Source organism: Momordica charantia (assembly GCF_013281855.1).
Source record: "Momordica charantia cultivar OHB3-1 chromosome 4 unlocalized genomic scaffold, Mcharantia_2.0 BLBB01000004.1, whole genome shotgun sequence".
Taxonomy (NCBI): domain Eukaryota; kingdom Viridiplantae; phylum Streptophyta; class Magnoliopsida; order Cucurbitales; family Cucurbitaceae; genus Momordica; species Momordica charantia.
Genome location: NW_028275162.1, coordinates 6735977 through 6802248, shown reverse-complemented (window position 1 = coordinate 6802248; position 66272 = coordinate 6735977). Strand labels below are relative to the sequence as shown.

Below are 66272 nucleotides of genomic sequence, written 5' to 3'. Positions count from 1 at the left end.
AATTTATGGAATTAATTTAAATTAATTCCTACGTGGCAACAAATTAAAGAAAGACGAAGAGAATTACCTATATTTGAAGTGGAGGTAGATAATTTGATGGACATCATCCTATTATTAACAAGAACGAAAAATATTACATTTTAAAAGTATAAGAAGTCAAATTTAAAAGTAAGCCAAAATAAACATTTTTTAACGAAGCAAATTAATAGTAGGTTTAAATACTAATTGGGTCCTTGTATTTTCAAAACGTTCTCATTTTGATCATTGTATTTTCAAATTTTGTTTATTTTGATATTTGTACTTTCAAAATGTTCGGTTTGGTCTCTATGCTTTTAAAAACAGACCAATTTTGATTCCTATATACAAAAACTTAACACAGATCTTATACACATTGAAAATCCTTTAATACCAATTTATGTATACATTTTGTTCCCTAATTTCAGCCTTGATTAATTTTAGTTCTTGTACTTTGAAAATGTTTATTTTGATCTCTATACTTTTAAATTTTGTTCATTTTAGTCTCTATACTTTGAAAATGTTCATTTTGATCCTTGTATTTTTAAAAAGAGATAATGTCTCTCCTTACAAAATTTTAACACGAATTTTACACATAATGGAAACTTTTTAATATAAAGAAATGTTTACACTATAAGAAATATATTGATTCTAGTGTAGTGTTGAAATTGTGATAGAAAAAATGAGATTAAAAATAAAATTAAGGGACCAGAATTGTTACTTTTTAAAAGTACATGCACTAAAATGAACATTTTCAAAGTATAGGAACTAAAAGGAACCAAAGTTGAAAGCGAATATTTTTAAGTACATGAACCAAAATAAACGAAAGCTGAAAATAGAGAGACTAAACTAATATTTTAACATTTTATTTATGTTTTGAAGAAAATTACGGAACCGTGAACTAGGAACTAGAAACAAGAAACTTGTTTTAATTATTTCTAAAATTTCTATACAATTTTTAGAATGTTTACAAAAAGTGAAAAATAAGAAACATAGTTATTGTCAAAAACTTAAAATTTTTAATAAAATTAGAAACGAGAAATAAAAAATGAAACTTTACCACAAACTACCCCTAAATAACACTTGGAGAGAGATTTCTGCACTCCTGAAAAAAATGCTTAGAATTGAATCATTATGAAGCTAACCTCAACGTGAAAGATAATTATGAGATTTCTCCCTCCAAATTGTGTTCATGCTTCCATTGAATTATGAGGAGGGGTAGGTAATATTTGTCCCTTCTACTCCATTATTCTTCTAAGTCATTATAATAATTAATAGTAAAAGTAGTTGTCACTTTATAGGAAAACAATCTCATCTTGATTGATTGATTTTTTTTTTAATTTTTATGAAACTTTCTTTTTTGACAAAGGTAGTAATTAAGGAAGGCAGGTACATAAGGACGGATCCACGAAAGGACTAGAGGGAGCACGTGCTCCCCTGGATTTTAATTAAATATTATTTAGTGTGTAAGTCAAGTAGTAAACTGGCTTGTGCTTCAATGCCTCACTTTCTATGCCCTCACCCTCATCTTCATTGTTCGATCCTCACATGTCTCATCTTCATTGTGCATTCTCTTTCAGAGACGATTGTGTATTGGATGCATCTCTTCAAGAGACACGATTGTTAATTTGGTCATCTCCATTTACATTTTTGTCCTTATTAAAAGTTTATAATAATCATTTTTATTGAGGTTGCAACGAGAGTTCTATAATAACTAAAAGTGAGGAGGTTCATAGTTCATAAGCAACACATCTATGTAATATGATGTTTTTAGGTAGATAACTTAGAGGCAAAATACGAAAGAGTTTGTTCACCTTGACAACCCTCTCTATGTGATCATACAAACATAGATCCTTTCTGAAATGGCGTATGGATAGTATATCCAGAGTAGTTCTAGATGCAACTTGAGAAACATAGGGAACTTGGAGCTAAAATAGAGTGGAAAAAGGAAAAACCTTTCACGGATGGCTCTGTTGGGATAATAGAACGAAAACAGGAGATTCGTATCCTATGAGAAAATGAATTTTCAACACTATACTACGAATTCCTACAAGGAGTAGGATATTGATTTATTATAAAGATTATGATATTGTTTCCTTATAAGGACAAAGATATCTGGCTTCCTATAAAGTTTTATTTATCATCCGTGTCTTGCGAGGAAAAGGATTTTCAACACTACTGTGAATTTCTAAAAGAAGTAAGATATTGCTTTCTTATAAGGATTATTAAGATATTGGCTTTCTATAAATATAACCATTTTGTTAAAATTTTATTTGTATTAAATCCAAATAAAAGAGACATGAGTCGTTGTTGTAAACAGTGTATGAAAAAGAGTGTCAGATGATCATAGAACATAATCGTGTGCCCCTAAATTTAAGAGATCTTATCGTAATCACACGCGTCCAGCCACCTCAACCTCCAATAATCCAGCACAACAAATATATCAATCCGTCATTTCCGAAATACAAGGACAGTAAAGGAAAAATGTCAACAGCTCTGATACCATAAGTAATGACAAGATGATAGTTTTATTTTCAATAATATGAAACCATAAGTGCAAGCTCATTTATATATATATATCAGCCCTTGCCTAAACATGGTAATACAATCATCCTTTATGAAAAATATACAACACAAATTAGGAAAACAAATTAAGAGTTATTTCATGGTATCAGAGCTTTTCTAGCACAAAGAATCAATCTTCTCTTTTTCATCTTTCGTAAGCAACCATTCCTCATACAAAAATCAATTTCTTCTCTAAGTATTCCTACTAATAGTTATCTTAAGATTACACTATTGAAAATAATCTTACTAAACCCACGGGATACTGATGATATAACAGAATCATGTGCCCCTAAACTTAAGAGATCTTCTTGTAATCACACGATTCTGTTCTATCATCAGTATCCCGTGGGTTTAGTAAGATTATTTTCAATTGTGTAATCTTAAGGTAGCCATTAGTAGTACTTAGAATAGTGTTATCTTGAGTGAGATTCTCAATTGTAATATTCCAACTATAGTAAAATCTACTTTTGTAGAAGACTAAACGTAATTTTCAAGATTGAGACAAACCAGTATAATCCCTGTATGGTGCATGTTAAGGTTTTTTTTTATTCTTATCTCTTATTCCTTATATTATTGTTACTTACTTATCTTCTTTTGACACGTGGAAGAAGAAAATCAAATAGTGTTCATGTTTGAAGAACTTATAGAATGATTGATTGATCTATGTTCTACAAAGATGAGACATTATTCTTATCAAAATATGTGTTATCTACTATTCCTAAACCCATGTATTACCCATTTAATATAGTAAAAACTGTCATGGATTAAGGCATCAAGAAAAATGAGAACGTGACAGTTATTGAAAAACTATCATTAATATAATTACTGTCGCTACGGGTTTGCGACGTAGAGCGGCCAACTTTCTTCCCGAGACGAGAAAAATGGAGTCGTCACCAGTCTTTATTTATAGGGTGTGACTGGCCACCAAAATGCATGGATAAGTTGGTCTGCACCAAAAAGATATGGGTTCGGGGGTCTTTTGTGTATGGGGAAGGTATTAGCACCCCACAGCACTCGTTCAACAAACGATAATTTATTTTTCATATTATTTTCAAGAAAATGGCCTTCAAAGAAAAGAATTTTATTTTTATTTTTAAATGTCTCATGTTTTATTGATCATTATTCACAAGGTAAATAATGAACAATAATTATGAGTGGCCTAAAGTCATTAAGAAAATTTTGTTTATTTGAATTTAATTCGGCCTCCCAAAATAAATTCATCACCTCGAGAGTATTAAAGAATCCACCTTTCGAATTTCTCGTTTCCATCATAGGAATTTTTTAGGAAAAATATTAATGACAAAGATTTGATTTGTTATTTTTTTAAAATATCATAAGTGTTTTTAAAAGTCTTGGGCTTATTAGGAGGAAATGCATTTATAAAAAGATATTTTCTCAGATAAATGTTTTTTTTTAAACCATATTGATTAAAATTACATATTTTTTTTTAGGAAACGTATTAAAAATCAAACCTTGACCTCCCGAGATATTGATCTTTACCATCAAGAATCCAAGAACATCAGCCTCCCGAACATTTCAAGGTTCCATCGTTGGGACTTTTCATTACCAAATTTTTAGTTGAAGATATTTAATAAAATTAAGAAAAATAACATTTATTGTACAATATTATATACATTTTTCAAATATCATACATGTAATCAAAATAAACATGTTAAAAAGATAATCAATAAAATCACATGTTACAAATAGCTCAAGCAACCATGATATGAAATTAGCAATAGAGATAAAATAAGAACAAGGCGAAACAAAATAAAGAAAGAAACATATCCCGAAAATAATGTCGAAAGAATTAAACTTATGTTTGGAACATAGGTAGACAAACAATATATCAGGAAGTATATCAATCTACTTTATTCGATAACAACATGGTCTTACAAAACACCGATTTTTGCATTCTTATTCAAATGTGTCGCAAGTCAAATGATGAAGAAGAAAGTTGTGGTGGAAATAGTTTATAGAGCAAACTTTTTGAGAAAATGAATAAGGAGACAAAAAATGAAGAAAATAAAACAAAAGTAACCAAATGGAATGGAATAAGATAAAAGAAGTTAGGTGAGTATAAGAGAAAAAAGAAAAAAAAGTAGAGAGCGAGTGACATACCGTGTGATAGATTGTGAAGAATGAGTAGGAAGTGGTGAGAGAGAATTTGTGAATAAAGCAAGGAATAAAGAAAAAGAAAAACGAAACGAAGCAAACCTTGAGAGAGTGCAAAAAATGAGAGTAATAGACCTCCCTTTGTAATAATTTCTCCATCCCGCTAAACCTAGCCACTTAGCTCCTATTTATATTGTTTCAAAACTCTAATTTACAAATGGAAAAAATATTTTCATTCATTACACAATCAATCAAATCTTATGATTTTATTACAAATTTTGATTTTTACCCAAATTATGTTAAATCAAATTTAAAACTTTTCCATATGAGTAGGATTTTGTTTTATTTTATTGAAAAGATTTTATTTTGAGAAAAAATGGAAATTCACATTTAATAAAAGAAATATTTATGATTTTGAAATGGAAAATTTAATAAAAGAAATATTTATGATTTTGTTATTTTTTTATTTTATTAAAAATGATTTGATTCTAAAAATAATAAGGAAATCGATATTTAAACCAAATACTTTTTTTTTCTTTTTTTTTATAAAACAAACAAAAAAAAAAGAAAATATTTCCCACAAAATATAAAAAGAAAATTACTATAAATTAAGTAAAAAAGAATGATGAAATGGAATACCGGACAAATTTAGGGGTCCACAATTACAACGATAGTTATAAGTTGCCATGAATGGATAATCCACCACAATTTTAAAATGTCACAAATTACTCATTTGATGATTGTTTATAACTATTACTTAATGAAGCAAAAATTGTGCTCTCCCGTCAACAAAAACTTAATGACGACAGTTTATAATTGTCACAAAATGTTTGTTAATTAACAACATTTTATAATTGTCATGAAATGTTTTTTAGCGACAGTTTATAATCAAAATGAAATATTTTTTATTGATTGTTTATACAAACGTCAAGAAAAAAAAAATAATGACTATATATAATTGTCACGAAAATTTTAATAGTGATAGTTTTAAAGATCAATATTGGCAGTTTTAACTGTCATGAAAATTTTTATATTGATAATTTTTAATTGTCACATGAATACCTTTATATTGACAATTCACTAGTAGAAATTTAGTTTTCATGACGTTTTTTAAACGTCACAAAAACCTTTCGTGACGTTTTTGACACTGTCACCCATCACGAAAGGTATACGTGACGTTTAAAAAACATCACGAAAATTAGCACACGTGACAGTTAAAGACTATCATACAAAATGTAGGCTTCTACGACGTTTTTTAAACGTCATGAAAAATGATTTCGTGACGTTTTAAGACCGTCATGATTAAGACTTTTCGTGACGTTTAAAAAACGTCACTGTAAATGAGTAACCATAACGGCATTTCATTTTGTGACGGTTATACAACATCATGGAAAGACATTAAGTAGCAAGAAAAGGTCACATTACATCCTTTTGTGACGTTTTTTAAACGTCACCAAAAAAAAAAGATTTCATGACGTTTAAAAATCGTCACAAAACACTTTTGTGATGATTTAAAAACGTCACGAATTATTTTATTTTGTGACGATAAAAAAAATCATTGAAAATATATTTGATTTTGCTTGCAGACGTCGCGTAATATTTAAATATCATTTAATTAAATTGTCGATCGAAATCGCAAATACATTAATTTAGATAACAAAGTTGAAATATAGTAGGAACAAAGTATTCTCGGACTTGCTAGTATATTATATTAAACATGTTCAAATTCCTACAAACACAAATTATAGAATTAAACAAGTCTCACACACCAACCTCAACAAGGAAGCTCATCCATCAATTAGTTGCATCCCTAATTGTCGACTTTTTCGGGTTCATGAAAGATCTAATGAAAAAACAATACCCAAGTTAGATAAATGAATAACCAAAGATAGATAAGGGAAGAAAGTCACTTCTAAAAGAACGAGTCTATCTATTAAAAAGTGCAAAAGATCGTGAAGATAATTATATTTTCCACATTGTACAAGAAAAAATTCAATTAACATTCTTAAATTAACGCACTAGAAGCCTATCACAATAGTAATCTTTGCAAATACAGATCCCAACAGAACAAAATTGATTAGACAAAAACCATCCTACGTATACTTCTTCTACATCCTTTAGTAATATATCATAAAATATCAGAATTAAACAAGTATCACAATGATTGAAAACGTACATTAATCTTCTACAACACTACAAATAATCAACGTTCATAGTCTTCCATATCAACTTACTTAATAATTTGATAAAACAACCAACATAACGACCAAACAAAGATCCCAACAAAACAAGCGCGATTAGAGCCTGACAACAAACACAAATGATTCTTTAAGCCAAATTTTTCCATTGTTAGAGCAACTTTGCTTCACGAAACCAAAACATAAATTCACCAAATTGTTCATAATTTGAATGCTTCACAAACTATCTAAGCTTCAAATTTATCCATTATTATATGTAAGCAAAATGTAAAATCAATGCACAATAAGAAAGGAAGAAATGTAGGACTTCTACAAAAAAATGTAACCTTGCAAGTTGCTATTTCTTTATCTTGTTCTCGAAGAAGATTATGCTTTATCTCGTTTATCATTTACATTCAGATTATCTGAAGGAGAAAAAAACTTACGATGGATGTATAGCATCTTCCATCTCCTTGAAGATTCAGCGTATCCAAATCAATGAAACCATCAAATTGAAGTAGAAAAAATTTGGAGACAAGGTATTAGCAAAAACATGTTCATATTGAGCATGATATTTGGGCAATCAGAAGTTATTGTCGACCAAATAGAGATCAATCTCGGTGTATCAATAAATAAATTTGAAAATTCCATTGAAGAAGTGCATGAGATATAAATCAACTTCTCTTGTCAGAATCAAAAAATCAAAACTTGTTATGAAAGAAAGATCACCAATGAATGTTATGTATTAATTTAGCATAAAGATCCAAACTGCAATTAATAATCTTAGGGGAGTATAAGGAGATATGGAGAACAAAGATGTAAGGAAAAATAGCCAATGAGTTATGACTGGACCAAAACCAAAAAGAAAATATCAGTGAAACATATGCAGCAAACATACTCAATTGAAAGTATAGAATACAAATTACAAACTAACTAGAGGTGCCAACTTCCCTATTGTTATAAGGCTTTTTATAACATTTACAATAGTCATTGAATTTAGAATATATAAACCATCATAATTATCAATCTGTAAACCATAATAAAAATCAATTTGTCTTAAAGAGTTTGTCATCAACTAAATGACATTGTAGGACAACCAAATATCTAGGAGCTAGAACTGGTGACTGGACATGCTTTAGACTAATCTCACCAAACAAGACAACTTCTCCAACAAGCACAAGGATATAGTTGTCCCTTCGATTGTCTCACAGGCTTTACGTCGAACACCTTGAGGGCACTTTTTTATTTGATCACCTGTAAATGATTGGATTATGATTTAAAATCCTTGGGGCTCCATCATTCTCATTTAAAATCTAAATCCCCTAAGTTTTCTAATCCGACAAGGCATCCATATCCACAAAAATGTAATTTTGGAATACATCACCGATAATGACCTCACAAAACTCAAAAAAATCCCAAAATTCCGAAAATGGGTTTTGAACAAAAATTGTGAGAAGTTATTTTTTCACCCACTATCCCTATCTTACATCATGTTTGCTAAAGCAAGAACCAGCTTAGAAACTCAGAAAATTGAACAACTAAGCGAGATTCAAAAAATTCCACAAACCCATCAAAGATCTTAGGTCTATCAGAAAGGGAAAACATAAAAATCCCCAAAAATTGCAACTAAAAATAAAAAAGCAACATGATCCATCAAACTGAGAGAAGAATAAGAGAGATCCAACTGAGTGAGTGAGAAGCCGTGCGGCCGCACATCTCACAAGAGTAGGTTGTTGCCATTGTCGATGTGAGGCGCAGGTTGAGTAACGATAGTGAGCGAGATGGTGATGACTAGCGAAAGGGGAGAGAAATGAGGGAGAAGGTAGTCGAATGGGGAGAGAAATCGTGTTGGGATGAAAACACAAGGGAGAAGGAAAGAAAGATAGGGTTTTGATTTCCTATTTCTTTCCTTTTTTTTCTAATTTATAAATTCAAACAAAATTACTAATTTTTTCCCTCAATATTTTCAATTCCTAAGTCTTAATTAAATATTTTTGGATTGAAGGAAAAAAAATTATCAACCATTTTGGTATATCGAAATATATAGATAAAATTAAAGAGTAAAAAATAAAGATTTTCAATTGTCTGTAGTTATTATTCCTATCAAATTTTATTATTTAAATATTTTCTCAAAATCTAGAAATTTAATTTACATAAACGAACAAGAACAAAATTAAAACTAAATAACTCAACTCAATGTATCTTGATAGCTTAACAGTGATGAGTCAACATAATGACTCACACCTAACTCACACATGTAAGTGATGATAGCTTGGATCTTCGTGGAGTTCGAGGTGAACTACTGGAGATGGTCGAGATACATATTGATTTTTTTAAGTTTCATGAAATCTCGAAATTTTATGACCTTCCGTGATGTTAAAAAATCGTCATGAAGTATAAAAAATTTGCATCTATAAATATCTATTTTGGTAATTACTTTTAATTTTTTGTTTTTAAAAAGTTAGAAATTTGAAAATATATATTAGAGGGAGAGAATTCTATATAGAGTATAGATGATAATGGTGTGGGGTGAGAGTAAGGATGTCGTCTCTCATTCATTCGTGGTCGTGAAAACTGTCGAAGGTTCTATCGGAAGCCAACCTATAAATCGAAACCTCCTGCCTCATTTTTAGGTACGTAAAACTATATTCTTCACTTACATTCGTCTCAACTTGTCCATAGAGTCAATTCATGTGACCTTCACAGACTTGGTCAAATTCTTCATGAAACAGTTATTTAACTTGAAAACATATGACAGTACAAGTTGGGTAAATACATGAGACTCATTTGAAGCTAAACAAACTAACAAAAATTCATAATAACCACAAAACATAAAACAATCTCACTTCATCCACAAATATAAAGATCGAAATAGAAAACATACAGTGTAAAACCTTTTGTGATGTTTTTTAAGTTTAATAAAATCTCGAAATTTTATGACCCTTTCGTGACGTTTTTTAAACATCACTAAAAATATAATTTTCCAACTCACGAAAAGCAAAAACATCCAGTTTTCCTGCAAAAAATGAGCCTCACATTTTCAAGATGTTTCTCAAACGTCACAATAAGTTTTATATTTCCAACTTTTTGTGATTTTTTTTCAATGTCACAAAAAAACTAAAACAATATGGTTTTCCTGCAAAAAATGAGCCTCACCTTTTCGTGACGATTCTTAAACATCACGAAAAATAACTTTTCATGACGTTTTTGTTGAACCAAATTTGGGAAGAAAACAGAATCTCAGAAATTTAATACAAATCATATATCAGAGAATTAGAGAAAGAACACACAAATTTTAAGTGGTTCGACCAAGAGAGTTCTACATCCACTGTACAAGATCAGAGAGAGTATTTTATTTTCAAGACCAAAATGAAAAATTACAATCACCAATTCTTTAGAGAGCTTGCTGCTAAAAATAGTAGGTAACTCCCAAAAACCAGTTACAGAACATTTGGAAGGGGTGGTTAATCGGTTAGAACAAAGATTAACCTCCTTTAGTGAGGTAATATGTGAGGCACCATGGTAAAAAATTAACAGTTTTTCAAACATCGTGACGAAGCCAGAAATCTGTAGAACTCCGTCTTTTCCCGCAAAAAAGCACCTCTTCATTTTATGACATTTATAAAACATCACGGAAAAACATGTTTTCTTTCAACTTTTTGTGACGATTAGAAAAAACGTCACAAAAAGTCAAAAATTCGGAACACTCCGTCTTTTCCCGCCAAAAACGCGCCTCACCCTTTTGTGACGTTTTTTAAACGTCACGAAATACGAACTTTTTGCCAAACTTTTCGTGACGATTAAAAAACGTCACGAAAAGCCAAAAACTGAAAATCTCCGTTTTTTTTCCCGCCAAAAACGCGTTTTTTACCTTTCATGACATTTTCTAATAATTTTCAACAGTATTTTATTATTCATAAGCGTCACAAAAACTCAATTTTCTAGTAGTAATTATTTTAACCATCATGAAAATCTTATATATGACAATTGGTTAATTAATGACAATTTTTTGTCACAATTTGTGTTTAATAAAGGTTTGCAACATCAAGAAAAGTTTATATATGACAATTTATGACTGTCGAAAAATAGATTTAATAATATTGTACACATTTCGAAGAAATTATCTATGCATGTATATTCTAAAATGTAATAAAGTTGTATATAATAAGATCAAAGTATTCATATACAAACTAAGTATGATCAAATTTGTAAATTACAAATTTTATACAAATACTACACTATGACTACAATGATAGAATGAATGTTTTACACACTGACCCAACAAGAAGCTCGATAATTAATTAGTTGGAATCAATGGTTCTTGTCATCTTCAAGTTCGTGTAAGACCTAACCGAGAAACCATATCTAGTTAGATAAGTGAAGAAAAATAAATTTACCAAATAAACTACAGTGGGATGAGTAAGACTTTTCCATTTTAAAAACCCTATTTAAATCTCTATTTCTTATCTTTTACTTTCTTTATTTTTGTTTTGTATTTTTTTTTATGACTCGTGTGAGGAAAAAGTTATGACTCTTAAGATCTTTTAAATTTTCACCCACTAATATTAGAGCGAGGCTCAAAATTTCTGCCGAGAGCAATTTTGAGCACCGAATAAGCTATATTGATAAATTTGGTGAGGCATATTTTGTATTTTGTGTAAATTTGATAGAATTATAATATCATAATGATTGAACTAATGCTCATGTTGGCAGGTTTTTGTTAAGTAATGTTTTTCATAACGTATAAAATGCGACAATTATGTTCTCAAGGGATCTTCGGACTTCAAGGAAGATCCTGAGGTCTTGAGTTCAAATCAGAAGAAACGCAACTCCACCAAACAATGACCCCTTGCAGATGTACAGGTATGAGGACAATATGCATATTCCAGTATAAGGGCAAAAAGGTCAAAGGGTCGCCGACTCCTAAGTAATAAAAAAATAAAATAAAATAAAATGAGACAACTATAATAAATCTAATAAATGTTGTGTTCAATACGGCTCAAACACCCTACACTGCCAGCAAAGTGTATCTTCTGCCAACATATGAGCATAGTTCAATCAAATGTTAGATGATGGGTACACTTAAAAGTATTAAATCACATCTATTCCGTCCAAATTTTGGAGGTTCAAATCCCCTAGCTCATATTTGTGGTACCAAAAAAATATATATATATAGTGTACCTAGGAAACTATTTTACATGTACAAAAACTCTTAAATTTAAAAATGGTTGGCACCTACCTGAGTATAGCTCAACAAGTTAATGATATTACAACTTCAACTAAAATGTTAGGAAATTAAAAAAAGAGAGGAAGGAGAGGACATCGAGAACTTTATAGTAGTTCGGCAATGCCTACTCCCACTCTCCGAAGTCTCTTTGTTTATTTCATCGCAATGACAAGCTCCATAGGGGTAGTATTGCTTTTGTCTCTCCCATATGAAAACCATCCACCCAATGCTTCCCCTTTTCAATTTTTTTGACATGGTCGAGGAGTAGAACATCATTTTTTTCCTAAAGCACAAGAGGTTAATTTGACTTGTAATAAGGACCAAACACATCATGTCATAACAAAAAATATTCACCATTTCTGATGATTCTCCAGTAAATAAATACTTCAGTTATATGACCCATTATCTCCCAAAATTGAGCGACATTAGTCATTCTAACACTAACCTGAAGGGGATGTGAATCCCGGAGCGGAAGCAGTAGAACGCGTTCTTGAATTTCTTTTGAAATTTAAAACACAGAAAAATATAAAACATGGACAATGCTGGATTTTACATTTGAAGACTATTCTTCATGTAATCCCAATGAAACAACACCACTTGATCTTCAAGTGTCTTGATCGAAAATTTGGATTGTGGGATCCAATTGTAAGAGATTGAGAGAATAAGAGAGTTGAGAGAATTTTTTTTAGCCTACCCTTAAGATTCAGTATATTTATAGGGACAGAAAATTTTGATATATGATATCTTCTCCTGAATCTAAGTGAAATCCTAAGACCATCAAGATATTTTCTTCTTTTAATTTAATTTATAATAAACAAATTAATTAACAATTAATTAATTTACTTATTAATTATTAATCTAATTAATAAATAATAAATAATAAATAATAAATTTAATTAATAATTAATTAACTTAAATCAAAATATTAATTAAATAAATAAATAAATAACGATTAATTATTTAAATATTACATATTTAATTAAAACTATATATTTGAATCATATTCAAATGCATCTCTGGTATAACCAATAGTTTTAATATGAATCCAATTCATATTAATTATTTGAATCCTATCCAAATATTTCTCTCGTACTTATAATTATTAAATCTTTATTAAAATATAAACTATATATATAATGTATCATAATATACATTATATGCATTCCTTGATATATAATTTGAACATTTCAAATTCTTTCAAAATCTTGATTCTCGTTTTACCCGTTGTGAGCTAACAAGGAGACCTAATAGACCTACAGATCAGAAGCTCCAACAATACGAGGTTAATTGATTAAAGTCATTAACCAAATTAACTAACATTCCTTAACTGCAGATCATTCCACTAAAGATCTGCATCTACACTATTGTCACTACAGAATATTTCGTGTCCACGGAAATTGACCATTGACGGTAGTCGATCCTTCACAAGTGCTCATAACTCTAACTAGGTCAAATTATCGTTTTACCCCTAAGTTACATCTTGCTCCTGAAATACCACTGTTCCTCTAATGAACAACGCGGTCATTGTCCGACCAATAACCGGAAGTCCCTCTTGGGCTAGTGAGAGGGTGGGGCCCCTTGTTCAAATTCCGGAGTCAGCATGTAAGGGAACACTCATCTATTTCCCTGAAGTCGGGAAGGAGTGAATTCCATCTTGCGTAGTTATGTTCTCAGCTTCCCACTCGGTCTCGTCCCAAAATGATAGGATTATTAAGTCGGCAATCTGGATCACTTTCACTCATACAAATCAAAGGACGATCCCTTATAGGTAGGAGTCCATAACTCGTTCAGGATTAAGATCGAGTTACCTGGTCATCTTAGGAGATAACAATCTATTCACTAATGGTGTTAAAGCCAATGATTAATTATTTCGTGGTTTGGTCTTATACAAACCCATTGTATAGGATGCTCCCACTTCGCATGTCTCTACATGAATGACCTGAATAAAGTCGTTTGTAACTATTACAAAGTGAGTCGTATCATAGTGTTACCCGACCTTATCCATGTACTATAGACATTTATGTTATTACTGAAATATTATCCACTTGTATATCGAGTATATATTGTATATATCGAGTATATACTGTATATATACTGTATATAAAAAATATACAATGTATATTAAATATATACTCTTTATCAGATATATAATGTTCTAGTTAATTAAATAACAACTTCACCTGCAACATCTACAAAGACTATGCACGTGTAGCCTTTATAGTTACCTTGCAAAAAAACAATAATCCAACCAAAAGAATAAATGTTAACCCAACATTAAGTCCAGCTATAAGACTAATCTTCTGATTATTTAAATAACTTAAGCTTCTACTATCTTTAGCACAAGAATGAGCATAATATTTGCCACAATTCAACTTGTTTTTAAAAAAAAACTACCAAAACACTCTTCTTCAAATTTGGACCATGACAATCGTCTTTACAAAGAACATCACCCGATTCATGACTATCAACATTGACATGTCCTTCTTCCACATCAGGATGTAAGGAAATTAGAGAGAATGAATTATGGAAATTAGAATAAAGTAGTAAATTTATTTATATTGATATATGTTTGATGGTACGGAATGAGGGGCGTCAACAATGGAGCAACATCGGGGGTGGCCTGAAAATTCTTTCGTCATTGGTAGGTTTCATAATCTTTTTGCAAAGATTGAATAATAAGATAGTTCATTGATAGACATTTTAGATATTATAATTAGGGATTCATTCTACCAAATGTACACTTTTGTTTAGACCCTTTAAGATGAAACCAATCAACAATTTAGAAATATATCATTTCTATATACATTTAAATATTATTAAATTATGCAAATTTAAAATGGTTGATTTGGGAGGTTAAATTTTAAATCTCAACTTTTCACTTTCCTAAAATAAAAAATACCCAAATAACAAAATCTTGTCGTCTTCTTCATCAAAAAACAACTACCCGTCGCCAATTTCTTCATCTTCTTCATAGGAAACACCATTTTTTCTGACAGTCTTCTTCGTTTTCTCCGTTCCCTCGCCAGCAACAGCCCTCTCGCTTTTCACCATTGTTTTCTGCAGGTCGTACCCTTGTCTTCTTCATTTTCTATCGTTTCCGTCTCCAGCAGCACATTTTCAATTCGCTTGTTTTTCACCATTGTTTGATAGCCTGTTTTCTATCGTTTACATTTTATAACTTCTAAGTTTGTTTCTGATTTCTGATTTTAGGTGTTCGATTTTGGGGTATTGTTAAGAACATTTTTTCAATATAGGGGATTATCCTAGTCTATGGATTTTTTTAACATATACTAGTATGTTATTTGATTATGTTGTTTATTTGTTTAGTTTGTTAATTATAGTGAGATATAGCCGTATATACTTTATAGCTCATAATAAGTTTATCTGAACTTCATTTCCTAATATAGTTTATATCTTCATATAAGTTTATGTTATAATGGTAACAGGATATAATTATATCTCCATATAAGTTTATGTTATAATGGTTGCTGTTATAATGAGATTATTTTTATGCTCTTGTACTCATGTTTTGCTGTTAACTTATATGTGTTTTTGGCTTGTCTGTTATATTCATTTGTACGGTTGAAATGAAATGAAAAATATTTTGTAATAAAGTTCATTCTTTAGTTAGAATATATTAAGGAGTAAATTATTGGATTATGTGAATAATTGATTTTGGCCCACACTGATTTATGGTATGTTTGATGACCATTCCGTTTTTTGTTTTTTGGTTTTTAATTTTTTAAAAACTGCATTCGGTAATTCATTCAATTTTCTGTTTTTGGTTTCAAAACCTGATATCTGTTTTTCAAAATCTAATTTTTTTCTTTTAATACTCAACTTTTTTTTTCTTTCTCATATTTATCTTTAACAAAATTTATTCTCACTATAAATTTTTTTCACCTAAATTCCTTTCTACAAAATTTATTTTTCTCTCACTAAAATTTTATATTTTAAATTTTTATTATTATTTTTCTTTCTCCAAAATTTTCATCTTTATGTATCTTTTATTTTTTTTCTAAAGATCACTCTCATTTTTCTCTCTAAAAAGTTAATATTTTCTCGCTCTACAATTTAGTTTTTTAAAACTTTTATTTTTCTTATTTAATCTGTTTTTCCTCTAAAAATTGTATCTCATTCTCTCGTTCAATTATCTTTCACTGTAACTTTTATTTATCTTTTTATTTATTTATTTTCACTAAATAGTATATTTCAAATCTTTTTTTTATCTTTAAATTTTTTCTCACTATAATTTTTCTTTTTCTTTCTAATTTCTAAATTTTTTTTTTCAAAAAATATATGCTATATAGTGTAATTTCTTTAAAAAAATAAAATAAAATAAAGAAAGAAGCCATAGAAGATAATGATCATAGGGAATGCTGTAATATTTCCAGCGAGATGGTTGTTAAAATAGGAACTTGGTTTTCACTTAAGGGTTTTTTCGTCACATTTTTTGCTTAATAAAATGACAACATCAGTTGGCGTCAGAGTAACATCGGCGGCCTGAAAATTCTTTTGTCATATGTATACAATTTTTTAATTCTTTCAAATATAAAATCGAATAAGCATAAAATTTCAGAATTTACAAACTTGATTAAATTTCGTCGCTGAAAGCTTTAAATTTTGTAGTGTCTTCGTTGGACATACTGTATCAACTACGGCTCAACTAAGTTTATATTGACGATAATTATATCTAAAATATGAGTAGTGTCAATTTTGATAGATATTAAAAATATATATATGAATAAAATTATTAAAAGGTTTTTTTGTTTCTTAATTCAAATAATATTAGACACTTATAAAGATATGCAACGATATAAATGAAATTATTGAAAGGCTTCTCTGATTTCAAAATTTTAATATTCACAACAATTTATATCTAAAAGTAAAATAATTTTAGATAAAAGAAAAGAAAAGAAAATATTTATAATTTTAATATTATAATTTTAAAATTAGAAATTTGTTCCAGATATCCTAAAATAAATGCATCACCCAAATTTCTAATCTCCGTTCTTTATTTTTAATTTTTTATTTTAAAACAATAGTGATGGGTTTGAAATTGTAAAGATTTTATTTTTATTCTTTTCAAGTAGTGATGGATTTAATATAACAAACATCTAAAAAGATTTTCGTGCACTTGCTTTGGAGTTAAAACTCCTCGAAAATACATTACTCATTCTTAAAAACATTTCGTTCTGTTTTGAAAATGGATTCATTTGTGTATTATAGGACGAATAAGAAAATCCCACAAAAATATACTCAGGCTCCAAATTTCTTTTGAATTTATTAAAAGAAAACATACATTTTACAAAATAAATTTATATTTTCTTTTTAATAATTTTGTTGAGAAATTGATTGACGTAAATAATTTCTCCTCCCACATAAAATATCCAACACAACAACAAATATGCAAATAGAAAGAAAACAGTAAATAAAAGTTTAGGATTAGATACAATAACATTCCCCAAAATATCTCTAGAGATCTCAACAAAAGTCCCCTAACTTCTTACACAATTAATACTTAGGAACAGAAATGAAAAACTCACAATAATCAAAATCTAATTACTCCGAATGTGTTGATCTTGATGAGCTTTAATGCTTCTGCCTATGTCCGTGCTTCTCCCTTGAAACTGCCACGAAACCCTCTAAAAAACAACTCAAAATCAGCTGGACAATAACCCTTTTTCGGCTGAGAAACCTTAAACCGGAAACTGCATTTATATAGGCATTGAAACAACGCCCATGGCACTATCCCCGGCGCCATGGCGCTACGGTCGGAAAACTACGCCAGTGCACCAACCAGGACAGCACCGAGGCGCTATCTCCTAGTGCCGCGGCACTGTCTTCTCAGCCCAAGTGGACTGCAGCGTCCCACTTCTCCCTTGTTTTCATCCTGCTTCAATTATGACGCGTCCCGACTTGATCCAACGTCGTTTTGACTCCACCAATCCCAACAAATTTTGATGTCTAAAAAAGTATCAGAAATAGATAAATCTAAAATGATGGGTTTTGCTCCCGTGGGTATCCATCTTAGCTTAATCACCCCAAATCAATTTTTTTGATCAATCACACCTTTCCTTTTTTTTTCTGTTCAAAATAGATATCGTGTTACGCTAGTTGATATCCCTATAATTGAGATTCGTTTCCTAGACTAAGCAATATATGTTGGAATTTTTTGAATAAAATTATTTTTGTTAAAATTGAAGAATTACAACTTTTCATGAATTGGTACATCTTTTGTAAAGGTTATGTCATTTTATAAAAAAAAAAACATAACTTTACATGAAAAGATATGACTATTTGAATGGCCACAAGTAGTCTATAAATACGTGGTTCTTCTCAGTTTTGGAAGACAGAAAAATCATCCCTCAAAATTCTCTCCTTTCCTCTATACAAATATTTAGTGGGTTATTCCATATTTTGTGTTGACAATATGTAAATATATATATACTTTGATGGTATTGGTATATATCGCATGGTTCGATATTGGATATATTGTCTACACATCTCGAGTTTATTGATTCATGAGAGTTGTGGTTTCATTCTTGTGAATGAGCGTGGATGTAATTATGTGTTGAGTAATTACTCTATGATAGTTTCATATTTATATGAAATTAAGTTTAGTAGCATGGTTAAATGCTTGAACTGGATATATAGTTAAATATCCAAATTGCTTTTGTAATTAGAACATTCTTGTTATGAATGATGTACTTTAAAGTATGAATATGAAGTTGTGGAAAGGTCTTAATATAAATATTTGAAATTGTATGGATGCCTTACAAAAGCGAAAAATACTCTTAACTAAGTCTAACAGGCTGTCATTGATGTAAACTTCCATTTATCTAAAAGATATTGGATGTAGTATTTCATAATTGAAGTATTGTGTGTAGTTGGCAGTCTAATGAATCTTACAAATTGCTCACGGTCGGACTTAGCATATGCACTGAGTAAATTTAGAAGATTTGCAAATAATCTTGGAAACGATTATTGGGAAGTGACGATATTACGGATATTAAAAGTATTCAAAATAATGGGTTGCAATCATAGTTTGAGGATAAAGTAACGAAAATTGGATTTTTGATACTAATGATGCAAAATCCAAGGGTGGGATTATCATATTCAATGTAATATGAAATCAAGTGCAATTCTTAATGTATAATGGTAAGTCTCGACATATACGTCGACGACATAATACCATAAGACAATTGCTCTCTAATGGAATTAAATCAATTGATTATGTGAAATCAAAGGATAATATTGCGGATCCGCTTATGAAAGCTTTGGCAAGAGAGCAAGTGAAATTGTCTTCAATAGGAATGGGTTTGAAGCCTAAAATATAAGAGTTGACATAATGGTAACCCAACCTAGCTGACTGGAGATCCCAAGATCTAGGTTCAAAAAGGAAAACAAATTTATGTATACAACTCAGAGGAGCACTAGAAAAGGAATTATAAATTCCTAACCGTTCCTATTATAAAAATTAGTGCTAACCTGGAAACGGATGAGGTTAAGATATGCTTTTAATGACTCTTTAGCTCTTTTATAAGAGTGGGGTATTGCTAGGATACTCTTTAAAGAAGTCACCTATGTGGGTGTGAAGGGCCGCTTCTATGAGAATTTTTCAAGGCTGAATTCTCTAAAAACACTCATGAAACCAGGCGGTATTCAAAGCCAAAATGAATACAAACATGAGAACCATTAGTATTTCGAAGAATATCTATGTAACTATTATGGATTTGATTTACTCTTAAAAAGTTGACAATTCAAAGTTCTTTAACTACTGATCGGCTATATAAACTCCATAGTTTTACGAAGGAAAGTTCAAAGTCTTAGACTACTTATCCTGATGTAGTTATTCTTCATAAGTAATCGTACATGTTTTTAAAAATAAAATTTATTCATGTAGGGGATTGTTGGAATTTTTTAAATAAAATTATTTTTGTTAAAATTGAAGAATCACAACTTTTCATGAACTGGTACGTCTTTTGTAAAAGTTATGTCCTTTTATAAAAAAATAATAATAATAACTTTACATGAAAAGAAATGACTAGTTGAATGGCCACAAATAGTCTATAAATATGTGATTCTTCTCAGTTTTGGAAGACAGAAAAATTATCCCTCAAAATTCTCTCGTTTCCTCTGTACGAATACTTAAATACTGTGAGTTCGTTGAGTCCTGTGTGTGAAGTGCTGCATTCATAGATTGGTATATCCGTCCTATCCTGAGAGACAATTGTTCATGAAACCTTGAGCCCCATAAAGGAACAAAATTGTTTTAAGGAAACAACCTACGTTGGGTTCAGATTTTTAATTTTGTGTTTTCTTAAGTTTTCTATACATATTTCTCCAAGAATATAATGACCAGCAAAGGAAAATACTCGAACACAATACGCCGTCCCAAGGGCAATCACACCCCTCCTTTCGTGGCATCTCTCCTCTCATCTCTCCCTATTTTCAAACTTTTTTTTCTTTTTAACAATCATCATCCCTTTCGTTTTTTTTTTTTTGGGGAGAAATCACTCCACTAAATATCTTCAGTTAACAATGAATTTGAAAGATGGTTTAAAAAATTATTAGGTCAAATTATAAAGCTGAGTTTTTTTAGAAGGATAATGTCTTTGAATCAACACGAATTTGAAAAATGGTTCTAGACATGGTTTGGTCAAATTAGAAATCTATGTTTGTGACTTTGATAATATTTGATAATTAAAAAAAAAAAGTAAAAAAGTTAGAAATTTTAATTTTAGGTCTAAATAGAATCAATCAGCATGAATTTTGAACATGATTTTAAAAATGGTTCGGTAATTGTTAGACATCTATATTTCTAACTTTGATAATAAAAAATAACAAAATTAAGAAAATTTAATATTGAGCGAATCAATGAAAATTTAATTCAAACATGGTTTTAAAATGATCTGGTGAAATTAGAAATAAATGTTTTTAACTTTGATAATACAAAATAATAAAACGAATTTATCCCTCCTACAAAATTGTCAAAAAAAATAAATAAATAACTAAATTGTATAAGAGGGTTGAACATTTCAGAGAAAAAAAAAACAACTAAAAACAAAATCAAACTACCCAAATCCAAGTTATTTTATCGTGCACCCCAAATACAGACTACATTAGGCGACACAAAACATACACTTCTCCGATCCATATCTACCTAGACTTAACATTCTCAAGCTTAAGATGTCGAACTTACGTGTCAGATGCCCAAGTATCAAAACCTCGTCTAAATAATCCAAAAAGTAAACTTTGTAAATCCCCATTAAAGTTTAAAGTTTAAGCTGATCATAATACAAAACCCACTCAATTAAACTTAAGGAAAATAAAATTTATTCAATCTCAATATGTTCATAAAACAATAAAAAGAAGAACATATAAACATCCATTCTCCTCTCTCTTTCTTTTTCTTTCTTTTTTTTTATCCTCCACGAGGGCCACATGGGTGTGATTATGATTGGTGCAAAGATTAAAAGAGTGCAACAAAATGTGGTAAATTAATTGCAAATTTGATCATTTTCTTCTCCCTCACAAATCATGCGCAGTCCTTGGGGTATCATTTCTTCTTGCAATGCAAGTTTTTTTTTTTTTTTTCTCACTTTGGTTGTGCTTCTGTTACTCACATCATATCAAGCTATCATTTTTACAAACATTTGGTGGGCTAAGAATGCATAAAAAAGTTCAATGGGAGATGTGAATTTTTTTTCCCTTTTTGATGATATGGTGCAGCTTTTTGGGCCTCTTTGGGGTTGATAATGGAAGGGCATGGAGGGAAAATCTATTTCCTTTTGCAATTATGTCCAATTAGTTTGGTGGGTTGAATTTATTATTTTTTTTTTCCTTTTTTAGTTTCATTGTTCATCTTTTGTGCATGTGATCATTGGGTTGGGGACTTTTCATTTTTTGTTCTTTTGCCAATTTGGTTAAAGCTTGATTCTGATTCTCCAATTTTATGTATATAAAAATATGGAGTCCCATAAAAGAAAACTTAGCTCCTTACCTATGACCTTTTGCAATATTTTTTTGAAAGGTATATAATATATATAATAGGGACGATTGAGAATTTAAAACTTCCCACCTATAAAAAAGGTTAACTAATCGAACTTACAACCTCATAATTGGAGGTATATGTTAATTACTCGTATCTTCACTATTAACTAGTTATGCTGAAGTTGGTGAAAAGTATATATATTATATATTTTTCTAAATAATGATATAAATATATATTGAATGAGATTAAATATAAAATGACTAAATATGTAGTTTAACCTACACTATTTTGTGTTTCTTTTTTCAATTAATCTCTATTATCGTTTAAAAAGTTTCAGTTTATATATATATATATATTTTAGTATGGTTGTTGATGATAAATTTATTTGACATATTACACTTTAAAAAAAAATTAGAAAGAGAAATTTAATAGAGAAAAAAAGTCAATTCCAAAATTTTAAGTTAGGGAAATTATTTCAAATTCCTACTTGTTGGTAACGCAACAAATTTTGATAGATTTTAAATCAATAAAAAATAAATTTTTTTGTTTGAGTGATTGCATGAAATGAAAAGAAAGTATTTATTTTACCATTATATGCGTGTAATTATATATAATTTTTAAAAATAAAATCCTAACAACTGTATTAGAAGAAAATAACTGTACTTTCTTTTTTTACGAACCTCTTTTCACAGGCGTATTAGGTTGCCTTCTATTATTATTTTTTTTTAATCTCCCTCATCTTTCTTTATCTCCCTTTTTTATCTGATCTCCTTCTCCATTTCTCCTTCTTTCTTATTTTTATAGGTCAATCTCTATTTTCTTTATTCTCTTTCTATCTCATCTCCTTCTTCATTTCCTTTTTCATCTCATCCTCTATTTTCTTTCTTTCTTTTTTTTTCTCATCTCATTATTTGATATACACTATTGTAGCACCACCTCCATCTCAAGTTTTTTTTTTTTTTAATTCAATTTGATTTCTTTCATTTATATAAAATTGTAATGTGGTCAACTTTCAATTAAAACCCTACCAAATCAAACTTAGAGGGGATTGGATTCCAAATTCTATTTTTTATTCTATTTTTTTAATTCCAACCAAATAGTGGGAATAATTTAAAAATTATTATGATTTCAAAATCTTCACAAATTCGGGCTTCCAAACAGGGGTTAGAGACCTAGAGGAAGGAACTAGAAATTTCCCTCTGAGGTGTAATTTCTTGTCTCTAATTATTGTAATATGTAAACTTATCGTTAGGCAAAATTATTGAAAAAAAAAATAGTATATTGAAAAATATTATGGGAAGATAGGAGATGAAGTAGGTGAAATTAGGCGAAAGAAGAGAAATTTTATTTTTTATTTTTTAATTATTCTTTTCCACCTGAGGCTAAACAAATATTGCAAAATTAACTATTTATTGACATATTAAAATTATAATGATATAAAATAAAAAAAATAAATATCAGATTATTTTTCTTCTAGGTGGTGTACTATTGCTGTAGTTGTTACCACTATTAGAAGTAAATTAGTATTTTGTAAATTTCGATTATAACTTTGAAAAAACATGATACAATGTTTTTTTGTGATTTAACTATACTAATCAAAGTAGATATATTATTTTGATTATTTTCATTTTAATATTTAATATCTAAAACTGTTATCCGATAATTATTTGAAACTACATATGATTAAAATTACACACTATTATCTCTATTCTAAATTATTTAATGAAAGATTATGATAAAATATTTGTTATTCAATGGATCAAATTTTTGTTCAAATGTAAATACCAAAGAATATAAGAAAGATATAGTAGAGAAATAGTCGTCAAAATAGCGATTTCAAAATAAAATAGTTGGGAAAAAATATGTCACTATATAAACTTTTGAATATGTATAGCCATAGATACATCAACCATTTCAGAAATAAAAAATCAAAACTTTGGGGGAAAGAATACCCTGGACACGTGGAGGACAGCTATTGGTGCCCCAAGGTGACCCATGAGTCATACCCCAGCTCGGACCGCCGAGATCACCGCCACTAGCGTTGACAGATGCTAAGTATGAGGGCCAAGATGAACCTGGCCGAGGTCCGACCTACCGGGAAGCTCGGTGGGGGCCGATGTGAGTTACTGTCAGCAGGCGTGATTATCGGGGGTAACCGTCGATCTCGAGATTACCGGGTGTAACCGTCGGTCCCGAGATTACCAGGTGTAACCGTCGGGAGATTAGCGGGACTACCACCCATAAGTAGAGGACTTCACTCCACGATCAGGTACGATGATTTCTGACCTCGAACTAAACTGGGAATCCGACCTATACTGACTTGATCGTCGGAGTGCTCACCTTTTTGTGCAGGTCCGCCCAAGTATTCAGATCGTCAAAATAGCGATTTCAAAATAAAATAGTTGGGAAAAAATATGTCACTATATAAACTTTTGAATATGTATAGCCATAGATACATCAACCATTTCAGAAATAAAAAATCAAAACTTTGGGGGAAAGAATACCCTGGACACGTGGAGGACAGCTATTGGTGCCCCAAGGTGACCCATGAGTCATACCCCAGCTCGGACCGCCGAGATCACCGCCACTAGCGTTGACAGATGCTAAGTATGAGAGCCAAGATGAACCTGGCCGAGGTCCGACCTACCGGGAAGCTCGGTGGGGGCCGATGTGAGTTACTGTCAGCAGGCGTGATTATCGGGGGTAACCGTCGATCTCGAGATTACCGGGTGTAACCGTCGGTCCCGAGATTACCAGGTGTAACCGTCGGGAGATTAGCGGGACTACCACCCATAAGTAGAGGACTTCACTCCACGATCAGGTACGATGATTTCTGACCTCGAACTAAACTGGGAATCCGACCTATACTGACTTGATCGTCGGAGTGCTCACCTTTTTGTGCAGGTCCGCCCAAGTATTCAGATCGGTCCGGAGGCCGAGTTCGAGCTGCAATCTACCTCCGGACCGATCTGCAATCTGAAATACACTGTTGTGCATATCCTTGCATAAACAACATCTATTATATATAGAATTTAATAAAATTTTTATATATATTTAATTTCTTGATAAATTAATTGTATTTTATGAAATAAAAAACATTGTATTTGACATATAAGCCTTCCACGAGGCTTCCCAAACTGTCGTCAAAAAAATTGTATTTTATGAAATATTTAACATTTAGTTAAAATATATATTACTTTATGTGTGTAAAAAATATATATATAATTTTTATAAACTCTAAGGATTGAGTACAATTAATTTCAAAAGAAAAAAAACTTTAATTTAATTAAGACATGATGTTTGTTGGGAGAGAAAATCACAACATGCCATATGGATCGAAAGTGTAGGTCGGCCACCGAACTCTAGACACAGACCTGTAGATCTCGATCCCTTCAACTTGAAGCCTCAGGTGAAGGAAGGAAACCACTTAGCTCATCGATCGAGCTAAAAGATCAGAGTGTCCCTGTATAGATTTGGGAGCGACTCAAGCAGAATCAATAGTTGTCGAGATTATACCTCTGCAATCCCAATTGTGATTCTTGTAACGGAGTGTTTCACTAACCCCCACTCAACTTTAATAGTTGGCTCGCTCGAATCTTAGTTCGCGAAATTTGGCATAAATAACATTTTTACTCATGATAGTTGTATGTATTCTCGATAGAGTTAGATAATATTTTCTGGTAAAAAAAAAAAAAGTGAGATAATATTTTAATTGGATGGAAGGATTTAATTTTTTTTCTTTTTCTTTTTATATCAAATCCTTATTTTCTCTCCCTCAATGTTCAATCACTGTATTTAGTTACATTTAAATTGAATTTGTATTTTTGTAAATTGGCTAAGTCGTCTCACTTGAGAATTTCGGAGTCGGGCTTCGTCGCCTTTGCACCCGCAACCACTTTGGTAAAGTGACAATTGCCCCATGAAGACTCGCTTTCACTATGGCTCCCGGCGATGATAGGTGGATCTGGTAATTGGTCTGTTCCGATTCTGATAGGTGCACGATGACGATCTATATGGAAGGACAGTTTTGTTGATGCATTCTTGTTGAGAAAGTTTTTTTTAAAATTCTCCAACTCCGGATGAGTTTGAGGCCTGTAATGGGTGCATAACTTAGGTATTCAAAAAGAAACGATTTCTTGCTAGTGATCCGCAATTGATCACGGATAAAGAAAAAGTCTGTTTAAATCGTATGCGCTGCCTATCAAGTAAGTAGTTCATTAAGGCATAACAACAGATATAACTATTTAAAATAGGCAATTTCAAAAATGGCCAAACAACTTTAAGTTTTCATTAATGGTTGAACGTAAAATAAAAAAATCTTTATTAATTTTTTTGTTACAAAATTACCCTTCCTAAAATGATTTTAAAATAAATATATTATTTTCTCTTTTTCATAGGAGAATCCTACCTATATTTTTGTCTACCACTAATTCAAATATTTTTTAAAATCTTTCAAATATTTTTCCAATAAATTTCAGGAGAATTATACTAACAAATCTAAAAAATAGTATATTCATTAAACAATAAAATCATTGAAAATGATACTAAAAATCTTAAAGAATATATAATAAATGTCAATAAACAAAATGAAATTAGAAACACAAATACTACCCAAAACAATAATGTAGTTAGAAACAGAAATACTAACACCCAGGACAAATAGACAAACACAGAACAGAGGAATAAATGGAGAAACAAATATAGTAAAGGGTGAATAAAAATGTGAACAAATAAGGTGAACATATAACGTAAAAAATAAAGTGTATTTTTGTGAACAATTATACAAAAAAATATAAAAGGCACTCTACCTACAATCTATAAAAACTCAACATATAGGCCTCTCTCTTCTCTGCTACCGACCGTCCCACTTGCAACAAGCTCTATCACCTACTGCGTTGCCCCACCTTGTTCCCTCGCCTAACAAGATCTTCTTTCTTCCTTGTTGGATTTCTGTTGTCTCCCTTTCTCCCCTGCTCTGATTGTCTCCCTCCATGATCTTCTGACGTCTACTAGTGAGTTCTGTCTCTAAAAAAAACTAGAATGAAGGAAGGATAGAATCTAAGAAAGATGATAGAAGTTAGGATATTTGATTTTAAAAATAATAATCAAATAAAAAGGGTAGACGTGTCAAAATCAAACCTGCAAAATAGTTAGAAAAATACAAATCGACATTTTTCGTTATCAAATATCATTTAGCCATTTTTCAAAATCAGATGATAAACAGGGACATCTATTGTAAATTTTCTTTCATTAATGGGCCAGCCTAACCTCCAATAACTAGGCCCATAGCTTGACTCATTGGATTGGGCTTGAGCCAGCCTATTAGATGCATTGGGATAATTAAATTTTAATTATCTTTTATAAAAAAAAAATAAAAGATTTTAAAACAAATTTTATTAAAATAGATTAAACTGATGTTTTTTTATTTAATTTCAATTTAAGTTTCTTTTGAAAATTTGTTAACTTTATCTATAAAATTAATAATGTTATATATTTTCTTTTATTTTTCACTTTTATTTAATTTTTATAAATTTTTTAGACACTAATTTTGTTATTAATTATAAAGTATAATGTATAAAGTGTGAAATGTATTTTTTTAATCTTTAAAAAATGTATTTTTTAGAGAGAAATTTTAAAACTTTAACGGTTATATTTATATATATGATTGATCCAATTAATAGTTCGATAACCTACTTCGACTGATCAATCCAAATATGACCCAAACAAGATGTATGATCCAACCTCCAAAATATTGATCCATGTATCCAATGCAATGAGTGTTGGGATAGGTCGAACCGATCAAACATTAACTTTGGGTCGAACTTGAAATCGGGCTTAGACCAAGTTTGATCCAACGTTTGGACCTTGAACTCTTAGATGAGGTTGAAGTAGGAGCCCATCGTACAAGATCCTTGAATGAGAAATTGCAGTAAGTAGCAAAAATCTTTTATGTATTTCATTTTTTTTTATTTTCAAATATAGTACAAATTTTCACTTACATCGGTAGTATATCAGTAGTATATCAGACACTCATATCAGTAATATATCATATTTATATCACATATATATTGTACAGACACTCATATCAATAGTATATCAAATGTCTATCACATACATATATCAGTAGTAAGATATATTACAAATATATTATAGATGTATATCATTTGGGTAACGTTGTCATTTTAAAATTGGACCTCGATTTTTTCTAAAAAAAAAGATGCTATATTTGAAAAAAAATAAAATAAATGTAGTTGCTATTTTGCTAATTCTACTAAATGTTTTTGCCATATTTGCAAGGATCTCAAATGGAATTTATATAACAAGAACCACACCATAATTATATCATATAAACATTATGGGTTCTATCTAAAAGTTAATTCCCAGTGAGAGGAAAAGTCATATATATTATAAACTTTTGTTATATCCCTTATTTTAATATTGAATCTTTAATAGAGATATAATTAGTGAATAAAGATGAGAGTCGGTTGTGGTAGAAATGGGGATGTATTCCCATTAAGGTACAAAATGTCGACGTCGATAGAAATATTGATTTTCCAATTTTATGGACATGTCGATATCGACGGATATTTGGGAAAAAATCACGGAAATTGTAAAAAATAATAAAAATTATTTTAATTAGTAAATAATACTTTAATTGTAGCTTACTACAATTGATCACTTCTAACCATCATATATAAAAATATGAGTAACTTACTTATGAAAATGTCAATGTCGATAGAAATATCGGAATAAGATAATAAAGATTGATGAAAATAATTTAAATGAGTAAATTGAAATTCAATGTTGCTTAATTGTATTTTATTGATAATTAATAATTTATAATCAAATATAATTTTTTATTACGTAACTGAACAAGATATGAAATATTGATATATACACACACGTACACACGTACCTATGATGATTATATTGAATTATTAGAAATTAAATTATGAATTTGAAAATTTTATAATTAAATTTGGAAAGAAAAATTGAAAAAAAAATTCAATTTGAATAAAAATAGATTAATAGTGAAAATTGAAATAAATAAATAAATTTAAGTAATAATAATATTAGAAATAGAAATGGGAAGAGAGAGGAGAGGAGAGGGGAGGGGAGCACCCCTATAAAACCCCTTCCCTTCTTATTCTCGTTCAATCTGGCAGTGTGGGTATCGGACCAATGGGTTGTGTCTTTTTCTACCGATCCGACTTTTAGTTAAATTTTTTTCACGATAATTGTAGATATTGTCGAGATGTCGATTTTTTCACGGCATTTCGACGATATTTTAATATATCGTCAATACATGGAAAAAAATAATTTCTCTCCATATGTCGATGTCGAACCCGTCGACATGCCGATGTGTCCACCGATATTTATAACGTGGATTCCCATCACATTTTCTAAATTTTACATCTAGGCAAACATTTTTCCATTTTTCTTATTTATTTTCACAATTGTTTTTGAAATCATAAACAATTAAACTTTTTTTTAGTTAATTATTTTCTAGTGAGCTGTACCTGACCCTTTCTAATTAATTATTTCTAAAATAAATTTTAAAAACACAAATTTGTAAAACAAGTTTTAAAAATTAATAATACTAAAATATGGAAAATTATCAAACAAATCTAAACAAATAGTGAAAAATATAACAAAAGAAAAATAAGAAAAAAAAGTTGAAAAAATAGGGTTAAATACTATTTTGATCTTATAATTTTAAATATGGTACATTTTAATTCCTGTATTTTTAAAATGTATGTTTTTGTCTTGTAATTTTAAAAACCATTTTAATCCCAATGTACAAAATTTTAACACAAGTTTATACACAATAGAAATCGTCTGATACAAATTTATAGTTATGTTAAGGATCCATGTTTAAAAGATAAATGGAACTAATAAGGGTTTATAATATAAGTGAGCTAGTTCTCTCATTATCAATTGATTCTAAGATAGAACTGCATGAATATTGATATGGTACCAAGTCCAAAAAACTCAAACGGATATCCGATCAAGAAATGGGAACCGACCAAGATCAATTAGTTAAAAGAGCCACGATCTTGAGGATCATGTTAAAAGGATCTTACAAATGCTTATAGTAGACACTTGCTATTATTTTCTTCGCTAATTAGTTTTGAGATGAAATCGATAAGAGATATATGGACAAACATGATCACTCTTAAAAAATATAAAGATACCAACACATTTTGGAAGGTACATTAACTTAAAATTAACAAAAATAAAAATATAGAAGACCAAATCAAGATTTGGAAAATACATAAACCAAATAATATTTAAACCGAGAAAATATACGAAGTATGTAACAACCACTCAAAATGAGAAGAAAGGAAAAAGAAAAACTAAAAGTATGAGAAAATGATAAAAGGAAGGGGCAAAAGAGTAATTTGTGAAGTGTGTATAATGTTGACTTGACATCCTTTATGAGTCTCCCATCTCTGGACAATAAGCGTGCTCTTCGCCTTCCCACTCTCCACTGTTCTTCTACAGTTCCCTCTCCCTCTGCTCTGCTTTCCCTTCCATTTCCTTTGTCTCTCAAAACTTTTCAATCCCTTCTTTCCAATTCTTAGCGCCTGCCCAATTTCTTCGGATTCCGTTCGAATTCCCCTGCGAATTCTGCTTTTGATTCCACAGGTTCAATTGCTTTTGCTCCATAATTTCTTAGATTCTTTTTGTTTTGCTTGTTTGGAAGAATGGGGAGAGCCCTTTTGGAAATGGGTATTGTGCGAATTTGGAAATACCGAGATTGCGATTTTGTATTTTGTTTAATGATTTGATTCTGTATTTTCGGGTGAGGGAACTGTAATTATTTGCGTGAGATGTAGGTCTGTTTTCTCTCGATCGATTTAGGAAAAGATGTGGGATGGTCGTTCTTGATTTCTTTTCTGTTGAATGAATCAGAGATCTGTTACTGTTCCGTTCTGTGAATGTAAACATTTGATTTTATTAGTTTTTATTAATGTTCTGTATATTACTGCTGGATGATGATGGTCACTGTTGGCATTGTAGCAGTTAATTTGTTGCTTGGGAAATGAATGGGCAAAGGGAGTAAATGGTAGACAATTTTATTTTCAATTGTCTCTGTAGAACTGTGAACTTGGTTTATGATGCTTTTCTCAGAGACTGAGACTCACGTTTCATCTTATATGTTTTGTCTAAACAAAATGAGAGAATTGCATTGATGCTCCTTCACATTCAGCTGGATTATAGCTAGCTTCTTATTTCTTCCTTTTTTTTTTGTTTGTCTTAAATTTGTATTTTAACTGGTCACCAATTTTATGGTGGAGGTTTTAACGCTGAGTCCCCGATTGGTATCTTTCTATGTCGCAGGAAAGTTATAGAAGTGACAGGAGGAAGTAGTAGAGGATAAACGGGGAACTACATAGGAGCAAGAATATGCCTTGGTCGAGTTCTACGGTCGATATGTTTCACAAAGTTGTGCGCCTGAAAATATGTTGTTGGTTTATACTATAAATCATTTCTTGTCCCATTGAACCTTTCCTTCTTCAGTTCTTATCTGCTTCATCATATCATCCATGGGATCCAATCACTTTTTTATCATTGCTTCCGATCTATATATCAGCTGAAGCCAGAATACAGTCTGACTTCTAACTCCCTTAGCTTCAGTTCTATATTCCAATTCTAGGAGTTCATAATCTATTTTCCATCTTCGTTTGCTTAACATTTTCTGAATCTCTACGTTTGTTTGCTTCCCCTGTGTTGTATTTTATGGTTAGTCTAGTGTGAAGTTCGGTGATCCTATTTGGACTTGGTCTCATTGTGTTTTCCCTTCTGTCTCACATCATATTCGTTTTTTAGCATAATAAAGGGTCAAAAGTAGTTATGGTGTGCCAAGCAGCGAGCCAAACACGATTTCGGGCTTTGAAACATGAAAATGGGATTGCAGGGAAGCCAACGATTATAGTTAAAGTGATTGCATGTTTTCAACCTCTGCAGAATTGCCAGGTATGTGCGGATTGGTTTTGATCATTTTATGGCTCTACATTTTATATTACATGGTAAATTATTATCGGTTGTAAGTATATGATCTTGCCACTATTCTTCTGCTAATTTATTTCTCAAATGTGCAATTGAAGTTTATTTGATGTCCTGGAACTATATGGTTACTTGTGCTGTGTTTCCTTTTTCAGGCTGAGTACTTCCGCCATTTGCTTAAACCCGTAACGTAGATCAATTTGTAATTCTTCCGATAAACTTAAGCAGGAGTTTTACTTTTGTTCTTTTAGTTGTTTGTTTCTGAAAGAATCAGTAATTGAACGTGGGGAATCAGAGACATATACATCTTGTGGTAGGTTTCACCAGTCTTGCTTATTTACCAAACCTGAAAGTGAAATGGTCGAGGGATTATTTTTGGTTGCTTTCTGAATATTTGATTTTTCCTTTTCATTGTCAACGTTAGGTGATTGTCTGTTGTTGGATGGTTAAGACCGGAGGTTTTTGGCCGCAGTCTGGGCATTCTGCTGGGAACCTGCCCAATTTGAATTGCATGAACGAGCTGATAAATTTCAGGCTGCGATGTCTGAACCCAGACACTTATATCTCTTCTGCACCGACGGAATTTCGGGGATCTTCTATCCCACATGCTCCAGGTTTGAATTCCGAACAGAAGAATGGGTTGCTGTATAACTCCCCATCTTATTTCGGGACCATGCGTCCCGATGCACTTCCATACCTTGTGGAGAAACACCACAATTCTTCTTTAGGACTTGCACGAATGACTTTACCTAGTTCAAATGCCGAGTTGTCAAAGAGGGAATTCATTATCTTTGATCAGTCTGGTAATCAAACAAGCGTAATGTATAGTTCTGGCTGTCCTGACGCTCGGATCCCTATCTCTATTAGTGCAAAAAACTGCAGTCATGGTTTAAATGATGAAGAAGATGAAGATGCCGGGGATATTGATTTAAAGAATTATTTGTTTCACAAAGATCCTTTGACGAATGGAATTGCTGGTGAGGAGAGCGAGATGCATGAAGACACAGAAGAAATAAACGCCTTACTTTATTCAGATGATGACAATCACTATAGCAGTGATGATGAAGTAACTAGCACTGGTCATTCTCCACCGCTGATTAAGGAACTTTATGATAAACAAACTGAGGAAATGAATGAGGAGGTTGCTAGTTGTGATGGCCCCAGAAAAAGGCAGAGATTGCTAGATGGTGGGCGCAAGAAATTGTCAGATGCCCCAGTTTCAGTGAAAGTAGATTATGCAATTCACAACTACGGAGTTGATACGAAATCAAGCTACACTGTTGGCGAAAGCCAAGGACATCAAATGGATTCCGGATTGGGAAAATTTTCGTCGAAAAAGGACAAGATCCGAGAGACTTTGAGGCTTCTTGAAACCATGGTTCCTGGTGCAGAGGGAAAACACCCAATGTTGGTCATTGATGAGGCTATAGACTACTTGAAGTCTCTAAAGTTTAAAGCAAAAGCTATGGGGCTGGCTACCACGCTCCCTCACTGTGATGTCGGTCAAGGATGTCAGGGCGGGAGAAAAAAGTGGTGACCAAAGATTTCTTTGCCAGAATGATTACTGAATTTGAAAAATCAATATGGTAGCGTTTGCTTGCCTTTATGGGACCCCAAGGACACCAAGAGGGATTGTACATAATGGGCTACTAAAGGAATTTAAGTAAATATGCAGATACTGCACTTTGCTTGTTGCCATTGAAGACAAAATGGGTAATGTTGACCAGAAATGATTATCTATTGGCTTTTGGGGCACTAAAGATTAAAGGAATCACTTAGATTTGACTACATAGGAGGTGACAGTGGGAGGTATTTTCTGTATTTTTGAGGGACCCCTCTTTTGCTTGAAATTGTTGAGAAACCCCATGAATTTAGTGCATGCGCATTTGGTTACGCAGGCCCCACCCTCCACTCCCCCCCTTCTCCAATATTGTGCTTCCCATCTCTTTACCTTTTATAGATAGAAAAAGAGAAAAAGGAAGAAAATTTGCAGATAATGCAAGGAATTGTGAGAGTGTAGTGTAGCATTGTGTTTCATGATGGATATGGTGGGAGCTGAGCTGGAGTTGCCCTTTAATCAATGATGTCGTAAAGGTAAGCTTGTTTTTTTCTTGCAAAGTGGGAAGTGATTGCTTTTTTGTACAGAAAGTTGTGAAAGGTGGTGCTGCTGCTCGTGAGGTATTTCACTGAAGTTGGCTTTGGATTTGCTGTTTCTAATGCTCTGTCTGTTCTGTGAGTTTGTCAGTTTGAGTTTGAAGATGATGAATAATTGGTGGATGAATGTGTTTTGTCATTATTGTTTTGTATTCTCCACCATTTTTAGCTGTTCTTTTCTTCCCTTCTGAGTGTTCTTTGCATTTTGTTTAAATCTGTCTGGTTTGCCTGTATCCCCACATCTCTGTAACAATGAAGTTTGAATTCTTATAAATTTTAAGCAGAGTTTCTTGTGGGTTGGATGTGCTGTTGGGTGAAAATTAGCTTGTGATTAATTGTGGATACCGTAGCTGAAAAATTAGGCAGGATTTTTCTGGATTAATTGCGCTCTTCACTTTAACTGATTAAAATATATATCATTGACCAAAAAATTGAAAGTTTGAAACTCATCCCATACATCGTTGAATCAAAAAAGTAAAGAAATGTTTGGATTAAAAGATGAAAAACAAGAAGAAAATATCTAATATTTTCCTCTTTTAACATTGGTTCGTGGGACTAGTCAATGTGCATGTAAGGAGGTTTTTGATATTGATAGTGGTATGGGTGATCTACGGATCATCACTCGGACAAAGTTATATCACTGATGTCTGCAGTGTTCCAAGGCTACATATGATTTAGATGCCATGAAATTCTAATACCTCAACATGAATTGTGTAGATGCTAGGGTCATGTCTTTACTTATGTGCATACAATTAAACTATTTTTCAGTATTATGCAATAGCATGTTTTTGTCTTTATTTCGTCAAATAACGTAGCACAGCATGTTTCAGTCTCTATTTGATACTTGATCGCACCATCCTTGAAATTATGCAACAAATCCTTAAGCATAAAGGACATTGCTATCTGTATTGATAATAGGGACTAGGTACACAGATGAAAAGCTTATTCGAATTGCTTTCTCCTCTCGTGACTATTGTTAGAGTCGCTTTGACAAATGCCACATTGTTGTACTTCAAGCCTCTCCTGTCCCTATTTTTCTCAAACAAATTGTTTTGACACAATAATAGATTTTATCATATACTATAGTTATAAAAAAAAGGAAAATGCAAATGTTTTCCTTATTCTTGTTAAGATGAAGAGTTATTGGTTAATGAATTATTGCTAAAAACGAATTATTTAGACTTAGAAAGGGAAACACAAACGTTTTCCTTGATTTAATGAATTATTGCAAAAAAAAAAAAGAAAGAAAGAAAGAAAGAAAGAAAAAGAATTATAAGGAAAAGATTATTCTCTTTCCGATATGGGGCAATATCTTTACTTTTGAAGTTTTGTGGTTGGAAATGAAAATTACTTTATGAAGAAAAAAGTACAGAAATTGTGAGCAACTTTTGAGATAGGGCCAACAAGCTTGTGATATTCACTTCCATATTCACATTGAAAATATCTTGTTACATTTATTTAATATTCTTGAATTAGGGGTAATTGACAAAAAAATCCTAATTATAAAGGAGTTGTAGACTTTTGACTCGCTCATTGACAAAATAAGAATGTTAGGTTTGTTCTTATATGAATGTATTGTTGAGATAATTGAGTGAAAATAGGAAATCTGTATCCTGAGGAAAATGATTTTCAACACTACTGTAAATTTCTACGAGTAGGATATTGCTTTCTTATAAAGAATAGGATATTGACTTCTTATAAATATAATCCTTTTGTTTTATTTGTACATAATTCAAACAAAAAAGACTTGAGTGGCTATGGGCAATTGTGGGCAGTGTGTGAAAAGGAGTCGGTATGTCGTGGGTTTGGTGAGGATGTTATCAATTGTGTAATCCTAGGTAGCCGTTGTTAGGCTAGAAGAAGATATCATTGTAGTTCATATCTTGAGTGAGATCTTCATTGTAATATTTTCAACTATAGTAGAATCTGCTTTCTCAAAGATGGAAGGTAATCCCTGTAGTGTTAAGCTTTTCTATTCATACTTATTCATTTGTTATTGACGATATGATTTTTAACCTATGGAATGAAAGAATTGAATAGGTCTTTCTCAATTTTGGGAGAAAAATAATTATTTCTCTTATTGAATAATAAAACCCTAAGTCACCAATAAGACCCTAAGTCACCTTAAGTAGAGGTGAGAAACAAATTTAAATAAGGAATGTATCAGAATCATCTACCAATTACAAATAATAAAAGAAAAACAATTAATAAATATTTACAATAATTATTTACTAAAAACACCATAAAACCAATACTTCCCCTCAAACTAGTTTAAAGATATCTTCCATTGCCAGCTTGTCAATCAATTTATCAAATTGCATTTTTGGGAAGTCTTTAGTCAGCACATTAGCAATTTGCTCTATTGTCGGTAGGTAAGAAGTACATATGACCCCTGCGGTGATCTTCTCCTTAATGAAGTGTTTGTCAACCTCAAAACATGTATTGTCCTATCACGTAGGATTGAATAGTGAGCTATAGAAATGACGGTCTTGTTGTCATAATAAACACAAGAATACATGCCTTCTGAGAAACTTCAATTTTTCTAGTAGCCTTTTTAACCATATACCCTCATAGATACCATGAGCTAACGCCCTAAACTCTACTTCAGCCCTACTTCTTGCCACTACATTTTGTTTTTTTCTACGTTAAGTAACTAAGTTACCTCAAACAAAGGAACAGTAACTAGATGTGGATCGTCTGTCAACAATACTACCATCTCAATCGGTATCAGTATAAACTTCGACCTACAAATGGTCATGCTTCCTTTATAGTATACCTTTGCCTAGAGTTCCTTTTAGATATCTTAAAATCCTATAAACAACTTTAAAATGAGCTGTACTAGGAGCATGCATGAATTGCTTACCACACTTACTTCAAAGAAAATATCAAAACAAGTGTGAGACAGATAAATGAGTCTACCATAAGTCTTTGATATTTCTCCTTATCTCTAACTTCTTCATCTTTCGTAGCTTGGAACTTCAAATTCAATTCCACAGGAGTTTCAGTAACTCTACACCCAAGTAAAAATGTCTATTTAAGTAAGTCAATAATGTATTTCCTTTGATTAACAAAGATTGTATTTTTTGATCTAGTAAATTCCATCCTTTGAAATATTTCAAGGTTCCCAAATCTTTAATTTGAAATTCACTAGCAAGTGATCTTTTCTTCAGAAAGGCCAATCCGTCTACATCATTGTCTGTGAGGATAATATCATCAACATATACAATCAAAACAACCATTTTGTCATTTCCACTATGCTTATAAAAAATTGTGTGATCTACTTTGCTTTGGAGGAATTCGTAGCTAGTGACTGCTTTCTCAAAATGTTCAAACCATGCTCTAAGAGACTGTTTTAGACCATAGAGAGATTTCTTTAATTTGCACACACTTTATTATTTTCAATATCCATTTCAAAACCAGGGGTAAATTCATACCTCTTCTTCAAGATCTCTGTTGAGAAAGACATTTTTGACATCCAATTGGTGAAGCGGCTAATCTAAGCTAACAACAATAGATAAAAGAACTCTGATAGAGTTAATCTTTAGCAATGGGGGCAAATATTTCTTGATATTCGATCCCATAAGTTTGAGTAAAGCCTTTATCTACCCACCTTGCTTTGTATCTCTCAATGCTACCACATTGCATTTTATAGTGAAAACCCATTTGCATCTTAAAGTTTTCTTCTCTCTTGGTAAATCTACAATGTCTCATGTGCAATTTTTGTTTTAGAGCATTCATCTTCTCCATAACTGCTAATTTTGTAATTTGAATTATTTATAGCCTCCTTAATATTCATTGGAATAACCATGTTATTAATCCTAGAAGTGAAAGCTTTATGACTATTTGAAAGGTTTTTATATGAAAGGTAATTAGCAATATATAGGATATTTAGTGCACCTATGAATACCTTTCTTAAGAGCTATGAGAACATCAAGATTAGACACATTAGGTAAGATGTTTTGAATGGGAGAAGAAGCAAGAATAGGAGATTCGTTACGAGAACTTTCAGTATCATTCCTCAGAGTATTAGACTAGTTTGGTGACAAGTCAACTCTCTGATCTTCATTCCTTTGATTTGGTCGCCTTTTAGTTTAAACCTAAAGCAAGATTTTGATCACTACAGTCATTTTGTAGTATTCTCCCCCTGAATAAGAATTTTCTACACTTGACATTGAGGAACTAGAAACATCGAGAATAAATGATATTAGGAATAAGGGTAGAGATATCCCAAAAATTACCTTCATAACTGGATTCCTCCCCTAAAGTAAATTTTGGGTAAAAAGGGTTGATTTTTTTACTGAAAGATAAAAGATTACATGCTAGTTTAGGAACATGAGGAACATATTTTAAGGTAATAGCTTCTGTTAATCGAATAGTTTCTTTTTCCTGCAATAGAAGGGAAACTGCCATCTGTTATTCGAATTTTTTTATTACAATAAGTAGGAGAGTAAGATTGAAAGAGTTGAGAGGAACTAGCATATGATCGGAAAGGATCGATAATCGACAAGACATGATAAATCATGAGGATAGTACCTAATTGTGCCAAGGAAACACTAGGATTACCAGATGATGAATTAGTATTTAGCAGCTTGAGGAGTTGATCAACTTACTCTTTATTGAACTGGTAAGAATCAATAGTATTTGCAACTGAAGACAACTAGTTGCCACCACTCCTCTCACTCATTTTATTACTCTTCCAGTTAGCTGGTTTTCTATGAAGCTTCCAACAAGTTTCATAGATTGTCGAGATTTATTACAATAGTCACACGATACGGGAAATTTCTCATTTCCCTTATTTTGATATGATTTGATGCTTTATTCGCAAATACTTTAGTCACCGATGCAGAATCTTCAATAGTGTTGCTTGTACTTTTCTTACCGAGCATAACATTCTGACGACTTTCTTCACGGCGAACTTTAGAAAAGACTTCACTAACGGTACGTTGGAAGTGACTGCTTACCAGTAATATTGCCTTTGACCTCATCAAATTTCACATTCAAGCCAACAAGAAATTTATAAATTCGACATTTTTCTACGATTTTCAAATAAAGTTTAGAGTCATCCGATCATTTCCACTCATGAGTATCAAATGAAACTAAATCTTGCCAAATTCTTTTCTTAAAATTAAAATACTTGGTAACTGTATATGTTCCTGGTCGAATTTCGCTCAACTATAGAGTCAGTTCAAAAACCTGAGACTGATTCCCCAGATCATAATATATCTCTTTCACATTGTCTCATAATTCCTTTGTAGTGGAATAACACATGTAATTGGCACCGATCTCCTCATCCGTGGAATTAACTAATCAAGTCATTACCATGGAATTTTCAATGTCCCACGTAGTAAATAAATATTCTGCAACCGGTGTTTTTTTTAATCTCTAGTAATGTAGCCAATTTTGCCTTGCCCACGAAGATACATCCGAACACTTTGAGTCCAACGAAGAAAATTGTCTCAATTAAGCCAAATGTTAGTTATTTGGACAAGATGACCACTGGGATTGAGCTAGGTTTTAGAAATCTTAGAGTTTGTTTTCTTTGAAGATACATCAACCATAGCTATTGATTATGCAACAAAAAGACCATAATGACAACAAACATGAAGGCGTCGACAAACATGACCGTGATGACCCGCAACCTGACGATAAACATGACTCGCGATTGAGCCTTAACCCACGAAGATGACGACCCGTAAAAACCTTGCAACGCACCAACGGTGATGAACTGATGAAGGCGTCGACGGCAGTGATGTATGCGGCGGTCGGCGATGGTAAAGGTGGGCGGTAGCGATAGGTGGCTAAATTTGGGGTTAGGGTTAGGGTTTCAATCTTTTGATTCTAATACCATCAAAACTATAAATCTTTGATTTTAATGTTGGGCAAAAAAAACATATGGAGGAAACAACGTTGGACAAGGTAAAAAATGTAGAAAAATAATTAAAAAAACATTCAATTTAATCTTTCAATGTTGGGCTAGGCCCGACATTGTAAGCCTACCATTAAACGCCAGCTCCATTGCATGCGACGGGGACGATCCGACGGAGAACTCTGATAGCGACCTCCATCTCTTTGAGCGACGACGCATCGAAGCCCTAGATTTGTCCCCATTTTTCGTTGGTACGTCTCGAATATTTCTCTTTTGTTTTTATCGCTTTTTGCAAATTATTTCCTGGGCTCTTTGGGGCTGTTTTGAATCGATAATTTCAATGGTTTGTCGATCAATTTTGGAAAAATCACAAGCTACATTTAGGAGGGGGAAAATACTAAGCAAAAAGATGGGGTCGGTGACTTACCTGCTAGTTTTCCTTTTTCCCTGGTCTTTTTGGAGATTAACTTCCATTTCTTTGTTGTAATAAAGATCTTTGGGGTTTACTTTCATGATCTCAAGGCACATGCACAAGAACAACTAAATAGGAAATCTTTTATATCTCCATATCTGGATGGGCAAACTATAACTTCTTGCTCAAATGTAGATTATATTTGAACTATCAACGCTTAAACTTGAAAATACTAAGTCATTTTGTGCTATTTATGTAAATTATTATTATTTTTTCTTGATTTAAGGGTTCTTTGTGGAATAATCACAACATGATGCGGTTTAGTCGTCCACTCTGTTATGTATTTTAAAATTTTCAGGATTTGTAGATTGTTAGAAATTTTCAATTATATATATAAGAAAAAAAACTAGACATTATTTTTTCTTCAATTAAGTAATTAATGTAATAGATTTTTTAACTAAAATGGGAGAAGATTATGGCTCAATTACCGAAACATCTAAGTAAAGAATATAAATTTGAAAAAAAAAAATAAAGGTTATTTAAGGAAAGAAAATATAATATAATAGATCACCTATATATTAGAAGATATTTAAAGATATAGTATCATGAACCATTTATCAGGTTCAAAATTTTATAAATAAATAAAAAGTAATGTATTCCGGTCAAAAAAATATTCAAAAACTAAGGGCAAAAGCATTAACCGCGAAACGGGGTTTTTAGAAAAATTGAAGACCTTTTCGAACTTAATTTAGAAAAACGGGTGAGGGTTGAAATATTTCGGTTTTTAGAGTGTTGCGTCTGTTGAAAAGACGCATTTGATTAGTTTTATACGAATGCGTCTCTTAAGAGACGCATTCACTACTCCATCGGACGACATAACGGAACGACGCTTGATGGTATAACGAAACGACGCTTGACGGCATAACGGAACGACGCTTGATGGCGTAATGGGACCACGCTTGACGGCATAACGGAACGACGCTTGACGGCGTAACGAGACCTGACGACCGACTAGATGCGTCTCTTGAAGAGACGCATCCGGTTTTTTTTATTATTATTTTGTTTTTACTTCCCTTCACATCTCATCCTAATTTTTATTAAACACCATAATTACGATATTCGTATTAAACAACTTCACTCGTATCTCATCTTAGAGGGATACATACGTCGTCGGTTTTTGTTGAATGGACATCACTACGTTTTTTTTCTTTTGAATTAATTGTTTTATATATTTATATTATTTTGTGAGTATTTTAGGTTAAGAGTTTATTACTTTATGTTAATAAAAATTTTGATGACTACTTTTTTAAAAAATATTTTATTCTTTTTATTAACTTAATAATTAATAAATTTTTATAATAAAATCAAAACTCAAACTTCATAACTTATCTAAATTTTTTAATTTTCGATTAAATATACTTCATAAATACAAACATCAAAATTCATAAAAAAATACATAGTTAAAATTGAAATTGCATGTCTTGAAATATCATTGATTACAATAAAACAAACCTCAAAATTCTTAGAAAAAAATTAAGACTTAACCTAATTCCTATTCTTGGTCATTTGGATCATCATCAAGGATATTAGTTTCTCTTCGTTGTTGTCTTCTCCTACGATCTGGTAACACTCCTTCAAAATGTATCGATCGATATATTTCGGTAATATTAGATAAATGGATTCTACTGCTATCAGTCATATTGGGCATGACATTCTGGAAAAAAGATGAAAAAAGTTTAATACTGGTAAATAAGGTGGTATAAAAATTTAGTTATGATGTTAATTACCAAATAATTATATGATGCTCCTGCCCTGGTGAGAAATCTCCTACTAATGCGATTGAACCAAGTATTATAATTATGATCAACGTCTGCACCCTCATTTATAGGGAGACCATTCATAGTATTATTTTGGCGGTTTTCCCACTCCTGAATCTGGGGAGCCAAAGTTTGTTCCCAATTTTGTTCATGACGCCCGCGTAGGTCATATGTGTGGAGACGTATATCTGTGTTGCAATGTACAAGAATATATTGTACCCACCCAAATTGACGCATAACACGGTCGGGAAATTGCCACTCTACCGCATAAAAACATATGAGAGGACTCCTAGTCGTCCATATATGCTGACCATGAAGGCAATACTTGGGTAAGCGCCCGAATAAGTGCCTATATGGCTCCCAAATAATCTGCATTAATTTTGTAAGATAAACCCAAAAAATAAATCCAACGTTAATAAACAATCATACATAAATAAAATTAATAATACTTGATCCGGCATGAGTTGATCCAACATGAATCGGTATTGGATAATTATTAAATCTTATTAATCTCTAGCTACAATGCAAGTCTATGGTTTTATTTGAAATAAATACAAAAAATATTTTATTTCTCAATAATAAATGTCTACTCAATTTCATCACATTATGTGTGATTTCAACTTTAATTAAATTTGTTGAATGAAATTAGAACTTGAGTAAAATTTGATTTCGTGGGTTTCAGCTGCTAGCCTATTACAGTATCAAATATAATTGAATTTTAAAAATTGGTCACAAGATATTGTTTTCCAAAATGATATAATGAATAAAAATCCCTTTCTTTAACAATAATTTTATTTTAAGGACTGAGTAGTGCACTTTCGTGTAGTCTCGGCTCCCGTGCAGGTGCAAAAAATCCTTAGTAATGTTCTTTCGTGGAGTTTCGACTCTTGATGCATCGAAACCATCATATTTTTCATAATATTAAATAGATTTTTCTAAAACGATGTCATGTAAATTCCCATGATGGAGTTGAGATTATATAATTTCTCAAATTCTTGAGGTAAAAACTTTCTTTTATTTAAAGGAAAATGTAAACATGATATTAAATTAATGACCCTAACACATTCATTGTATCAAATAATTTTTTCTAAAAATATTTGGATAATTGACTAAATATTGATCATAAGTAAACTCTGTCTAGGTGACTAGGATGATGTATTTGGGAACACCTCAACCTGCGGACCTACCTACGAGTTAATGAATTGTTGTTGAGTTTTTATCCAAATGATTTTTTTTAAAATCAAAATCTATAATTAAATACTTATTTTACAAAATAAAGGACATTTTTTTATAATAAGATACTTGGATAATATAAGATAAAATATGGTAACCGTTTTTAAAACCGGTGTTGTAGGGTGCTAATACCTTCCCTACACACAAACGACTCCCGAACCTAATTAGGTGTCCAATCACATCTTCAATCTGTTTGGTGGCGACTCCAAAATTCTTTATTTAAAGAATATCCTTAACAGAGGACGTCGGCCGCTCCGCGTCGCGATCACGTTGCGACAGCTTGGCGACTCCACTCGGGACATCAGGTAATTATACCTAGAGAGTTAAGCCATTATTTTATCTTATATTATCCTTAAGGGTCATTTGTTTTTTTGGAATGTAGATGTCCGACATCTTCAAATGCCTGGAATCTCATATGTCCGAAATTTTAGATATCCGAAATTTCAAATAAGCAGGTTTGTTTTGTAGGAAAATTTATAAGGATATCTGGGAATATTTTTTATAACCACGTTTGTTTTGCAGATTTATTCATGGAAATATTGTAAATTTATGTAATGTTCCAAAAATGCCCTTAGCCGTGTTAAATTTAATATTATTTGAATTCGTATAAAAATTTTACTTTATATTTTTATGTCAATTTTAGTTTATGTTTGGTGAATATTGGAATAGTAAAATAAACCAACCTTAGATTTGAATCAAAATCAAATTAAGATATTATATCATTGACTAATGTTTATTTTATATCTAAATGTAGCATATAAATAAATTTATATTTAGACATTTATTAATGAATTAGTGCATACATTTATTTTTAAAATAAGATAAAATAAATGAGAAATAAATATTATTGATGAAAAAATATTATAGAACAAAAACGATAAGAGACAAAATTGTCAAAAGAAGATGCCCTCAACACGGAAATCTTAGAAACTCATGTTATAGGAGGACATCTAAAATTGCTCAGATGCCTCCCGTATAGGCATCCTAGGATGTCCGGGCATCTAAGAATGCCCAGGAATCTAACATTCCTATCAAACAAATACGAGCATGTGGATGACCATCCCAGATTTCCATGAAACAAACCGCCCCTTATTGTTTGGTCCATATATCTTTATTGTGTGTGATTTATAATGATATTTTTGTACATAACGTTATACTTTTAATTTATTTTTTCACACACGCGCACAAGCCTCCTACCCGGGCTCACCCTTTAAGTTTAGAACGTGGTGCTCTGGTTCCCATGGAGGAGCATGAAATTCCTCGCTCAAGTAAATTCTTGTTAATATGGTCTCTTGGATTAGCATAAGAGTTTGCTTGGGGCCTTTTGATCATCTAGGAATGTTAGGTCTCCAAATGTACACCGTCACACATATTCTAGAGTCAACCAGTGATTACTTAAAGCTTGAACTTTAAAATATGCCTTCACTACATGATGTGGTTCAAATACCTTGTTTGATCATCGTGTTATTAATATTGATTATTTTATTAATCTTGTATTCTAAGTTCATATATATTAAATTCATCGTTGGAATCATCAATATTGTGCAAATTCTCAAAACTAGATTGTAGTACCAAATATAAGGAGGTGTTTTACTGAGGTAAAATCAAAAGAAATCTCAAACCTATTAAAACCAAGCAAGTCCATTGAAAGAAACTTCTTTTTGAAAAAATGATTTTTTTTTAATTGGGAGTCAAAGATTTACTCTCTTATAATCGGGAGTAGCTGCACCCACCCCAAAACCTAGACTCGAGAGAAGGTTCAAACTTGAGATCTAAAGCTTGTATGACCAAGAGATTCGGAGCTTTGTCGATTTTCGTTGCTGATTTTCAGGATACAAAATCGAATTTTACAGAAGAAAAAGTACAGGGGAAACCAAATACCTTTGAAGAACTTTTCTTCTACGGTTTCCCACGAACACCACCACTACGTCTTCCTCGCTATCCTCTTAGGTCTCGGGATCGTGCTTGTGGTAGCACATTGATCGAAGAGAGGGAGAGATTGAGAGAGTTTTGAGAGAGATTGGATGGGAGTCCTTTTTCTTGTTCTGCGTCTTACTTCTACTTCTGCTTCTCCAACACTTGGAGAGGAAGAAGAAGGGTGACGTGGGGTAACTCCCCACGTCACAACTCCTCCCACTCCCCTGCAGAATTGTAGGGGAGTTAATATTAATAATAATATTAATAATATTATTAATATTAATATTAATATATATATATAATAATTAATATATATATAATTAATTAATCAAATTAATTAATATAATTAATTATTAATTCAATTAATAATAAATATATATATACATAAATAATTAACACTTAATTATTTATTATAAAATTAGAATCATATTCCAAAACATTTCTCTCGTATAACCTATAGTTTTAATGTGCATCTTATGCACATTATTTTTAACCTATAGTTTTAATATGAATCTTATTCATATTAATTTTATTTGAATCTCATTCAAATAATATCTCTCATAATATATAGTTTTAATTTACAATTAACTATATATATTATAATGGATCAATATACATATAATCCCTTAAGTAATTTGAACAATTCAAATTCTTCCAAAAAAATTTGATCCTCGTTTTACCCGTTATGAGCTAGCAAGGTGACCTAATGGACCTACAGATCCGAAGCTCCAACGATGCAAGATTAATCGGTCAAACTCATTGACCGAGTTAATCTAGATTCGTTAACTACGGGTCATTCCACTAAAGACCCGCAGTTGCACTCTTCTCACTACAGAATGTTTTCGTGTCCATGGATATACGACCATTAATGACGAGTCAATCCTTCACGAGTGTTCGTAACTCAAGTTGGGTCAAATTACCGTTTTACCCCTGAGTTACATCTTACTCCTTAAACACCACTGCTCCTCTAATGAACAACCCGGTTATGGTCCAACCAATAATCGGAAGTCCCTCTTGGCCAATGAGAGGGTGGGGCCCCTTGTTCAAGTCCCGGAGTCAGCATTTAAGGGAACACTCATCTACTCCCCTAAAGTCGGGGAGGAGTGAATTCCATCTTGTGAAGTTATGTTCCCAGCTCCCCACTCGGTCTCGTCCTCAAAATGGTAGGAATGTTGAGTCGGCGACTCGGGCCACTCTCACCCATACAGATCAAAGAACGAGCCCTCACGGGCAGGAGTCCATAACTCACTCAGGATTGAGAATGAGTTGTCTGGTCATCCTAAGAAATGACAATCTATTAGTTAACGGTGTTACAACTAAAGATTGCCTATTTCGCGGTCCGGTCTTATACAAACTCATTGTATAGGATACCCCCACTCGCATGTCTCCACACGAACGACCTGGATCGAGTCGTCTGTAACCTTTACAGAGCGGACCGTATCCATAGTGTTGCTAGGATAAGGTACCCAGCCTTATCCATATACTATAGACCCTTTAGGTTATTCACGGGACATTATCCATTCATATATCAGGGGTATATCAAATATATATCCCGTATATCAACTATATACCCAGTATATATACTGTTCCGATTACATCACAAATAACCTTGGATGTTTAGTTTATTGGATTTTGGACAATGCAAAGCTATGATTCAACAACAAATTTTATTGAATAAAACTTTATTAAATAGACATTTGTTTTTACAAAATACAAACTATGAGTTTAGGGCAACACACCCAACACACACATGGTAGACTTTGAGAAGTTTATACTCTGCCCCGAAGCAGCTTCATAAAGGATAAGGATATTTTTTATCCAGGCACATTCATTAGCATTAGCTTTGCAGAAAATCAAACTATCATCAGCAAAAAATAAGTGGGAGAGACTTGGACAATTACTATTAATAGAAACACCTGAAATAAGGTTCTGGTTATGAAAATCGTGAAGGAGAGAAGAAAGACCTTCGGCACAGATAATGAAAAGGTAAGGTGAGAGAGGATCACCCTGGCGGAGCCCCCGGGAAGGGCTAAATCTCCCCTTAGCTTCTCCATTGATGAGAATCGAAAAAGAGACAGTAGAGATACAATCCATTACTATAGCAACCCAGGTCTCATCAAAGCCCATCTTTAGCATCACTTGCTCCAAGAATCTCCATTCAATGCGGTCATAAGCCTTACTCATGTCGAGTTTAAGCGTCATTAGCCCTTTCACCCCTTGTTTCACATTCCTGATATGGTGAAGGCATTCATGAGCCACCATTACATTATCTGTGATTGCCTTTCTTGGAATGAACGTTGATTGGTTCTCCGATATAGTATCCCTCAAAATACTCTTAAGACGATTTGCAAAAACGTTAGTAACTATTTATAGGATACATTACATAGGCTTATTGGCCTGAAGTCTGTGGCCATCTTTGGATTTTGAGTATTTGGGATGAGGGCAATGTTCTTATTATTCCAGGCTCTAGCAGAGCACTTCCGGTTTAAAATATTTAGGCAACTCTCGATAGTTTTATCACCAATAATATCCCAATACCTCTGGTAAAAGAAAGCCGGAAACCCATAAGGACCCGGGGCCTTGGAAGGATGCATCTGCTTAATTGCATTTATTATCTCCAGTCTGCAAAAAGGGGCAGATAAAATGGAATTCATACCTGGGGTGACTCGATGAGAGATGCTCTGGAGAACACGGTCCATATTACCTTCAGAAGGGTGGTTAGAAGTGAAAATCGTCTGAAAATAATCAATGAAAGTGTCCTCAATCCCCTTCAAATTTGTAACCCAGTTCCCTTCTTTATCAGTAATACCCTTAATCTCATTCTTTTTCTTTCTCATTGAAGTCTTCCTATGGAACCATGTCGTATTCCTGTCTCCCCACTTTAACCAGCTTTCCCGGGATCTCTACCACCAGTACAATTCCTCCTCATCAAGGAGGTTGTCAAGATCAGCCTCCATTTGGTGTATTCAATCAAAATTCAGATGTAGTTGTTGATCATACGCCTCTTCAATAGAACTCTGCTTCCTGATTTGGTTTATTAAGTTTCTGTTAATTGATTTCCCCCATTTACTCAGCTTCCTGGAGCATAAGGCCAATCAAGAGTCAAAGGTTATCAATGAATTTCTAGCACCTTCCCAAGAAGCCTTAATAATTTCTTTGCACTTAGGATGCCTCGCCCAATTTTCTTCAAATTTGAACTCATATCTTCTTTTGCCTCGAAAACACATCTGATCATCGGGGAAGAGCTCCAACAAAATGGGTTTATGATCTGATTTTGTCCCAACTCAAGTGAAAAGCCACTGATTTTTTGAACATGTCACTGAAAGCCATATTTCCCACAAAACGGTCAAGACGCTAAAAAATCTTGCCACCAGAGACCCAGTCTCTATACCAAGTAAAAGAACTACCTTGGTATCCCAAATCTATAAGGTTACAATCCTCTAAAGCATTTATGAAATCTCCATAAGACGAGGATCACGTGTGGCACCTCCATTTCTTTCGTGGTCCCAAAGAATCTCATTATGGTCACCACCAATTACCCAAGCCGAATCATCATGGTTGTGTAACCGACGAACAAGTTCCCACGTGAACTTCCTAGCTTGTTGATCCAACTGACCATTCAAGCCTGTTAACGGCCAACTTCTCACCTTCCAGGAGATCATGGCATCAATATGAGCTGAGGAATATGATCGAATACACACATCAATATTCTCCTTCCAAAGTAGACAAATACCTCCCTTAGTACCATTCTATCCACTGGAAAACAACCATAAAACTTAAAAGTTTCATTCATTTTATTCATAGAAGCCACTTTACATTTCGTTTCACATAAAAGTAAACTTTGGGGATTATTTGAAGCTATAACTTCACGACACGCTCTGAATGCCCGAGGATTCCCCAGACCCCGAACATTCCAACATAATGTTTTCATGGCTCTCGGCGAGGCTGAATCACAGCCTCTGTTGATACACAAAGCAAATTCATCTCAGCTACATCTTGATTTTCCACCAACTTAGTTTTCTTTAGAAGAGGGCCTCCCTCCTACCCGCTTCCTTTCCTTTTAATGGTTTCAACAGTAGGTACAACCGGGCTCTCCTCCGTAGTCTTTATTTTTGCACGTGCTCTCTTTTTCTAGGACATAATTTTTTGTGGCTGTGCTGTCCCACACCTCTTGTCATCAGCTGTCAAAAGAGCTTCATGGGTCACAGTTGTAGTTGACCCATGTTCACCTTGCTAGTTGTCAATCAAAGATTTTGTCTCTTTTGGAAAGTCAGCCATAGTAAAAAGGGGTTCCAATTCCGAATCAGATTGAAAAGGAATTTGCACCTTCTCTCCTCCATCACCATTAAGACTTTCATTAGACATAATAGATTCCATATCACCTGTTGATTCTTTGCAACTTTCCTTCTAAAGGTCCTGCTGTTTTTCCGGCACCGTCACCGGGGTACTACCATCGGTGCCACCACCGAGAAAGATATCCTCATTCCCGTCTTGCCTATCATCCAACCACATTTGTTTCTGTGTCTTTGAGGGTTTCCTTTGGGGGCCTTGGTAACGTAACCATAGCTCAAATTGTTCATTCTTCGAATCCCCATCCTTACTTTCAAAAAAATTATCACAGTCTTTAACATGATGGCCTAGCATTCCACGATAAGAGTAGAACTCAGGGAGACGTTCATACTTCATAGGAATCCAAAAACCCCCGATAGGTCCATCAAGGTTCAACTTAATTCCCCTTCTTAATGCCTTAGAAATATCATAACAGACACGAACTCTGAGGATCTCGCCACAACAGTATTTCCCTTTGTTGCAGTCAACCTCTTCAAAGGAACCTACAGCATTTCGCAGGCGAATTGTCATGGTTTTATTCCTACAACCTTGATGGAGATTGTAGAAATGTATCCATAAGGAAACTTTATCAAAACACAATTCATCTGGCTTAACCATCATGTTTGGTTGTTCAAGAACAAGTAGGTACTTATCAAAGATCCAATGGCCTATCTTGAACACACGATTTCGGTCTACAACCCTTGGAAAGGTAAATTGATAGATATTCCTACCAATACTTTCCACCGAAAGACCACTTTCAATTTTTCATGCACTCTTCATTGTATTCTTGATAATCCCACAGGAGATAGTACGGTTTGCCATCAGTTTCCCCAACAGACTCAAGGTCATAGCCTTGCCAGTTTCTTCTGCCGCTTGTCTATCCACATCCACCACAACTTCTTCTTCATCCGTTGTTAGGCGCAGATTCTTCCAACCGTCTATGAGATCCTCCGCTGCCATACTCAGGCCCTAACAGGCGCACACCTGCCAAGGAAATGCTGAAATCCTAGACTTTCAGAAAAACGGTCGGAACGGAGAGACTCTCCTACTAGAGCATACGAGATATCGTCATTATTATTATTGACAGATATCAAACAAATTTCCAATTTTAGATCATTTTCATAGTTGTTCTTGAACATATGATAAAATTGTTCTTCAATATTATGAGTAAAGTTTCAGTATTAGGCTCGGTTTGAGATTGATTTTAAAGCCTTAAAAGTGATTGTTGGAAGAATTTTAACCATTTATAGTGTTTATATATATATATATATATATATGTATTATAATACACGCCAATCTTTTCATAACATTTTGTTTGACACCATTTTTTTCTTTAAAAACAATGGTTTTCCTTTATCTTTTATATAAAAATTTAAATAATTTCAAAATCAAATATCAACACATGCATAATTGACTATTATAATAGTTAAATCACAATAATTATCTAAGGAGCTACGCAATAACCCAAAATTAAGTCAACTTGAACTTAACTCAATTAATTAACATATGTATTTCAGACCAAAAAGTCATGTGTTCAAATCTGCACCTCTATACATTGTACTACAAAGAAATAATAATAATAATAACAACTCTAAACATATAGCTAACTAACCTTAATTTAACACAACCTAACGAATAAGAGACGTATTAAGATTGAAGGTTTGATTTCCAAGTTGAACTAAAAAAAGAAAGTAGAAACCATAACCGTCATTCCAACTCCACCAAACTTTGTATTCCCTCAAATAAAAAATAAAAAATAAAAATATAAGGAAAGAAAGAAGTGATTCTCGACCAAAATTCACAAACTTTAATTTCTATTTGCAATATTTAGATTATTTATATATTATTTTTGTTAACTTTCGAAATAAATAATGGATATGGATATTATTAAATAATGGATATGGAAAATTAGGATATGGATGAAATAGGACAACTTTGAGACTAATTTAGATAGCATTAATTTCCACCACATTTATTCCATGTTCAAAGACTTATAATGTGGAGAACATTATTATTTCATTTTGCCTTTATTCCAAGTTCAAAGAACACGAATATTTCTTGCAAAATCAGAAAAGTAGATTAATATATGCTTCTAAACCTACTTAAAAGAATTTTTTACTATTCCCTCTTTCAAATAATTTCCACCATTAAATTAAATTGATGCCATTTCTAAATATCTCTTGATTCTTTGCTAGTTTCTTTGAGATGTCTTTCTTATATTTCTAGCACCATCACAACCCATGAAAAATATATATAAATCTTGAAAAATGTAAATTTCTATTTTTCCCGCAAATAAGCGCGTCCATAGCAATTATTATTTTTTATTTTTTATTATTGTTATTTCTTTTTTTATTATTTATTATTTATTCTTTTTTTTTTTTTTTGCATTCATGAAATTCTTAAACTGTTGTAGTGATTTTTTTTTCCTTCTTTCTGGAGAATACGTAAATCTCCATCATTTTCCGCCAATTAAGTGTACCTATAAACATTTATGACGTTTTTGTTTTTTTGCCATCAAGAGATCTCAAACTGTTGTAGTCATTTATGACGGTTTGAAAAATACACAAAATATCACTATGCTCGCTTTGACAACGTCCCATAATATCTGTGACTTAAAAAAAAATTATTCACGGTTCTTTATTTAAATTGGGGCGTCATTGAATCCCAAAATTGTAATAATACATCTCGTAGATAGATTAATTTTCTAATAATTCAGGTAGATGTATTATAGTATGAAAATGAAACAAAGAAATAATAGGAAACATTTTTGAATATTTATTATTATTTGTCTTCTCTCTCCAAATTTTTCTGTATTTTTATTTTTTATTTTTATTTTTTTCTAACACATCAGTTTCATTTCTATCTCTAAAAATTTAATAATTTTCCTAACTTTTTTTCTCCCTAAAATTTCGTATTTTATAACTTTTCTTTCTCTTAATGATTTATTTTTATATCTTATTTTCTCGTTCAATTTTCTTTCACGATAACATTTATTTATCTCTGTATTTATTTATTTTCTCTAAAAATTATATTTTGAATCTCGTTTTAAGCTCTAAATTTGTTTTCACTATCATTTTTTTCTTTCTTTATAATTTCTTCTTTTTTTTCTTTAACATATCTTTTCCTCTCGACTTTAACTTTTTTTTTTTCTAAAATTTGTCTCTTTTTGTCTTTAACTTTTCTTTTACTATTTTTTTCTAAATCTTTTTATTTATCTCTCTAAAATTTATCTTCCAAAAGTTTATTTAGATCTCCCTGGACTTGTATTTTCATGTCTCTACATTAGGGGATGACAAAATTTTTTGCATGGTCGGACTCCAAAAATAGGAAATGCATGTCCCGACCCCATCCCCGTCCCCGATTCCATTTTTTAAATAATTAATGTATATTTATTACACTTTTTTTATACTGTAATTCTAAAAGTAATTAAAAACAATTATAAAACCGATAATTTTTCTCAAGAACATCTCTTGGACCGAAGAACGAGGTGAAGATGAGGACTAAAAATTTTCACGAGCACGAGAATGAGAGAGAACATCCTCACTCGCATCCACACCACTGTCATCTCTACTCTACATAGAATTTTCTCTCAATAATATGTATTTTCAATATTCTAACTTTTTAAAAACAAAAAACAAAAAATGGTTATCAAATATTTTTGTTTTTTAAAAACAGAAAACCAAAAACCAAAAACTAAAAACAATAAAAATCAAAAACAAAAAATAGAAATGGTTATCAAACGAGACCTTATATTTTTTCTTACTCAGATAGTTGACACACTACTAGTCATATCGTGGTAGCCTTTTCCAATAATTCTTTAATTTTTTTTATCAGTGAGTGTTCAGACCAACTTGTGCGCACCTCGACTAATCTCATGAGACGACCGTCAGACTATATTACATTTGGTTGTCAAGGTAACTCACAGGACATTAAATCTTAGGTAGAGGTGGCCACCATGGCTTCTCCAATAATTGTTTAGTCTAAACTAGACTAAGTGATTTATAGAATTAATAATGAATGAGGAAATATAATTAAGAAGAGCATGTTAGAGAGATTTAGTGAGTATTCATTTAATCGGAGATGTTAAGAAAACTAGGCGTTGAGTTCCTAAGTGATTAAGATATATCTTTAATTCTTCTAAGAGGTCGTAGGTTCAAACACTATTTGGTGTTTGTGACCTAATATTTAAAATAAGAAAAAAAAAATTACATACTCGATTGAAAAAATAGTTAAACTTGACATGATATGAAATTAGGGGATAGAGCGAGACATATGAGAGAACGTAGAATACAAAGTTATGTGAAAGCTGCAAACTGGTGTTCTGTATTTATCTTATCGAAAAATCAGAATGAGAGACTCATATTTCCTGTTTCTTAGTAACTTCTTTTGATTTGTAAGAAATTTGAATTGTTATCAAATTATTAAAATACTAAAATACAGTTAATTTAGTTTGACTTTAATTAAATGATAGGGGCAACTTTGAAAAGAACAAATATAACGTCCTATTCATGGATCATTTATCAAAAGTGATTTATCCTATTTTCCATTAAGATATGACGAAGGCAACACATCCAAGATAAAATATTAACTATAAAAACTAACATAGAATTATGATTAAAAGTTAATTAAAGCAACACTTTACGATAAACGACTCGAACATAACTCAAATAATTAAGAATAAACATTTTTTTCTTTACAAGTCCTCTCGGTTAAGAATCCCACGTCGAAAAAGGGACTTTAATTTACAAAGGTTTATAATAGACCTGAACTAGTTCTCACATTATCAATGAGTTTTGAGATAGAACCTCATAGATATTGATAATGTTTCAGAGCTCAAGAAAGCTCAAACGAGCAACAACGAGTCAAAAGAGCCACCATCTTAGAGATAGAATCCTTTAAGAAAATATTTTTCCACTTTTTTCTTCGTTTTAACATGAAACATTTGCTTTCCAATTTCTATTATTACCTAATAACTAAACCACCCCATAGACAGTATTAAAAGTTAAAATAATAAGAAAACAGAAATATAAAAACCTGGTTGATGATATAATATGAACATGGAGATGTAATTTACATAAAAAGTTAGTTTGAACATTGAGATGTTTACATAGAAAGTTTGTTTATTTTACTTGTGGAGGTTTACACCATAACTTTGGTAGATTGAAGAATACAAAAGTGAAAGTCAATCAGCCCCATGAAGGCAAGGCATGAAAGATATGAGCTTCAGCTTCCTTATTATGAGACGACCCGAGGCCTCCCACACAATAGCCTCATATTTCCCGCCGAGTTTCGGTGTTGGAGCGTCGTCTTTTACCTCGAGAATAAGGCGATATTTTATGCCTCCCATCTCCTCCTCCCTAATCCAGCAACGTAGCAAGCACTTGTATTGGAAGTTCGCCATTTTCTCCATGTCGAACTCTGCCACAGCAAACTTTGCAACTTCTTGAACGTAGGGGTCCTCGATAGTGCGAATCGGGATCCATTCGGACCGATGACCATCCTTCGCATCTTTTGTCACATGGAGGATCGGGTCGCGCTGACCAATATTGGCGAGCACTGTTGAAATCATTGTGATGTCTTTGATTATGGTATGAACAAAAAATTTTGTGATGGCTCTACTCCTTGTACTAGTTTGAAATTTATAGAAGTGAATCAATCATGTGAGGTCTTCTAAATTGTGTGGTGTTATAGGGAAAATGGAGCACCATCCAATAAAAAGAATTTTGTGATATAATAATTATTATTGACATGAAGGGATTTTGATTACTAGTGAGTGGGAATATGATTCTTGGACCATATTCTATTAAAGTTGGAAAGAAAAGGGGAAAGAAATTCTTGGCCGACAACTTAAAGGCATGGCCCTTTTTTGTTTAAATTTTCAAATGCATGATATAATTATGGTTTAAATTATAACAAATTACCGTTAAACTTTAGGGTATGTCTCAATTATATTTGTAAAAATAACTCGTACATCAAATTTTATATTGCAATGACGATGAAAATATGACGTGGTGTTAAAGTTGTCTAAATTGAAGTATAGTAGGTATAAGTGACAAGTTTGTAGCATGAACTTTAGGGTAGCTTTCAATTATGTTCCTATATTATTGTTTCAAAATTTTCATTTCAACATTTAACATTTAACATTCAAACGATGGTAAAAATCACTGTTTCGTAAACTTCCTAATTAAATTCGAAATATGACATGATAAGTTTAAAAAAATGGAGGTTAAACATGTACATACGTGACAATAAAGTATAAAAAGATTGAAAGTTTTTTTAGTCACGTTATAAATAACAAGGATTAGAGGAGGAAGCAGACGTAAGGATTGGAATTATAACAAAAATGACGTTGTTTATGGCAAAGCACACCTTATGACAAAAGTCACACATAGATTAAACGGATCGGAGACGATACCGCGCTTTCATACTTAAAAGCGAAACTTTTATGCTATTTAGTATAGTTTTCCTAGAATTTGATTTCTTTCCCCTTGGAAACCACTTTTTTCAAGTGGTTTACTAATATACCATGCTTAAAGGAGAAACCATTTTATTAGGAGGGCGTGTGAGAAACATACAAAAGAAGGAGGCTATATAAAAAGATGAAATTTTGAGGACCAAGTTGATGCAAAGACTATAATATCCTCCCAATATTGAGTAGAAGAGCGACATTTGTCCAAAAAAGATCGGTTGTTTCTTTCCCGCCAAACACTCCAAAGAACAACACCGATACCATTTTTCGAAAAAATGGATCTACTGTTTTCAGATGAAGGGGAGAGAGATTGGGTGAGGAAAAACCAAATATATGATATACTAACAACTCTTCATTGTCACTTGTAAATACAAAATATACGTATATAAGACGCAATGTTTCTTATATCTAAAAAACGCTCATTTTTAGAGGCATTCACATGACTTAAAACATAAAATAAATATATATTTTCAAACATAGTATAGGTTTCTGGTTTTATTTTATTCTTTTTATATTCAACCAATTATATTGGTTTAATAGTTTATGAAAAATATATTTCATATTTCAAGATTATAATTTTTTTTTATTTAAAAGAATATAAAGCATGATTATCTTGTTAGGTTTGTAAGGGGTGCAATCAAAATCCTACATTAGCTAGAGAAGAGAGCGATTCACGATATATAAGAGATGACAATTATCTCCATTGTTACGAGGCGTTTTAGGTGAAACCAAAAGCAAAGTTATGAGGATTATGACCCCAAAGCGGATAATATCATATCATTGTAGAGATACTTGGGGTACGAAAGGAGTACCGTTGAAACATCCAATTGCAGATCTATTACTTACACTTTTCGGTGTTATTAAAAGAATGTAGTATTCATCACGTATTCAATTTTCATTTTAATATTCATAAAATGAGCTCAATGAACATAAACATCAAATTATATATCTATCCCTTGCATTTTAATTCAGCAGCCTAATCTTTGTCTTCACAACCTTTCTATATAAATAAACTTTAATGAAAAAAGTTAGTTCCCTAATTCATGATTATGAGTCTAAATTAAAAGGGAATCCTTGTAAAGGATGAGGATGTGAAAGTAGTGCTTCAATACATATCCTGTTGGCAAAATTATGATAAAGAAAGGGCATCCTATTCTAGTAAAAGCTATTATATATTATATAAAGCAGCAAGTAGAAAATTAGAATGGATTCACTTCAAATTGTGATGATAATTCAAAGTGGTGAAAGATGTTTTGGGAATCTAAGAATCCCAAACAAGTTTAAAGTGTTTTAGTGAGATTTGGGGGCAAAAAGATTCTTGGGGTGTGGTTTGATAATTGATTGATGGTAGTAGGATTGTATGAAAATACTAGAGGGTGAAATAGGATTACTTACAAATTTTAAAACTTTTTTTCTTTTAAAAAAGAATTAAAGATATATTTATTAGAGAAAAAATACGTAAATAATAAAAAGAGAGATAGGGAATGAAAATTGAAAAAGAAAAAAAATTAGGTTGAAAAAAGTTGAAGATATATTTGCTACCGAACAAATAAGTTAGAATTTGAAATACAAGTTATAAAAGGTAAAACTGGAGAGAGAGAGAAAGTTTGGAACAATATTAAAGTTGTAAAGAGAGAAAAATGAGAGTGATATGTTAACCGAGATGAAAATTTTGGAGGGAGATAAATCATATGAAAATTTTAGAGAGGGAAAGATAGAAAAATTTAGACGGAAAAATAATATCGAGTGAGAAAGAAATTTGTTAGAAACAAATATTGGAAAGAAAAATAAAGATGAGCATTACAAAGAAAAATAAGATTTTGAAAAACAAAATTGTATTTTTAACTTCTTCTTTTAAATTTTAAAAATATTTTTAAAAGACAAAAAAATAGAAAATTAAACTGATTATGAAATAAGTTTAATTAGTTTTAAAAAACTAAAACCAAAAAAACAAAAACCAAAATGGTTTTCAAAGAGCCTAAATTCAAGATTTGTTGCGAAAACTAAGATCTCAAGGGTGGCGTTCTATTTTAGGCGAGGATCGTCTCCACAAAGACCTATCTGAATGGAGTGGGGAATCTCCATTTAGATTTTCCACGGGGCGGAGATGGGAGAAAAATTTTCTCCGCCACCTAAATAGGGATGTGGCCGGGAATACGTTGTCCATCCTCATTCCCCGTCCCAGGTCATTTCTTTATATATATATATATATATATATAACGTCGGGAGTGGATCAATCCTTTCAACCACGATGTAACACCAAGAAATAACAGTATTTGCCATCATGTAGAAGACAAAAAGTGTATCAATGATCTCTAATTTTTAGGCTATGCTATGATGAAACAACAATCCACCCTTTTTTAAAGGTAAGATATCCTTCACAGTAGAAAACTGTTACCTTCCCTCCAAGTGAATCCTCAAGAACAACCTTTTTATTTGTCAGCATTGGCACCGTAGCAGAAAAACATGGGTGGGAAGTATTGCAAAGGCAAATCTAGTTATTATCTTGTTCCTAGTGGCATGGCTGCTTTTTGCTGTGGAAATGTATATTTCAGAGGACATTTTAGCAATCGGGGTGTGGGCCCTATCACTTTTTCTAAATTATATGATCAGCAACTTTGTGCATACATACCTTGTAGATAGTTCCATACATACTAAACAAGTGAAAGTGTGAATATCACAATTGAGGAGAGAGAGGGAAAAGTCTTTGCATGCAAATCGAGGAGAGAAAACAGAAAAGAAAAAGGGAAAATAAATTCATTCTGTACAGTAACGTTTTTTGCACGATCGGAGCTCCATCCGTGGTCCAATCGAGATGAAATTTTGACAGCGTGTTCGTAACACGAGGGTCTTCAATCTGGACGGTGGAGATTTCTTTTGGAGCTGTCTACAGTCAGATACAGTGGGCAGTTGGTGCCACTTTCTAAGTGAGATTTTTCTAATTTTTTTCCCCAGTTTATTCCCTTTGCTTGCGGAGATTTATTGTCTTGAGATATTATTATTGTATGCCTTTATTTGTTGCTAGGGAGAACTTGGTGTACCCATTATTGATTATAATGGAGATTTTGACTTCGGTCTGTGGTTTTTTACTCCTCACATTGAGGGGGTTTTCCCACGTTAAAATTGTTTGTGTCCTGTGCTTGTTTGGATTATTATTTTTACTTGCTATTTCCTATTAGGTTCACACAAGAGGGGATAATTGGTCCATAAATTTAAGTGTTTATCCAAACAAAGTGGTATCATAGCGAGGTTAAAAATTAATTAGGTCTTGTGTTGAACAATAGAAACTAGTACAAGTAGAATGGTGACTTTGAATGGCTCAAATTATCAAGTTTGGAAAAGGAAGATGGAAGATGTTTTATATGTGAAGAATTTTTATCTTCCTGTTTTTTCCCTTGAGAAGCCTGAAGATAAAACTGATTTAGAATGGGAAATATGTCATATAAAAGTTTGTGGTTTTATTAGACATTGGGTAGAAGAAAATATTATAAATCATATTGGAGAAGAAACACATGCATGGACTATGTGGAACAAGCTTGAGTCGTCATATGCTCCAAAAACTGGCAATAATAAATTGTTTATGATAAAGCAAGTGATGGCTTTGAAGTATCAAGATGGAACACCTATGTCAGATCACTTGAATACATTGGTATTGGTGATGTGCACTTGGAGACCAAGAATGGTACTACGCTGGTTTTGAAGAATGTGAAACATATCCCTAATATTTGCATGAATTTAATTTCCATAGGTAAGCTTCATGATAAAGGTTTCTGCAATACCTTCTACAATAGCAAATGGAAGCTTACTAGAGGCTCAATGATTGTAGCTAAGGGAGAGAAGTGTACCTCACTGTATTTGATGCAAGCAAAGATTATTGATTCTGTAATAAATACAGTGAATGATGAAAAGAGTGTTGAATTATGGCTAAGAGACTTAGTCACATTAGTGATAAGGGATTGATGATTTTGGCCAAAAAGAGTCATCTTTCAGGTATAAGGAATGCACCTCTGAAAAGATGACTCATTGCTTAGCTGGGAAACAAACTAGAGTTTCCTTTAAGGCGTCTCAACACTCGATGAAGCCTAATATACTTGACTTAGTATATTCTGATGTATGCGGTCCTATGAAGACAAAAACACTTGGAGGTTCCTTATATTTTGTGACATTTATAGACGATCATTTGAGGAAAACTTGGGTCTATATGTTGAAGACTAAAGATCAAGTGTTGCAAGTGTTTAAAAAGTTTCATGCCTCTGTTGAAAGAGAAACTGGTAAGAAGTTAAAGTGCATCAGGACCGATAATTGAGGCGAGTATTATGGACCTTTTGATGAATATTGCAGAAGTCATGGTATACGACATCAAAAGACAACTCCGGACTCCTCAGTTGAATTGGCTAGAAGAGAGAATGAATAAAACACTAGTTGAGCGAGTAAGATGTTTGCTTTCACAGTCACAATTGCCGATATCGTTTTGGGGTGAAGCACTAAGCACAGTTGTGCATGTTTTGAATCTCATGCCATGTGGTCCTTTGAATTTTGAAGTCCTTGACAGAATTTGGTTAGATAAGGAGATATCTTATCTGTGGGTGTAAAGCTTTCATACAAAGATGAGAGATCGAAGCTTGATGCTAAGACAAGACCATGTGTGTTCCTTGGCTATGGCCAAGATGAGTTCGGTTATAAACTTTATGATCCAGTACATAATAAGCTCATAAGAAGTCGAGATGTTGTATTTGTTGAAGACCAAATCATAGAAGATATTGAGAAGACAGATAAAACAGAGTTTCAGCACAGTGATGATTTGATTGACTTGGATTCAGTTGTTTGACACAACGTTCTACGCAAACTGAGAATGAGGTTTAGAATGATCAGTTTAATGGTACAGTAGAGAATCCAGAACAGGTTGAGGTAGATGATGATGTTCATGAACAGCCGGTAGAAACAGAAGTTCCTACAAAGGTTTCACTTAGAAAATCTACCAGAAATCGGCGTTCTTCCACACGTTATCTAGTTGATGAGTATGTGTTATTGACTGATGGGGGGGGAACCTGAGAGTTATGAGAAGGTCATGGAAGATGAACACAAAAGAGAGTGGATTGATGCAATGAAAGATGAAATGGAGTCATTGCATGAAAACCAAATTTTTGACCTTGTCAAGTTGCCTAAAGGAAAGACCGCACTGAAACATAAGTGGGTTTATTGAGTGAAACAAGAAGAACACACCTCACGATCGCGTTACAAAAGCGAGACTAGTTGTCAAAGGGTTCGGCCAGAAGAAAGGTGTTGACTTTGATGAATTTTTTGCTCCTATTGTGAAGATGTCTTCTATACGTGTAGTTATGGGTTTGGCAGCGAGCCTTGACTTGGAGGTTGAGTAGATGGACGTCAAGACTAGATTTTTGCATGGTGATTTAGATAAAGAGATTTATATGGAACGACCAGAGGGATTTGAGGAGAAAGGCAAGGAGAATCTTGTGTGCAAGTTGAATAAAAGTCTTTATGGGTTGAAACAGGCACCGAGGCAGTGGTATAAGAAGTTTGAGTCAGTTATGGGGGAGCAAGGCTTCAAGAAGACTACTTCAGATCATTGCGTATTTATGTAGAAGTTTTCTGATAATGACTTTATTATACTGTTGCTTTATGTTGATGACATTTTGATTGTTGGCAGAAATATTTCAAGAATTGACACGTTGAAGAAACAGTTCAGCAAATCCTTTGCCATGAAGGATTTGGGACCAGCGAAGAAGATTCTTGGAATCCGTATAGCACGAGACAGAGCATCCAAGAAATTATATATGTCTTAGGAGCATTACATAAAGAAGCTGCTTAAAAGATTCAACATGAGCAAGGCTAAAGCAGTAAGTTCTCCTCTATCCAATCATTTTAAACTGAGTAGCAAGCAGAGTCCTTCTACATATAAAGAGGAGGAAGAGATGAGCAAAGTTCTATATGCTTCAGCAGTTGGGAGTTTGATGTACACCATGGTATGTACTAGATCGAATATTGCCTATGTTGTTGGTGTTGTTAGTCAGTTTATGTCTAATCCAGGAAAAAACATTGGGAGGCAGTTAAATGGATCATGAGATATTTGCGAGATACTTCCAGTTTTAAGCTCACTTTTGGAAGTAGAAAGCCAGTGCTTGCTGGTTACACTAATTCAGATATGACAGTAGATTTAGATAACCGAAAGTCTACTTTCGGATATTTGATGACATTTGCAGGTGGTGCAGTGTCATGGCAATCAAGACTACACAAATGTGTTCACTTTCTATGACTGAGGTAGAATATATTGCAGTAGCATAGGAGTGCAAGGAGATGTTGTGGATGATGCGATTTGTACAGGAGCTCGGCTTCAAACAACAACAATATGTGATATTCTGCGAAAATCAAAGTGTTATTCATCTTGGTAAGAATTCAACATTTCATTCGAGAACGAAATATATTGATGTAAGGTATTACTGGATGAGAGATGTTCTCAATGATGAATTGTTTGAACTTGAGAAGATACATACTGATTGTAATGAATCCGATATGTTGACAAAGAATCTCCCAGGAGAAAAACTTGAGTTTTGTCATTCTATTACTCGGATGGCAATTTCTTTCACACAATGAAAAGGGGGAGATTTGTTGGGTATTTTTCACATGTGTGGAAGCCCAAAAATTTTAGGCTCAAATAGGCCATTATGTTTAGGGTTTTTTTATATATATATATTATTAAGGTACGGTCGAAAACCACAATTGAAGAGAGAGAGGGAAAAGTCACTACACGTAGATCGATGAGAGAAAACAGAAAAGAAAAAGGGAAAAGAAATTTATTCCGTACAGTAATGTTTTTTGCATGATCGGAGATCAATCCATGGTCCGATCGAGATGAAATTTTGACAGCGTGTTTGTAACACGAGAGTCTTAAATCTGGACGGTGGAGATTTCTTTTGGAACTCCCTACAGTCAGATATAGTGAGTAGTTGGTGCCACTTTCTAAGTGAGATCTTTCTAAATTTCTTCCCCGGTTTATTCCCTTTGTTTGCCGACATTTATTGTCTCGAGATATTATTATTGTATGCCTCTAGTTGTTGCTAGGGAGAACTTGGTGCACCCATTATTGATTATAATGGAGATTTTGGCTTCGGTCCATGGTCTTTTACTCCTCACATTGAGGGGGTTTTTTCACGTTAAAATTGCTTGTGTCATGTGCTTGTTTGGATTATTATTTTAACTTACTATTTCCTATTAGGTTCACACAAGATGAGATAATTGGTCCATAAATTTAAGTGTTTATCACAACAAAGTCATGCAAATGCACAATCACAAATTCGATGGAGACCACACACTCATTCTCGATGCAGCATATGCGTTCTTCAAAAAATTGAAGAAGCAAAAGAGAGTGACAGACTTTGTAACTCAACAGAGAGACTGTAACGGGGAGCACATACCTGTTTTAGATGCAGTAGTAGACACCTTCTCAGATAATACAAGGAGAAGATTAGTGAAGATAGTTCTATATACAGAGTCCAAATGACATATGTTGTATATGTGCTAGAGCTTGCTGTATAGTTGTAGATACAGACCTTGTAGATAGTTCCATATACAGAGTAAGCGAAAGTGTGACTATCACTCAAGACATGCAAATGCACGATTGCAAACTCGACAAATACTTTGTAATGGGGAGCATATACCAATGCTAGACGCACGATAGAAACATGGTGTGAATATTTAATCTTCTAATATACTTACTCCCCCTATATTTTAAAAACTCTCAAACTTCATTTGAGTTAAATCTTCTTTAGGTTAATTATAGTTGAACATTTAGATTTTGTATTTTTTCTTATGAATTTAGGATTTTAAAGGATAAAATCAAAATTAATTCAAGTTATTTTTTAAAAATATTGATTATGTATAGATCGTTGATTTCCTAAAACTATTATCAACTTTTTTAGGTAATATAAGTTTGTTAGAGATTTCCTAAAATCAAGATAGTTTTTGTTTAAGGGTATATATGTCATAAACAAAACGTAGAATTCTAGGATACTTTTGGCCACTTAGTTTTAGGGGCATATTTGTCCTAAATAAAATTGAAAATTAAACCATAATTGATAGTTAGTTACTATGACAAGTTGCCCTTTTTCTTTCTTTTTATAGCCACCAACGCAGAGCCGCTAGTGAGCTTCTACCGGCCTTTGTCAGGAAAAAAATAATCATCTAATAGCCACCATGGCCATGTTTACATTTTGAGATAAAATTAAACTTAATATTGGAAAATTATTTCATATATGTTTGATAACTATTTTTTATTTGTAAAAAAAAAAAACTACACATATGTTTGGTAGCTATTTTTTATTTTTTCTTTTTTAATAAGTTAGAGAGTTGAAGAGATATGCTAGAGAGAGAAAAGTCAATATAAAGTAGAGAGATGACAACAGGGGCAAGAGTCTCGGATGTCCTCCTCATCTCCGCTCCATTCTCTGATATTGAGAATCAAAGTCCAAGTCAAGCAATCCTCGTTTAGAAACAGAGATCTTTGCAGGAAAATTGCTGATTTAATAATTAATTTTACTTACTTTTAGAATTTAAAAAATAAAAAAGTAATAAATATATATAAATGATATATTTTTTATTAAAAAAGTGTTATTTACTTGGGTAAATAATTGGTTTTAAAAAATATTTAATATGTATTCAATTTAGTAAAATAGTTAATAAAACCTATATTAATTATTTAAAAAAAATGGAATCGACCACAAGATCGAGGTATTGTGGGAAATACATTACTTGTTCTTGGAGTGAGGACTTGATCTTGTGATGATTGTCATCTCTAATGTATAGATATGAAAATAAGTTTAGAGAGATAAAAATAAGTTTTAAAAAAGAAGCTTTGGAGAGAGTAAATTTATATAGATAAAAAAAATTAAAGAAAATGTTAGAGGAAAAAATAGTAAAAGAAAAGTTAAAAACAAAATGAGAAGGTTAGAAAAAAGAGAGTAAAGTTGATAACTAAGGACATGTGAGAGAAATAAAGAAAAGCGTGGAAAATGAAAGAAAAATTAGAGTGAAAAAAAAAATTTAGATGAAGTTCTAGAGGTATTTTAAGAGAAAAATAAATAAACAAAAAGAGACAGAAAATTTTTAGTCAGAAAATTGAGATAGAGAAAAGTTGGAGTTATATTTTCTAGTATTAAAAAAACAAAAAAAAAAACAAAAAATTTGTGTAGTTTTCAGAGAAAAGTTGAAGGGGAAGAGTTAAAGTTGAAAAGTGGATTCCTCATTTTTTTTCTCTAATTCAAAATCATAATCATGTCTGAGATTTTCATCTCGCACTACTCTTAAATAAAACGTTTTCATTAGGATGGAACGACAACACTAGAAAGCGAACAATTAAATTATGAAGTTACCTTATTTATAATTATTCACACATGAATATACAAATATTTGTTTAATGTGTAAAGGACATATCAAAGTGTCTTGATAAAATAGAAAAAATATATAATAATAATTATTGTTGATGACGATTTCTGGGTGAGTACCTCGTAGGTGTCGCGCGAATACCACATATGTCTTCGTCTTTTAGCTTGAGGTTGACTTGCACACATAAATTTAGCACTAGTATGGTGCTTTGCCGATTGCAGTTCAATGCTCAAATTAGTACTTTAAGGTGGGAGCAAGTGGCATGGAGCATGGAGAATAGTTGCAAGAATAACGGTGATTAGGGTTCAAGTACTGTTTTTATATAAAGATAGAATGTGTGAGGGACGGATCAAAGTGTGATGTGCGGTCCACCGATATTAATACCTTCCGTGAACACCGCAGAGAGACGTAGCAGTGTCCCGAACCAAGAGATTTGATTGTGGGTTGTTAACGTGTCTCGAGTTGGTTGTCCCCATACAGATTGCTTGGGAGCACTTGGCTAGTTAATTTGATGCACTCGACTTCCTCTTTGCTGGACTCGGCCTTTGCCTATGTGGAAATATATCAAA

At 32.3% G+C, this 66272-nt stretch overlaps 1 protein-coding gene and 1 long non-coding RNA gene across 3 annotated transcripts; one reads left to right on the top strand and one right to left on the bottom strand.

Annotated features, from left to right (window-relative positions):
* Positions 1-6284: 6284 nt before the first annotated feature.
* On the bottom strand, positions 6285-8852 carry LOC111012222 (uncharacterized). Of its 2 annotated transcripts, none has more exons than XR_002601540.2 (2): positions 6930-8852; positions 6285-6538 (listed from the first exon to the last, which is right to left on the bottom strand). It is a non-coding gene; the product is annotated as an uncharacterized LOC111012222 (long non-coding RNA). The 2 variants fall into 2 exon arrangements; XR_002601539.2 differs by having other exon boundaries at positions 7319-8852.
* A 21694-nt stretch (positions 8853-30546) lies between these two features.
* Positions 30547-34563, top strand: SAC51 (transcription factor SAC51). The gene is made up of 4 exons (XM_022286258.2): positions 30547-30745; positions 31442-32077; positions 32263-32420; positions 32532-34563. Exon 4 carries the CDS (start codon positions 32550-32552, stop codon positions 33642-33644), a length of 1095 nt encoding a protein of 364 aa, XP_022141950.2. The 5' UTR covers positions 30547-30745; positions 31442-32077; positions 32263-32420; positions 32532-32549; the 3' UTR covers positions 33645-34563.
* Positions 34564-66272: the final 31709 nt, after the last annotated feature.

Bases quoted from the DNA above. Each gene is read 5' to 3' on its own strand.
- SAC51 (XM_022286258.2), top strand. From the start codon at position 32,550: ATGGTTAAGACCGGAGGTTTTTGGCCGCAGTCTGGGCATTCTGCTGGG.